The sequence below is a fragment of the Pseudophryne corroboree genome (assembly GCF_028390025.1).
Source record: "Pseudophryne corroboree isolate aPseCor3 chromosome 3 unlocalized genomic scaffold, aPseCor3.hap2 SUPER_3_unloc_37, whole genome shotgun sequence".
Taxonomy (NCBI): Eukaryota; Metazoa; Chordata; class Amphibia; order Anura; family Myobatrachidae; genus Pseudophryne; species Pseudophryne corroboree.
The window spans coordinates 904,162-976,250 of NW_026967527.1; the positions used below are offsets into that span (position 1 = coordinate 904,162).

The 72,089-nt window shown below is 47.6% G+C and overlaps 1 protein-coding gene across 2 annotated transcripts; it reads left to right on the plus strand.

Annotated features, from left to right (window-relative positions):
- The first annotated feature begins 11,866 nt into the window (after positions 1 to 11,866).
- LOC134984124 (zinc finger protein 436-like) lies at positions 11,867 to 31,052 on the plus strand. 2 transcript variants are annotated; one of them, XM_063949750.1, is made up of 4 exons: positions 11,867 to 11,941; positions 12,060 to 12,157; positions 19,881 to 20,520; positions 28,095 to 31,052. In XM_063949750.1, the coding sequence occupies exons 1-4, from the start codon at positions 11,908 to 11,910 to the stop codon at positions 29,474 to 29,476; spliced, it is 2,154 nt and encodes a 717-aa protein (XP_063805820.1). In that variant the 5' UTR covers positions 11,867 to 11,907; the 3' UTR covers positions 29,477 to 31,052. The 2 variants fall into 2 exon arrangements, with proteins under 2 accessions (XP_063805820.1, XP_063805821.1); XM_063949751.1 differs by having other exon boundaries at positions 28,098 to 31,052.
- The last annotated feature ends 41,037 nt before the right edge of the window (positions 31,053 to 72,089 follow it).

The following is a 72,089-nucleotide window of genomic DNA, read 5'->3' on the forward strand; positions in this document are numbered from 1 at the left end:
GGAGTGGACTGTGTTGTCATAATATACAGGGGTAGCATCCTGTGTTGTCATAGTATACAGGGGGGGTGGACTGTGTTGTCATAATAGACGGAAGGATCAGCCTGTGGCATCCTACTCTACATGGGGAGTGGCTTGTGTTATAATATTTACTTCCTTTCTTTCCTCACACTCACTGCTTGACCCATTCCAGTCTGGCTTCCGTCCTCCCCACTCCAGTGAACTGCCCTTACAAAAGTCTGCAATGACCTCCATGCTGCTAAATCCTACTCTCTACTTATTCTTCTTGACCTCTCTGCTGCTTTTGACACTGTGGACCACCCTCCTACTGCAAATCCTTCACTCCATTGTTCTGCGTGATACTGCTCTCTCTTCCTATCTGTCTGGCCGTTACTTCTCTGTCTCCTCTCATGACTCCACCTCCCCCCACTTCCACTAACTGTAGGTGTCCGACAAGGTTCTGGCAAAACAAAAAGGTAATACCTCCCTGCGCTGGAAATGTCACTGCTGCAAATAAGTATATGCTCCGGAGTTATCGACCGGAAAGAGAACAAACATGTAATATACAGATTATATACAAAAATGCGCTATGACACTGGGTACAATAAATGTAATTTCAAATAATTATTCGAAAGTCCTCACAGTTTTTGTCAAATGTTTCAAGGAATTTTCTCCAATCCGATGGCACATAAACAAAGGAGAAACAAAAAGAAAAAAGAAATTTCCAATGTGTAGTAGTTCTTTAACACGTAATAGGAGTTATACTGCGGGAATATGGGATGTGAATTCTCCCCTCCTCCGTGTCTGTGGGGGATATTCTGAGGCCATCCGGAAAGTGTATCGGTCAGAGTTTAAACAAATGCTCACTTCTTGCTTACTTCGACAAGTGTATGTAGACTCCTATGTCTGTCCTTAGTCCTATTATTTTCTCTCTCTATACGTCCTCACTAGGTAAGCTCATTAATTATTTTGATTTCCAATATATTCTCTATGCTGATGACACTCAAATCTATCTTTCCTGTCTCCGGACCTCTCTCTTGCTCTCCTCACTCGAATCTCCAACTGTCTCTCTGCTGTCTCTGTTTGGATGTCCCAGCGCTTTATTACACCTAACATGTCTAAGACCGTGCTGATCATCTTCCCACCCTCCCGCATAACCTCACCTCCCACAATGTCATTATCTACTGATGGCACTACTATCTTCTCTAGCCGCCAAGTGCGCTGTCTTGGTGTAATCCTTCCCTCCTCCTCCTGTAATCTCCTCCTGACTGGCAGCCCTAACACATACATATCCCCACTCCAATCTACCCTCAGTGCTGCTGCCTGGCTCATCTTCCTCACCAAATGTACTACGTCCACCTCCCCTCTCCTACAAGCCCTTCACTGGCTTCTGTTAAAGCTGATTAACTTATAGGACGAAAAAGCAACACCTTATTTCAATAAAGTTCAAGCCACTGCGACCGCTGAATATAATCCTTAACCTCTGTACTGTTTACGCACCTTACATACACAAACTAGTACCGTGTATGCACTATGCGTACTCATCCCGAACGGGCGTAATAAGTACACACTTTGCGTATACAGGCCTACACGCTGTGAGCACAATGCAGCAGCCTGAGTGGCTGAGATACACTTTAAACCTTTAGCAGGAAAGGGACACGACACCAATTGTATTTAAAATATGTTGGGGTCCAACCCACCAACGGTTATTTACTAGCAGGGGGTTACAACAATAATACAAACACAATAAGAGATCTGTAAAACGGAATAAATGGACATGGAGGAGAAGGGGATATAACGACTCCCGTAAATCAAAAGGAGGAAGTGACGACGAAGCGCGGAGAGGCTCATGGGACTTGTAGGCATAGGAGCCGTCCGCGCACGTCGTATTACCGTCATGGAAACAAGTGGGAGGAAGTGACGGCGAGGCGCGGAAAAGGCTCATGGGACTTGTAGGAAATTAGCTGTATAGGAGCCACCTGCGCCCGCCTCACACTTATTGGTAGGGATTCATTTAAAAGGAAGGAAAGGGATATGTTATTTTATTCTGCTGGAAGCCTTGAAAAAGACCCAGGAAGGGTAGAAACGCGTTGGATTTTTCATCCAAAGGAGACCGAGTGTGACAGTCTGCAGGACAGCCAGATGAGGAAGTGACACCCGCAGTTGCCGTGGAAAAAAAAACCTCATGCTTGAACTTACCTGCTGCTGGTAATTACGCACTTTGGACACTCTGCACTTTGGATTTCATGCACTTTATGTTTTAATGATTGTCATATTCTATGTGATTGTATATTAAATGTTTTAATGGTACATCACTATATGCACTTTTTTTCTTTGTTATATTAACATTGAAAATTGACTGTGGAAGGACTCTGAACCACCATTAAGTCCCTTTACTGGGCGCTTGTATGTATTATCACATCATTCTGCATTTTGCTTGAGAATTTCTCTGGGTGGAGGTACATATGAGAGTTACCTCTGTGTGATCAGTACACTAACTAGCTGCCTTTCTTTGAGCGCACTGTGAATTATCTATCCTTCTGTATTTCCAAACAATAAGAGAAGAGGCTACGTTTGTTCACCAGCGCCTCCCGGTCCCGGTCCTCAGTCAATCAAGATAGATGACCTTCAGAGAATGTGTGTGGCCGGCCAGGCAGCTGGGTTTTTATACATTTGTCCTAAACATGATACAATGGAAACTATAATCTCTTCACCTATAGGTCACTGGGACGGTCATTTACAGTACAGGATGGGTCATAGGTCGGTTTGAATAGGTGGGCGATGCCTGGTCCGGGTGCAGTTGCCGATGTTCTCCAGTGGGTTCCGGCCGAATATCATGAGTACAGTAAATACAGTAAGATATTAATATTCTGTTCCTGCGCATAATTATGCGCAGGAGCATGCTACCTTCTGCAAACTGCTACCGGAATATTGCTCTTAAAATACCTTACAGATGGATACCAAACACCACCTCCTAACCTAATATTGTCCCCTCATATCCTGTAAAGTCGAATCCCTTGTTGTTTTACCTTTTACATAAATGAAACTCGCTGGTGTGGTGCATGTGGGCTATGTGTAAATTCTGTACTATGTGACTTAAATACAGAATATGTCTGAGGCTTTTCCATGCGAATGCATATGCTACCGTAAATACTCATACCACGCGCTAACACGCACGATCGCGGGAGCGATCATACGCAACTTGCGAGTATGCGCACGCACAGTGGAACAAGTACCCGCACGGAGGCCATCTGTGTGAAGTTTGTACGTGATGTGTATGGCTGTAATATTTTCGACTTCGACACTCTCCTTCCCCTTCAGAATCCAATTCAAACTTCTCACACTCACTTACAAAGCCCTCACCCACTCCTCTCCCATTTACATCTCTGACCTTATCTCCCTTTACACCACCACCCGTCCTCTTCACTACTAATGCACGCCGCCTCTCCTGCCAACTGATTTCCTCCTCCCACTCCTAACTACAAGATTTCTCACGTGCTGCTCCCTTTCTCTGGAATTCTCTACCTCTCCCCATCCGACTCTCTACAAAACTTCAATTGAGCTCTCAAGACCCACTTCTTCACCAACCTCAGCCAACTATCCTCCTAACCCTCTTGTCCACGCTCACAGTCTACCCCTTCTATGTCACCATGGTCTGTTAGCCCTTCACCTTTTAGATTGTAAGCTCACAAGAGCAGGGCCTTCTCCATCATGTGCCTTGCCTTCTCTTACTTAGTGTTCACGCTAGGCTGTTTTAGCAGGGCGCCGCGCCCTGCCCGATTTTTTATTAAGGGCAAAATCCGCCCTGCCATTTCTGCGGTGCCCTGCTAGAACAGCCGCCCGCTTCCTGCCCTCCCAGTTTATAAAGATGCCATGCGCATGCGCGCGGCATCCATTCACGCTGTGAGAGAGCTTGGGGGAAGCCCAGCACCTCCATAGGTGCGGGGCATGCCCCAAACAGTGACGCTGCCAGCTGCTTACGCCCCGTTTTAACCTCTGTGGGCTGAACCGCCCACTTTTATTACGTGAAATGACCACGCCCTTTATTTTGCATGGTCACACCCCTTTTTCAGCGCACACGCTTGTGCCCCTCACAGTCCGGCGCCCTGCCCAAATCCTAGAGTGAACACTATTGCTTACACTATCTTATACTCCATACTCCCTTTGATGGCACCTAACCCCTGGTTTTCTGTATAAACCTTGTATTTTTCCCATATTGTCTCACACTGTGTTTTCTGCTCATTTGTTTATGTACTGTGTAAGGGGCGCTGCAGATCCCTTATGGCACCATATAAATAAAGGATAATACTAAATTGTTTTCTTTAACTGATAAAATTCACCATTATTGTTTCTTCTAAATACTTTGTATCCAATTATTGTTGAAACATTAGCATGGAAAAAAGAGAGAAAGATACATCTGCGCACTTGATGATCTAAATTGAAGATTTTATTTATGAATGGATCAATGAAACCCCAATATGCGTGTGTCTGAATTAGTCTTTGAGCCTTTCTGGGGGTTCGACCCTATTACAACCAAGATATAACAACATGTAAAAAGAACTGGAAAAGCGGTTGTTGAGTTGGGTGCACAATATCTATTTGTTGAATTGATTATCAAAATAAAACGTAGCTTTTATTTATTTATTTATTAACAGTTTCTTATATAGCGCAGCATATTCCGTTGCGCTTTACAATTAGAACAACAGTAATAGAACAAAACTGGGTAAAAACAGACAGACTGAGGTAATATTAATATTAAGAGGGTCCTTGTCGTAGGACACATACAGCAAAATATAGAGGTTAAAAACATGACATTTACAAACATATACGTGATATAGAGAGAAAAGTTGTGTAAGACAGATTCTTAAAAAGTGGTGTCACCACAATAACTCCTGCAACTAGTATAATTGTTTATTTCTGTGTGAAACAGGAACCAGGAACCACTCAAGACACAAACTGGATAGGGTTTACATGTCCCTGAATATACTTAATGTCGTGTGGGGAAATTAAATATAGCCACCATTAAATAGATATTATATTGGGACTGTAAAACTGCCTACAAGGTATGCACATATCTCTGAGTATCTGTCATCTTGAGCCAACTGTAATGTTGGTACTGCCTCACATAGATGCGATGAGATATGTGGAATACCACGATTGGGACCTCTTTCCCACCTAGGAACAATGCAGGTGAGTTACTCTTGAATAGATGACATTGACTACATTAGCACTGGTGGTAAGACATGAAGGGAAATGTGCCACTGGAGCCCTATATTGCAATAAGCTGTGTGTCTCCTTACGTGCTGATTCTAAATGAATTAGAACCACTAAGAATGTAAGTGCTTATCAGGAGCTGGCAATAACAGGATGCTCACACATTATGGGCGCTCACACAGGTACTAAGGGCTGGGGTATCTTGAGAATAAGGTATATAAATTAATTGATTACTGTCTGTGTGGATGTTGAACATCACCCCTTATGATGAGTCCAAGGTAATCATAATTATACCCCGTGTATTGATGGAGTCAATAGAGAAATGTGATTCAATACTACATTTATAGCTATTTATAAATATGGGCACAGAATGTATCCACTTCAGTCCACACTGCTGAGAGGCACTGGCGTGCGCAGCACATTTTATTAGGGGGTGCACCGTCGGAGGGGTGTGTCTAGCACCGCCTTTTGCCCGTGTCTAGCACCAACTATTGATGGTCAACGCATATAAAATATCCACATATGTACCAAGCCTAATAAAGCAGATACATTGTCAGATGTTGTGGTGTGCACCAAACAAACACCCCTGATGGCACTCACTGCAATTACACTGCTCCTCCTCAGCCTGGTCTGGCTGCCCCTCTCTTTCCCCTGCAAGCTGCAGCAGCTTACTTACAAGTCAGCCACTCACTGACAGTCGCAGACTAGAACTGCTGCTGCTGGAAAAATGAGTGACGTGTCAATGTTGCTACCGACCGCCTGCCAGTATTGAATTTGTCTTCCTAAGAGGAACGCTGGCTGCATGCTGCTCCTCATCAGTGGCTGGCGTTGGCATAGCATAGACGGAGAGAGGTGGGTGTGTGGTGGGTGGGCGTGCGAGCAGCATGACATAATCACGTCACATCACGCTGTTTTTGTACATGGAGGTGGAGCCGGGAATTTGAAAGCCGGTGGCAGTGGCACCCTTGATTAACCCAGGTGTCCGGTCAGTAATACAGTCCTGACAGGGTGCAGCGCAGAGGGGACAGCAATCAGCCTGCTCAGTGATCGCTGCATCAGGCTTGTGAGATCGGGGTGCTGGACATTAAGGGGTGCCTGTGCGCACAATGCACCCCCCCTGCGCACACCTATGTTGAGAGGTGAGGAAAGGGATGTTGCAAAATGTCCTTAGACTGGTGTTACGTGAGAGCAACAATTGTTGCAATACAGATTCATGAGACAGAATGAAGATTTGTAATGTGATACTTCACTGATGTATCAGGTATTAGAGTCGTTCTCAGTGACTAATCTCTTGCTGTATAAATATATAACACACCATTATCTTTGTGGATCATACACATATGTCTCTATTGAAAAGCTAATCGCTTACATTATATGTATATAACACACTATTATCTTTGCAGATCATACACGTGTGTACCTCTAATCGCTTGTATTATGGAGGTATATAGTGTGTGCACTGTGTGGCAATGTCCACTAAAGGGATCGTGAATGCTGGTACATAGCGGTATTAAAGCAATATTCCTATCAACCTTAGAGGTCAGTTGTCCCCATTGTAAAGTAATAGATCCTCTCTATAAGGATTGTAATGATGGTTGATTCCGCTGCTGCTGACTGTGATGACCCGTGGGATATAGTGTAGCTTTAATCCAATAACTGCTGTGTGATTCCTGATCCCTGCACTTTTATTCTGGATAGTGCGGATTAAATGTATCTGCATAAAGTGCTTTATTGTGCTAAATTGCCATTGTCAGTGCTATCATGCTTCAGCATCTGATTAGGTAATCGAGTTATCCACAGAAAGTGTGCTATTCAGTCAATCAGGTGATTGATTCCTCTAATTAATACGTAAGTAACCTTGAGTAATCCCCTTTGCTACTATCTTGAGTGGTTTTTGCACAATTTCCTAAACTCCTGCACACAGCCTGCTAAGCGGATCCTAAATGCTATAGCTATATTGAGATCAGTTCTGGTGCGGGTAAAAGCATAAATGTATATTACACAAAATACAACATTGCTAGAACTTTCAAGGAGTGTGGTGGCCCACTAAAAGACCGACATGCATGTTTCGCTGTACGGGCAGCTTTAACGAGCCTCGTTGTGTGCTACTTAATCTTATTTTAATATCTAATTAAAAGTTATGTTTTATTGTCTGACTACAATCATAAGAGTTCCCCAACACAGAGTCTTTCTTTTTTCTTTTTCCTTTTTGGTGTCACAGTGACATCACATATATCTATAGTAATAATACATTTACATGACTGGGGAGGTGAGGGGATCTGGAAGTGTCACAGTGACGTCACTTATATCTATTGTAATAATACAGGGACATGACTGGGGGGGTGAGGGGATCTGGGAGTGTCACAGTGACATCACTTCTATCTATCATAATAATACAGGCACATGACTGGGGAGGTGAGGGGATCTGGAAGTGTCACAGTGACGTCACTTATATCTATAGTAATAATACAGGGACATGACTGGGGAGATAAAGGGATCTGGGAGTGTCACAGTGACGTCACTTATATCTCTAGTAGTAATTCAGGGACGTGACTGGGGAGGTGAGGGGATCTGGGAGCATCACAGTGACATCACTTATATCTATAGTAATACTACAGGGACATGACTAGGGAGGTGAGGGGATCTGGGAGCATCATAGTGACATCACTAATATCTATAGTAATAATACAGGGACATGACTGGGGAGGTGAGGGGATCTGGAAGCATCACAGTGACATCACTTATATCTATAGTAATAATACAGGGACATAACTCGGGAGGTGAGGGGGATCTGGGAGTGTCACAGTGACATCACTTAAATCTATAGTAATAATACAGGGACATGACTGGGGAGGTGAGGGGATCTGGGAGTGTCACAGTGACATCACTAATAGCTATAGTAATAATACAGGAACATGACTGGGTAGATGAGGGGATCTAGGAGCTTCACAGTGACATCACTTATATCTATAGTAATAATACAGGGATATGACTGGGGAGGTGAGGGGATCTGGGAGCTTCACAGTGACATCACTTATATCTATAATAATAATAATAATACATAGACATGACTAAGGAGGTGAGGGAGTCTGGGAGCGACACAGTGACATTGCTTATATATAGTAATAATACAGGAACTGGTAGCATCACAGTGACATCACTTATATCTATAGTAATAATACAGGATCATGACTGGGGAGGTGAAGTGATCTGGGAGCGTCACAGTGACATCACATATATCTAAAGTAATAATATAGAGACATGATTGGGGAGGTGAGGGGATCTGGGAGCATCACCGTGACGTCACTTTTATCTAAGGTAATAATACAGGGACATGACTGGGAAGGTGATCTGGGAGTACTTACAATGATATTGATGTTTCCCTCATTTTGCAGGATTACACAGTAGTGAAGAAGACATCCAGCAGCCGTCCCTGTGTGTCAGGAGGACTGAGCAGGACCAAGAGCCCCATCACGGTGCCTCCACCTCACTCACTGATACATGAGAGACACAATGACCAAAAGAGCTTGGAACTCACCAACAAGATCATTCAGCTGCTGACTGGAGAGGTGACTGCTGGGAATGGGGCATTATACAGTAACACCAGGGGATGTGCCTGGGTGATGACTGGAGAGGTGACTGCTGGGAATGGGGCATAATACAGTAACACTAGGGGATGTGTCCGGGTGATGACTGGAGAGGTGACTGCTGGGAATGGGGCATTATACAGTAGCACCAGGGGATGTGTCTGGGTGATGACTGGAGAGGTGACTGCTGGGAATGGGACATTATACAGTAACACCAGGGGATGTGTCTGGGTGATGACTGCAGAGGTGACTGCTGGGAATGGGACATTATACAGTAACACCAGGGGACGTGTCTGGGTGATGACTGGAGAGGTAACTGCTAGGAATGGGGCATTATACAGTAACACCAGGGGATGTGACTGGGTGATGACTGGAGAGGCGGCTGCTGGGAATGACACATTATACAGTAACACCAGGGGATGTGTCTGGGTGATGACTGGAGAGGTGACTGCTGGGAATGGGACATTATACAGTAACACCAGGGGACGTGTCTGGGTGATGACTGGAGAGGTAACTGCTGGGAATGGGGCATTATACAGTAACACCAGGGGACGTGTCTGGGTGATGACTGGAGAGCTGACTGCTGGGAATGGGGCATTATACAGTAACACCAGGGGACGTGTCTGGGTGATGACTGGAGAGCTGACTGCTGGGAATGGGACATTATAAAATAACACCAGGGGACGTGTCTGAGTGATGACTGGAGAGGTGACTGCAGGGAATGGGGCATTATACAGTAACACCAGGGGATGTGTCTGGGTGATGACTGGAGAGGTGACTGCTGGGAATGGGACATTATAAAATAACACCAGGGGACGTGTCTGAGTGATGACTGGAGAGGTGACTGCAGGGAATGGGACATTATACAGTAACACCAGGGGATGTGTCTGGGTGATGACTGGAGAGGTGACTGCAGGGAATGGGGCATTATACAGTAACACCAGGGGATGTGTCTGGGTGATGACTGGAGAGGGGACTGCTGGGAATGGGGCATTATACAGTAACACCAGGGGATGTGTCTGGGTGATGACTGGAGAGGTGACTGCTGGGAATGGGGCATTATACAGTAACACCAGGGGATGTGTCCGGGTGATGACTGGAGAGGTGACTGCAGGGAATGGGGCATTATACAGTAACACCAGGGGACGTGTCTGGGTGATGACTGGAGAGGTGATTGCTGGGAATGGGACATTATACAGTAACACCAGGGGACGTGTCTGGGTGATGACTGGAGAGGTAACTGCTGGGAATGGGGCATTATACAGTAACACCAGGGGACGTGTCTGGGTGATGACTGGAGAGCTGACTGCTGGGAATGGGACATTATAAAATAACACCAGGGGACGTGTCTGAGTGATGACTGGAGAGGTGACTGCAGGGAATGGGGCATTATACAGTAACACCAGGGGATGTGTCTGGGTGATGACTGGAGAGGTGACTGCTGGGAATGGGACATTATAAAATAACACCAGGGGACGTGTCTGAGTGATGACTGGAGAGGTGACTGCAGGGAATGGGGCATTATACAGTAACACCAGGGGATGTGTCTGGGTGATGACTGGAGAGGTGACTGCTGGGAATGGGACATTATAAAATAACACCAGGGGACGTGTCTGAGTGATGACTGGAGAGGTGACTGCAGGGAATGGGACATTATACAGTAACACCAGGGGATGTGTCTGGGTGATGACTGGAGAGGTGACTGCAGGGAATGGGGCATTATACAGTAACACCAGGGGATGTGTCTGGGTGATGACTGGAGAGGGGACTGCTGGGAATGGGACATTATACAGTAACACCAGGGGATGTGTCTGGGTGATGACTGGAGAGGTGACTGCTGGGAATGGGACATTATACAGTAACACCAGGGGACGTGTCTGGGTGATGACTGGAGAGGTGACTGCTGGGAATGGGACATTATACAGTAACACCAGGGGATGTGTCTGGGTGATGACTGGAGAGGTGACTGCTGGGAATGGGACATTATACAGTAACACCAGGGGATGTGTATGGGTGATGACTGGAGAGGTGACTGCTGGGAATGGGACATTATACAGTAACACCAGGGGATGTGTCTGGGTGATGACTGCAGAGGTGACTGCTGGGAATGGGGCATTATACAGTAACACCAGGGGATGTGTCTGGGTGATGACTGGAGAGGGGACTGCTGGGAATGGGACATTATACAGTAACACCAGGGGATGTGTCTGGGTGATGACTGGAGAGGTGACTGCTGGGAATGGGACATTATACAGTAACACCAGGGGACGTGTCTGGGTGATGACTGGAGAGGTGACTGCTGGGAATGGGACATTATACAGTAACACCAGGGGATGTGTCTGGGTGATGACTGGAGAGGTGACTGCTGGGAATGGGACATTATACAGTAACACCAGGGGATGTGTATGGGTGATGACTGGAGAGGTGACTGCTGGGAATGGGACATTATACAGTAACACCAGGGGATGTGTCTGGGTGATGACTGCAGAGGTGACTGCTGGGAATGGGACATTATACAGTAACACCAGGGGACGTGTCTGGGTGATGACTGGAGAGGTGACTGCTGGGAATGGGACATTATACAGTAACACCAGGGGACGTGTCTGGGTGATGACTGGAGAGGTGACTGCTGGGAATGGGACATTATACAGTAACACCAGGGGATGTGTCTGGGTGATGACTGGAGAGGTGACTGCTGGGAATGGGACATTATACAGTAACACCAGGGAATGTGTATGGGTGATGACTGCTGGGAATGGGGCATTATACAGTAACACCAGGGGATGTGTCTGGGTGATGACTGGAGAGGTGACTGCTGGGAATGGGGCATTATACAGTAACACCAGGGGATATGTCTGGGTGATGACTGGAGAGGTGACTGCTGGGAATGGGACATTATACAGTAACACCAGGGGATGTGTCTGGGTGATGACTGGAGAGGTGACTGCTGGGAATGGGACATTATACAGTAACACCAGGGGACGTGTCTGGGTGATGACTGTATCACTGTGTGTGTCAGGTACCTATAAGGTGTCAGGATGTCACTGTCTATGTCTCCATGCAGGAGGAGGAGTATATAGAGGAACACAGAGGTCTGTACAAGGACGTGATGATGGAGAATTACCGGCCCCTCACATCACTGGGTAAGAGGAGACTGTCATGTATTGTACAGGGGAGAGCAGGTATGGGGCCCCCTATATACACACATCATCTGATAATCACATATATACACTGTACTCAGTCACTGTGTGTCTCCTACAGATGGGCCCAGTAACAGAGATACCCCAGAGAGATGTCCCCATCCTCTGTATTCCCAGGATTGTACAGAGGATAATCACAGGATCCCACAGGAGGATCAGGTAGGTGGGATTTATGGTCTCCCCAATATACCAAAGTGACTGTCACTATATGATCTGTAGAGGAGCTGTGTGTATTATACACTGATATTATACTGTTTCACCTCAGTTTAATGTGACTGTAAGCAAATGTCATTATAGTGGGTTTCTCTGACGTCCTAGTGGATGCTGGGAACTCCATAAGGACCATGGGGAATAGACGGGCTCCGCAGGAGACTGGGCACTCTCAAGAAATATTTAGTACTATCTGGTGTGCACTGGCTCCTCCCCCTATGACCCTCCTCCAAGCCTCAGTTAGATTTTTGTGCCCGGCCGAGCTGGATGCACACTAGGGGCTCTCCTGAGTTTCTAGGAAGAAAGTATATGTTAGGTTTTTTATTTTCAGTGAGACCTGCTGGCAACAGGCTCACTGCATCGAGGGACTAAGGGGAGAAGAAGCGAACCTACCTAAGTGGTGGTAGCTTGGGTTTCTTAGGCTACTGGACACCATTAGCTCCAGAGGGTTCGAACTCAGGCACCGATCTCGTCGTCCGTTCCCGGAGCGCGCCGCCGTCCCCCTTACAGAGCCAAAAGCAAGAAGAGGTCCAGAAAATCGGCGGCTGAAGACTTCTGTCTTCTCCAAGGTAGCGCACAGCACTGCAGCTGTGCGCCATTGCTCCTCCTGCACACCACACACTTTGGTCACTGATGGGTGCAGGGCGCTGGGGGGGGGCGCCCTGAGCAGCAATACTGACACCTTGGCTGGCAAACTGGCACCATATATAGCCCCAGAGGCTATATAGGTGCTTTTTAACCCCTGCCAGAATCCATAAAAATGCGGGAGAAAAGTCTGCAAAAAAGGGGCGGAGCTATCTCCCTCAGCACACTGGCGCCATTTTCCCTCACAGCTCCGCTGGAGGGAAGCTCCATGGCTCTCCCCTGCAGTCAATACACTACAGCAAAGGTTAAAAAAAGAGAGGGGGGGCACAATTTAGGTGCAGTATACAATATATATATATATATATATAGAGAGCTATAAAGGAAAACACTCTTTATAAGTGATATCCCGGTGATATATAGCGCCCTGGTGTGTTCTGGCAAACTCTCCCTCTGTCTCCCCAAAGGGCTTTGTGGGGTCCTGTCCTCTGTCAGAGCATTCCCTGTGTGTGTGCTGTGTGTCGGTACGGCTGTGTCGACATGTATGAGGAGGATAATGATGTGGAGGCGGAGCGAATGCCTGTAAATGTGATGTCATCCCCCTGCGGGGTCGACACCGGAGTGGTTGGACTTATGGAAGGATTACGTGAAAGTGTCAACTCCTTACACAAAAGGTCAACGACACAGAACAGCCGGCTACTCAGCTTGTGCCAGTTCCAGCATCTCAAATGTCATGGGGGGCTCTAAAAACGCCCGCTACCTCAGATGGCAGACACAGATTTTGATACGGATACCGTCTCCAGTGTCGACGATGATGAGACTAGTGTACCCTCCAAATAGGTCCACTCGTTACAGGATTGAGGCAATGAAAAATGTATTACACATTTATGATAATACCCCAGGTACCACATAAAAGGGTATTATGTTTGGTGAGAGAAAACTACCAGTAGTTTTTCCTGCATCTGAGAAATTAAATGAGGTGTGTGAGGAAGCGTGGTCTTCCCCCGGTAAGAAATTGATAATTTCTAAACGGTTATTGGCAGCGTACCCTTTCCCGCCAGAGGATAGGTCACGTTGGGAAACACCCCATAGGGTAGATACAGCGCTTACACGCTTATCAGAAAAGGTGGCACTACCGTCTCCGGGTACGGCCACCCTGAAGGAACCTGCTGATAGAAAGCAGGTGGTTACCCTAAAAGATATAGTCACACACTTGGGCATTATATTACGACCAGCCATTGCTTCGGCATGGATGTGCAGTGCTCCCGCTGTGTGGTCAGATTCCCTGTCGGAAAATAACTGGATAGGGACAATATTTTGCTGAAAATAGAGCATATAAAAGACGTGGTCTTATACATGCGTGACGCACAGAGGGATATTTGCCGGCTGGCATCAAAAATAAGCGCTAGGTCCATTGCCGCCAGACGGGGGTTATGGACTTGGCAATGGTCAGGCGATGCCGACTCGAATCGGCACATGGAAGTTTGCCCTATAAGGGGGTAAAATTGTTTGGGGATGGTCTTTCAGACCTCGTTTCCACAGCTACTGCTGGGAAATCGACTTTTTTGCCACAGGCTACCCCACAACAAAAGAAAGCACCGTATCATCAAGTACAGTCCTTTCGGCCCCAGAAAAGCAAGAGGGCTAGAGGCTCATCCTTTCTGCCGAGAGGCAAAGGTAGCGGAAAAAGCTGCAGCACACAGCTAGTTCCCAAGAGCAGAAGTCCTCCCTGCGTCCGGTAGGTCCACAGCATGGCGCTGGGGCTGCTCAGGCGGACCCGGGTACGGTGGGGGCCCGTCTCAGAAATTTCGGCGCCCAGTGGGCTCTCTCACATGGATCCCTGGGTCCTTCAAGTAGTATCTCAGGGGTACAGGCTGGAGTTTGAGACGTTCTTCCCCCCGCCGTTTCCTAAAATCTGCCTTACCGGCACCTCCCTCTGCCAGGGAGGCGGTGTTGGTGGCTATACAACACTATAATCACAACAAGTGATTGTCAAGGTGCCCCTCCTTCAGCAAGGAAGGGGTTACTATTCCACAATGGTTGTGGTACCGAAACAGAACGGTTCGGTGAGACCCATCTTAAAATTAAAATACTTCAACTTTTATATCAGAAGATTCAAGTTCAAGATGGAATCGCTCAGGGCGGTTATTACGAGCCTGGACGAGGGGGATTACAGGGTCTCCCTGGACATCAAGGATGCGTACCTGCATGTCCCCATTTACCCTCCTCACCAGGAGTACCTCAGATATGTGGTACAGGACTGTCACTATCAGTTCCAGACGCTGCCGTTGGAGTTGTCCACGGCACTGAAGGTCTTTACCAAGGTAATGGCTGAAATGATGATACTCCTTCGCAAGAAGGAAGTTTTCATTATCCCGTACTTGGACGATCTCCTGATAAAGGCGAGGTCCAAAGAACAGTTGGTAGTGGGGGTAGCACTTTCTCAGGAAGTGCTACAATAGCACGACTGGATTCTCAATATTCCAAGGTCACAGCTGGTCCCGACGACACGTCTTCTGTTCCTGGGAATGATTCTGGACACAGACCAGAAAAGAGTGTTTCTTCCAGTGGAAAAAGCCGAGGAGTTGTCATCTCTAGTCAGAGACATCCTAAAACCAGGACAGGTGTCGGTACATCAATGCACATGAGTCCTGGGAAAAATGGTAGTTTCGTACGAAGCATAATTCCATTCGGAAGGTTCCACGCAAGGACATTCCAGTGGGACCTGTGGGACAAATGGTCGGGGTTCCATCTACAGATGCAACGGCGGATAACCCTATCATCCAGAACCAGGGTGTCGCTGCTGTGGTGGCTGCAGAGGGCTCATCTACTAGAGGGCCGCAGATTCGGAATACAGGACTGGGTCCTGGTGACCACGGATGCCAGCCTTCGGAGCTGGGGGGCAGTCACAAAGGGAAGAAATTTCCAAGGACTGTGGTCAAATCAGGAGATTTCTCTTCACATAAATATCCTGGAGCTAAGGGCCATTTACAATGCCCTAAGCCAGGCAAGACCCCTGCTTCAAAACCAGCCGGTACTGATCCAGTCAGACAACATCACGGCGGTCGCCCATGTAAACAGACAGGGCGGCACGAGAAGCAGGATGGCGATGGCAGAAGCCACAAGGATTCTCAGATGGGCAGAGAATCATGTGTTAGCACTGACAGCAGTGTTCATTCCGGGAGTGGACAACTGGGAAGCAGACTTCCTCAGCAGGCACGACCTCCACCCGGGAGAATGGGGACTTCATCCAGAAGTCTTCCAAATGCTGGTCAACCGGTGGGAAAAACCACAGGTAGACATGATGGCGTCCCGCCTCAACAAGAAGTTGAAAAGATATTGCGCCCGGTCAAGAGACCCTCAGGCGATAGCGGTGGACGCTCTAGTGACACCATGGGTGTACCAGTTGGTTTATGTGTTTCCTCCTCTACCTCTCATACCCAAGGTACTGAGAATAATAAGAAGGCGAGGAGTGAAAACCATACTCGTGGTTCCGGATTGGCCAAGAAGAGCTTGGTACCCGGAACTTCAAGAGATGCTTGCAGAGGACCCTTGGCTTCTGCTGCTCAGACAAGACCTGCTGCAGCAGGGACCCTGTCTGTTCCAAGACTTACCGCGGCTGCGTTTGACGGCATGGCGGTTGAACACCGGATCCTGAAGGAAAAGGGTATTCCGGAGGAAGTCATCCCTACCCTGATCAAAGCCAGGAAGGATGTCACCGCAAGACATTATCACCGCATTTGGCGGAAATATGTTGCTTGGTGTGAGGCCATGAAGGCCCCGACAGAGGTATTTCAACTGCGTCGATTCCTGCACTTCCTGCAAGCAGGGGTGATGTTGGGCCTCAAATTGGGGTCCATAAAGGTCCAGATTTCGGCTCTGTCGATTTTCTTCCAGAAAGAACTGGCTTCACTGCCTGAAGTTCAGACTTTTGTCAAAGGAGTACTGCATATTCAGCCTCCTTTTGTGCCCCCAGTGGCACCTTGGGATCTCAATGTGGTTTTGGCATTCCTGAAATCACATTGGTTCGAACCACTTAAGACTGTGGATTTAAAATATCTCACGTGGAAAGTGGTCATGCTGTTGGGCCTGGCGTCAGCCAGGCGGGTTTCAGAATTGGCGGCTTTGTCTTGTAAAAGCCCTTATCTGATTTTCCATATGGATAGGGCAGAATTGAGGACTCGTCCTCAGTTTCTCCCAAAGGTGGTCTCAGCTTTTCACTTGAACCAACCTATTGTGGTGCCAGCGGCTACTAGGGACTTGGAGGATTCCAAGTTGCTGGACGTAGTCAGGGCCCTGAAAATGTATGTTTCCAGGACGGCTGGAGTCAGAAAAACTGACTCGCTGTTTATCCTGTATGCACCCAACAAGCTGGGTGCTCCTGCTTCTAAGCAGTCTATTGCGCGCTGGATTTGTAGCACTATTCAGCTGGCGCATTCTGCGGTAGGCTTACCGCAGCCTAAATCTGTAAAAGCCCATTCCACATGGAAAGTGGGCTTGTCTTGGGCGGCTGCCCGAGGGGTCTCGGCTTTACAACTTTGTCGATCAGCTACTTGGTCAGGGGCAAACACGTTTGCAAAATTCTACAAATTTGATACCCTGGCTGAGGAGGACCTGGAGTTCTCTCATTCGGTGCTGCAGAGTCATCCGCACTCTCCTGCCCGTTTGGGAGCTTTGGTATAATCCCCATGGTCCTTACGGAGTTCCCAGCATCCACTAGGACGTCAGAGAAAATAAGATTTTACTCACCGGTAATTCTATTTCTCGTAGTCCGTAGTGGATGCTGGGCGCCCATCCCATGTGCGGATTGTCTGCAATACTTGTACATAGTTATTGTTACAAAAATCGGGTTTTGTTGTGAGCCATCTTTTCAGAGGCTCCATTTGTTATCAAGGAAAAAAGAAACCAATCTGTGCGCAACAGGATTACCTTTTAAAATATAATAATTTTATTAATAATCCAAAAGTATGGATAAATAAAATAAAATAAAATATACAATATATACTATCTGATTCAGTGGTGACCTCACAATATTATTGAACAATTTAAGCAGATTTTAGACCATCCAAATCTTTATATAAAAACCCGCAATAATGCCATCATCACTTTAAACTTAAATAATGATATCGTATATAAAATATAATCCCTTAATGGAAAATACAGTGCACTGATTTTAAAAAAAGTAAATGTCCACATGTGCTGGCCAGCCTGTAAAAAAAGGGTGTATTTCACCTGTAGATTTAATCCAAAGGAATCAGCTTACTCTGTATGGATATTGTCTATATCACAGTCAGTGATTAAGATGGAAAAAAATCACCATATATTTAGACCGTTTGAATATCCTATAATTAGGTACCGTCAGTAGTAACAGATGTCTCCTTTGGTTGAACGGTAAGAATCTTCCCCGTATTACCGATATGTACGGCTGTTCAGTGGGGATATAATTGCCGAGCAGCCGTCTCCTGCTGGCTCTCGTACTTGTACTTAATTCACTTACTGTGCTCACCCTAGACCTCCGTCATCGGTATTTCACGCACCGGCATTCACTGCATCGCCCAATCACTCACAGAGTAGTGCGGCTAGATTTTCTTTAGCAGCCGGTGTCCCGTATACGGTGATGCACGGAGTCCCTTGCAGCGGGTTATGGGTGTAATATTTCACCAGCAATCACGGCAGTGGTGGCCGGCATTCACCGTGATGCTTGGCGGCTATCAGTTAGTGCAACTGAATTTACCTTTATACCCAGAGTCCGGTATAACAAAGTCGACAAAGTCCTTGGCAGCGGGCAACAATAGATGATCCAAAACAGAGGTCACTCCAGAGCTATTTGCTAACGCGTTTCTCGACCATTAGCCCCGGTCGTTTCATCAGAGGTAGATAAAAGGAAGTTCCCATCTAGCCGTATTTAAAGCCCCATACTAATTCTCCAAATACATACAGCTGATCGTTTTCCTCAACTCCCTAGAACAAATTTAAAGTGACAGCAGACATATATTTACATCATAGAACCAAATACCAGCAAGCTCAGGAATGGAATGGATAACACATGGGCATAGATGTAACCCCATTTCATCGAAATCATTTCAATAACAAAACCAAATTAATGAATACACCCACGAAGTGTTTTACAGTCTCGAATGGTGACAAAATATATATATATATACTTTATAAGTAAATAGTCATAATTAAATAATTATAAAATAAATCAATATATAAGTGAATAAATGAAATAAAAAACATTTAACTAATAATAGTGATATTTTGTTAATTGTGCGTATCACAATAAATCCTATACGTACATATTTAAATACATCTGTGGAGTCGACTGAAGGAAGAAAACAGACACAATCTGGAGAGATATATTTAAACTCATCCAGGTTATGTCTGACAACCATCCGTCAAGCCCACAACCATAATCCCATAAATATATAAAAAATAATATTAATAATAATAATAATAATAATAATAAACCTATATAATTATTACAATCTTATGTAAACTAAACTAGATTGGTTGTTAACTAGATACATGTACCCTTCTACACATATATTCTACCCTATAGACAGAAGTATAAAGGCCCAAAATCCATATATCCATATCTTTAGATAAAGCTCAAATACCCCCAGACTACCTTAATCATTCCTATTGTAAAGCCCAATTCAAATAGATAATTCCAAGATCCCATCAATGAGTGGATATTATCACTCACCAAACCCATAAAGGAACATTCAGACCTCTATACATTATTCAATTCGTATATAACCATTTGTTATCATACTGTTAACCGGGGTTCCTATCACGTGTTATATGGTGTGATTGGTGTGGCTGGTATGAGTCTTACCCGGGATTCAAAAATCCTTCCTTATTGTGTACGCTCGTCCGGGCACAGTGTCCTAACTGAGGCTTGGAGGAGGGTCATAGGGGGAGGAGCCAGTGCACACCAGATAGTCCTAAATCTTTCTTTAGAGTGCCCAGTCTCCTGCGGAGCCCGTCTATTCCCCATGGTCCTTACGGAGTTCCCAGCATCCACTACGGACTACGAGAAATAGATTTACCGGTGAGTAAAATCTTATTTTTTTTTTCTTTTTAGGTAGAACATCTGTCTGATATTAAAACAGAAGATACAGAGGGAGAAGAAGAGACATATGTGACTGATATAAAGGCAGAAGATATAGAGGGAGAAGAAGAGACGTATGTGACTGATATAAAGGCAGAAGATATAGAGGGAGAAGAAGAGACATATGTGACTGATATAAAGGCAGAAGATATAGAGGGAGAAGAAGAGACGTATGTGACTGATATGAAGGCAGAAGATATAGAGGGAGAAGAAGAGACGTATGTGACTGATATGAAGGCAGAAGATATAGAGGGAGAAGAAGAGACGTATGTGACTGATATAAAGGCAGAAGATATAGAAGGAGAAGAAGAGACGTATGTGACTGATATGAAGGCAGAAGATATAGAGGGAGAAGAAGAGACGTATGTGAATGATATAAAGGCAGAAGATATAGAGGGAGAAGAAGAGACGTATGTGACTGATATAAAGGCAGAAGATATAGAGGGAGAAGAAGAGACGTATGTGACTGATATAAAGGCAGAAGATATAGAGGGAGAAGAAGAGAGGTATGTGACTGATATAAAGGCAGAAGTTATAGAGGGAGAAGAAGAGACGTATGTGAGGGGTGATCAGCAGTGTAAGGAGGAGGAGATCCCTACAGATATCAGCACAGGTGAGTAATAAACACTTATTACAGAAGTCACATATTCTCATTGCTCAGTTACTACAGCAATATCTTATCCTACACCCTCCTCCGCCATCAGCCCTGTTCTCAGTTGGGTGTTTATAACAGAAGGTTATCCATGCCAAAAATCACATGGAGAGTTATTACGCACTTTACTATAATGTTATTCAAAATAACAAGCAGAAGTTTATTATTATTATTAAGGATTATATATATTTAGTAGTGATATATAGTAGTGGATGCAGAGGTGCACAGGTAACGGTGTAACACACGTGTAGAGAAAGATATATAAGAAGACAATCTCTTGTAATAATGGCTATTTGACATTCATTTCGTATGTGAATCGCAGCTTCTTAGTCAGTGATCACATGAGACAATATAGTTAGTGGAGAGGAACAGAGCGCTGTGACCAGACGCTTCCTAAGGCCGCGCGTCCCATGGTCACGGAATGGGTTTAGGTCACACGGGACCTGGCCAATTAGAGGATTCACGCTTACAATCGCCTGTTACTGACTCAACCCACTGGACGGTGGGCGGGTACAATGCCGCCACCACCAGACTCCTTGTTCCCGTGGCTCGGTTCTGCTCCGTATGCGTCGACACGCTGTCTTACCGCACCTGTGTGGTGATGACTGATCCCCACTGGTCACCTGACCAGGGCTCTTCATGGTAGTTGGCTGAAGGCGGAGCTTGGAGATGCCAGGGTTACCCTGGACAGTAGAACGGGACTACGTTTGGCATACCCCTGCTGGTCACAAGATGAAGCGGTCGTCTTGAGGAAAAAGATGTTTATTCGCTCAAATCAAGTCCTGAAAAGGCCCCTCCCTTTTCCCAGGGGATATCATACAGCCAGATGTTTACACAGAAAGAAGATGGTATAATACCTACACAGGGCTCACAGCACTCTTTATACAGTGATAATACTATCTCCAGGGGTAAGCCCTCCATATCTTTTCCATCCAATCAGGATAATAAATAAATTACACTGTAAAAGGAGATAACTGCATGAATCAGTTTCCTCCTTCCTGTCACAGGGTGGTAGGCCAACTTCTTTAGATTGTGCATGCCTGGTGCCTAACTACAACAGACGCCTGAGTGCAAGAAGTGGTCTCTCACGGGTACGCTGGCTCCTTCAAGAGACAACCCTCTCAACAGTTCTTTTGTACAGGCCTTCCTTCAGACCCCAGCAAGGTTTTGGACCTACAAAAGGTTATTCAATCCCTCCTGCAATCAGGAGTGAAGATACCAGTCCCTTGCTCTCAATATGGGACCGGGTTCTATTCAACACTATTCCTGATGCAGAAACCCAATGGATCTCATCGACCTATGGTAAACCTCAGATTTCTCAAGTATGAGTACCCAAGATCCTTATGGAAACACTACGCTCCATTGTTCTAGCAATGGAGCGGGGGGATTTCATGGTGACTAGACATTTAGGATGTTTACTTGCATGTTCCTATAGAACCTTCCCACCAAAAATTCCTACGGTTTGCTATTATTCACCAAAATTACCAATTTCAGGCATTGCCTTTATTGACTCTCCACTGCGCCCAGGGTCTTCACGAAAATTATGGCGGTTATGGCAGCACATATACGTTGTCAGGGAGTCAGAATTCTTCCTTATCTGGATGACCTGGAGGTACTAAACGACTATCTCCAGCTGACTATTTCCTTCCTACAACAACAAATATGGCTCATCAACTGGAAGAAGTCATCCCTCACGCCTTCACAGCGTATGATATATCTGTGAGCACTTCTGTAATCTCAAGTCCAGAGGCTCTTCCTGGCCCCGGAAAAAGTTACAGCAGTGGATACACCACTTGCTCAGCAGTCATCATGTGTCTTTACATTCGGCCATGCAAGCATTTGGATCCATGGTCTCCAGCTTCCACATGGTGAAGTACGCCCAGTTCCACTCCAGGCCTCTACAACACCTGATCCTGACCTGGATGAATGGACAACCACATCAGTTCAGGTCCCAGACGATAATCCTCTCTCAGAAGGTCAGACTGTCTCTAGTCTGATGGCTCCAGACGGCACATCTGAACAAGGAGCGACCCTTATGGATCCTGGATTGGGTACTGCTTACCACGGATGCCTGTCTCCAGATGGGGCACAGTAACTAGACATATTACCTTTCATCCCCTTTGGACTCCGGCAGAAATCTGCTTACCGATAAACGACCTTGAGTTATGAGTTGTCTACAGAGCACTCATTCTGGCGCTGGAAGTTCTTCAGGGCAAACCTTTTCAGATCCAGTCCAACAATGCCACAGCAGTAGTCAACCTAAACAATCATTGAGGCACCTTCAGTCGGTGGACAATGAAGGAAGTAGTTTGTATTCTGCAGTGGGCCGAACGCCACCTCCTAGCCATCTCTACGGTCTTCGGCCCAGGAGTTTTAAACTAGTAACTGGACTTCATCAGCCGTCACGATGTACACAATGGAGAGTGGTTCCTACACCCAGTGGTTTTCCAGCTCCTGCTACAAAAGTGGGGCCAGCCGGATGTGAACCTCATGGCCTCCAGACACAACAACAAGGTTCCAGTATATGAATCCATGACAAGAGTTCCTGAGGCAGCCTTCATGGATGCCCTGGCCATGCAGTGGACCTTCCATCTGCCATATGTTTTCCCTCTGGTTTCACTTTCTCCGAAGTTCAAACAAGAAGGAGGTACCATCAAAGTGGTAGTCCCGATATGGCCTATATGTCACTGGTTCTCCAATCTACAGAACCTATCCATAGACGCTTCCTTCCCACTTCCCCAGCTACCAGACTTGTCTGAAGGTCCCTGTCTACATCCAGATCTAGCTCATCTAAATTTGTTGGTGTGGCTCTTGAGTTATCCATCCTAAGAGCAAAAGGATTCTCAGTCGGTTGTCCAGACCATGCGTAAAGTGAGGAAGCTGGAATCTACCCGTATCTATTATCGGGTGTGGCATACATACCTTCAGAGGTGCACTGCAATGTGCTATAACCAACAGTTTTTTAGAGTATCTAGGATTCTCACCTTCCTCCAAGCTGGACTTCGCAACGTTGAAAATGCACATCTTGGTGCTTTCCATCTGGTTCCAATAATAAATTACTCCACTACCAGATGTTCGTACCTTTCTCCAAGGTGTTCTCCATGTTCAACCTCCATATGTAACTCTGGTAGTGCCATGGGATTTATCAGTGGTCCTCAAAGCTTTTCAGAAGCCTCCGTTTGAACCTCTGGAATCGGTGGATCTACAGTGGTTAACGAAAACAAAAGCCATATTCCTGCTAGCTATTGCTTCCACAGGGTATCAGATTTGGGAGTGCTGTCCTCTTGCTCCCCCTTTCTTATTTTTCATAGGGACAGGGTTGTTCTACGTACTAGGCCCAATTACCTTCCTAAGGTAATGTCCCAGTCACATATTAATGAGGTAATTGTGGTAGTAGCCTTCCTCTCTCCAAACTTTCGACTGGGCAGCCCTCCTTTGATGTTGTCATTGCTCTAAAGAGTTATGTGGATCGTTCCAGTTCCCTTTTGGAAATCAGACTCACTCTTTGTCCTTTGTGGCTTCAAAAAGAGGGGGTGACCAGCAGACAAACTGACTCTGGCCAGATGGTTTGTATGACTATATCAGAAGTGTACACTCAGGCTGACCTTCCTGTACCGACTACAGTTTGAGCTCATTCTATTCTCTGTGTGGGTCCTTTGTGGGCCGCACACCGTGGCGTGTCTGCAGGACAACTGTGCAAGGTGGGTACATGGTCTTCTATCCTTTCTTAGGTTGTATGCCTTTGATAGATTCACTTCCCAAGATGCTTCATTTTGATGCCGGATTCTTTTATCCACTCAGGAGCATCCCTTCCCTGAAATAACTGCTTTGGGATATCCCCATGGTAATCCCTGTGGAGCCCTATGAAACCCAAAGAAGAAAATTAGAGTTATGGTCAAACTTTCTGTGACCGGACGGTCCCGTACGACAGCCCTCACCGCTTCGTGTCCCGTCCCCAGTCACAGAATGGAGTTTTAGGTGTCACAGGACCTGGCCACATAGGGGATTCCCTCTTACCGTCAGTAACTGCCTGTTACTTACTCCACCCACTGCCCAGTGGGCAGATACTACACTTCCACCACCAGACTCCTCGTAGCCATGGTGTCTGGAACCACGGTTCTGCTCTGTATGCATCAACACACTCTTACCACACCTGTGTGGTGTTGACGAATCCCCACTAGTTGCTTGACTAGGCCTCTACCCGGTAGCTGGCTGGAGGCAGAGCTTGAAGACACAGGGTGCTCCCAGGACAGCCACAAAATGGAGCTAGGTTTGGCCTAGCTCTCCAGGTCACAAGATGAAGCGGTTGTCTTGAGGCAGATGTTTATTTGTTCAAATAGCCTTCAAAAAGACTCTTCCCTATTGCTAGAGGCAACAGCATACAGCAAGATGTTACAGCAGAAAGTAGTTGGTATAATACAACTCTGAAGCTCACAAGCCTCCTCTTTTTATACAGTAAAACCACACTGCATCTCAGCGGGTAGTTCCCCCTTCCCTGAGTCCTTTCCATCCAATCAGTATATCTTACAAAAATATAAATAAGTTACATTTAAAAGGATATAAGTACTTGAAGCAATTTCCTCCTTCCTGTCACACACAAAGTTTGGTGTCCTTTAAAGTCCATTCCTTACTACCAGGGAGTTTACAATTTGCCTATAATACATTTATCATATAGCTTCAAAATACGGTTTGTATTTGATTTCCCAAACAAATGTTCCTCATTCTTCCTGCATATACCATTCAGGATTCGTATATCAAACCCATACCAATCCATACCACTTGCTAATATAGAGACCTCATAGATAGAGATTTGCTTCACAATTCATGAGGAAACCAATGATTATGGGCATTCTGTACGGATGTCCTGGAGAAGGTATCCAGACCATCCCTGTGTACAGAGTGGGGATCATGTAAAGAGGGAGAGAATTCCTGTTGGTGGTTTCTTTGAACACCTTGTATTTTCAGGTCTACAGCATCAGCTAAAGTAGCTACTGGAAGGACCTGGCTATAGGCCCCTGGGCTAGGGGAAGGGCCTGGTTATAGGCTCATGGGCTAGGGGAAGGGCCTGGCTATAGGCCCCTGGGCAGCAGATGCTTGGTCAAATAAAATACCTAGCTAATATTTATAGGGGCCCTGTCTTCTGGAGACAAATTAGGTGATACTAAACGTCTCTGGCAAAAGTGACGGTATAATTATTCTCATTCTCCATCACGTCAGCATTTTAGACTTAAGAAACTATAGGTCAGTAAGACAATACAGTAAGAAACAATAGGGGTCAGTAAAACAATACAGTAAGAAACTATAGGTCAGTAAGACAATACAGAAGGAAACTATAGGCCAGTAAAACAATACAGTAAGAAACTATAGGTCAGTAAGACAATACAGAAGGAAACTATAGGCCAGTAAGACAATACAGTAAGAAAATATAGGTCAGTAAGACAATACAGTAAGAAACTATAGGTCAGTAAGACAATACAGTAAGAAACTATAGGTCAGTAAGACAATGCAGTAAGAAACTATAGGTCAGTAAGACGATGCAGTAAGAAACTATAGGTCAGTAAGACGATGCAGTCGGAAACTATAGGTCAGTAAGACAATACAGTAAGAAACTATAGGTCAGTAAGACAATGCAGTAGGAAAGTATAGGTCAGTAAGACGATGCAGTAGGAAACTATAGGTCAGTAAGATGATGCAGTAGGAAACTATAGGTCAGTAAGACAATACAGTAGGAAACTATAGGTCAGTAAAACAATACAGTAGGAAACAATCTAATAAGCCCTTTTACATGAGCTCCTAACACCGCACAACTGCACAGTACGGCGACATTTGCACGAGAAAATTAAACATTTGCAGTAAAACCTTTGGAGAATTATCACCAATAACTTATTGTGGATAATTGGATAGGGAGTTTTTGTGAGCAACTGAATCCCCCCCATAAAGTGTTTATACATATGATTTTACATTGCGATTACCGCTGGAGGAAACTCTGCCACAATAGAATTTAACGTGTAATATAGCCCGTCCTGGTATGAATAAGATTTATTGGGTGTAATTTATTACTGAACTGGATTATCAGCACTGAATCAATTACCCCCCAATATAATATACATGCTGATTATTAACAACAAACACACTTGTTTCTTATTACTTTATTTACCTCTTTATACATTTACCTTTCTGTTTAATATATCACTGATTTATCTTACATACTTTACTGTACTAAATAAAGGTTATATATTATTTCTAAGTGCGCAAACAGGACAGCACTTTCTCTTTGGTGTTTTATTATAGCAATATCCATGTCACCTCTAGTAATCCCACATGAGCGTCCATGTCTCCTCTAGTAATCCCACATGAGCGTCCATGTCACCTCTAGTAATCCCACATGAGCGTCCATGTCACCTCTACTAATCCCACATGAGCGTCCGTGTCACCTCTAGTAATCCCACATGAGCGTCCATGTCACCTCTAGTAATCCCACATGAGCGTCCATGTCACCTCTACTAATCCCATATGAGCGTCCATGTCACCTCTACTAATCCCACATGAGCGTCCATGTCACCTCTACTAATCCCACATGAGCGTCCATGTCACCTCTAGTAATCCCACATGAGCGTCTATGTCACCTCTACTAATCCCACATGAGCGTCCGTGTCACCTCTAGTAACCCCACATGAGCGTCCGTGTCACCTCTAGTAATCCCACATGAGCGTCCGTGTCACCTCTAGTAATCCCACATGAGCGTCCGTGTCACCTCTACTAATCCCACATGAGCGTCTATGTCACCTCTACTAATCCCACATGAGCGTCCATGTCACCTCTAGTAACCCCACATGAGCGTCCGTGTCACCTCTAGTAATCCCACATGAGCGTCCGTGTCACCTCTAGTAATCCCACATGAGCGTCCGTGTCACCTCTAGTAATCCCACATGAGCGTCCGTGTCACCTCTAGTAATCCCACATGAGCGTCCGTGTCACCTCTAGTAATCACACATGAGCATCCGTGTCACCTCTAGTAATCCCACATGAGCGCCCATGTCATCTCTAGTAATCCCACATGAGCGTCCGTGTCACCTCTAGTAATCCCACATGAGCGCCCATGTCATCTCTAGTAATCCCACATGAGCGTCCGTGTCACCTCTAGTAATCCCACATGAGCGTCCGTGTCACCTCTAGTAATCCCACATGAGCGTCCGTGTCACCTCTAGTAATCCCACATGAGCGTCCGTGTCACCTCTAGTAATTCCACATGAGCGTTCGTGTCACCTCTAGTAATCCCACATGAGTGTCCGTGTCACCTCTAGTAATCCCACATGAGTGTCCATGTCACCTCTAGTAATCCCACATGCACTTTCAGCGTTGATCAAGCTCCAGTCCAAGCATTTTAGTTTGTTTTGTTTTAAACATAAAAGCAAAGCCAGCACTATAGTACGAGTTAGAGTATTATAAATTGTACCCTATGACATCCTGGGTCTTGTCTACTCATTTTATAATTATTTGCCAATTTTTATTTCCATAATGTATTTTATTTCCAGCAGATGGACACACAAGCAGGAATATCTCAGAAGGACATCTAATGTTATCCCCGGATTTTGACATAAAAGATAATGATAGTAGACAGGATTCTCCAGGAGATAACCCCATTAACCCACATCCAGCTCTATCAGCTGATCCCTCTGATCCTGGGAAATGTTCTCCTGATCACTCTGATATTTTTGCATCTGTTACAGCTCTGACAGTAGATATAGAGTTTCCCTGTTCTATAGATGCCAAATGTTTTACACAGCACACAAAGTTTATTACCTATCAGCCTGCTAAGACAGGTGAGAAGCCATTTCCATGTTCTGAGTGTGGGAAATGTTTTACACTGAAATCAAATCTTGTTACGCATCAGAGAACTCACACAGGTGAGAAGCCATTTTCCTGTTCTGAATGTGGTAAATGTTTTACACAGAGCTCAAATATGATTAAACATCAGAGAACTCATACAGGCGAGAAGCCATTTTCCTGTTCTGAGTGTGGGAAATGTTTTTTAAGTAAATCGAATCTTATTACACATCAGGGTACTCACACAGGTGAGAATCCATTTCCATGTTCTGAGTGTGGGAAATGTTTTTTAAGTAAAGCACATCTAGTTTCACATCAGAGAACTCACACAGGTGAGAAGCCATTTTCCTGTTCTGAGTGTGGGAAATGTTTTTTAAGAAAATCAAATCTTATTACACATCTGAGAAGTCACACAGGTGAGAAGCCATTTTCCTGTTCTGAGTGTGGAAAATGTTTTTTAAGAAAATCGGATCTTATTACACATCAGAGAAGTCACACAGGTGAGAAGCCATTTTCCTGTTCTGAATGTGGGAAATGTTTTTTAAGTAAATCAAATCTTATTGCACATCAGAGAAGTCACACAGGTGAGAATCCATTTCCATGTTCTGAGTGTGGGAAATCTTTTTTATGTAAAGCACATCTAGTTTCACATCAGAGAAGTCACACAGGTGAGAAGCCATTTTCCTGTTCTGAGTGTGGGAAATGTTTTATAAGTAAATCAAATCTTATTACACATCAGAGAAGTCACACAGGTGAGAAGCCATTTCCATGTTCTGAGTGTGGGAAATGTTTTTTAAGAAAAGCACATCTAGTTTCACATCAGAGAACACACACAGGTGAGAAGCCATTTTCCTGTTCTGAGTGTGGGAAATGTTTTATAAGTAAATCAAATCTTATTACACATCAGAGAAGTCACACAGGTGAGAAACCATTTCCATGTTCTGAGTGTGGGAAAGGTTTTTTAATTAAAGCACATCTTGTTAGACATCAGAGAACTCACACAGTTGGGAAGCCGTCCCATTCCCTGAGTGTGGGAAATAAATCAGCTCTTGTTGAACACAGACATTATCCAAGTGAGGAACCATTTTAATATTCTGGAGTATAATCATCATTGCCATGCATTGTTCCTCAAGGTTCTGTCCTATCTCCGATACTTCTTGCAATCTACCACTGGGTGAAATAATCAGACGTCATGACCTGGCCTACCACTGCTATGCAGATGACTTATCTTCTGCTCCATGTACTGAGCACCCAACACCAATCCTAAATGGGATGGTGATGATATCCCGTTGGACAGAATGCTGGCTGTCAATATACCACCAGCGGCATCCCGGCCACCAGAATACCGGCAGTGGGGTGAGTGCATAGAGTTCCCTTGCGGGCTCCCTGCGCTCGCTATGCTGCAGGTGCGGTGGTTCGTTGCACTGACCACAGGTATTATTCCCACTCTATGGGTGTCATAGACATCCACAAGTGAGAATAGCTGTGGCGAGTGCTGTCGGCATTCCCGGATGTCGGGATTTCAGCGTCGGGATCCTGAACGCCGGGATATTAACTACATCCCATCCTAAATGGTTGTCTAGCAGAGCTCCAGGGGTGGATGATGCCAGTTGGCTGTGACTCAGTCTTAGTGATACGTAATAGAAGCTCACCAACAAAGGACAAGACTACAGCTTTACCAAGCATCATGACTTATGCTTTGGGGTTCAGAGTTACAAAATGCTGACTGCGGAATCTTTGTGTTGTCCCGGATTGTGGCCGACACAGACATCAGGTATCCGCCACATTCAAATCCTTGTTCTTCCATCTGTGGACCATAGCCAGACTCCAGCACTTGATTCCCTCAGAAGATCTGCCTACAGTCATACATGTATTTGTATACTCTCACATAGACTACTGCAATGTCCTCTACCTGGGTCACCCAGCAAATGAATTGCACCACTTGCAGATGGTACAGAATGCAGCAGCCAGTCTGTTACCTAACCAGCCCCTTCCTGCCACATAACACCCATTCTCTACTCCCTCCACCGTCTGCCTGTAAGATGGGAAATCTATTTCATAACCGGCTTACTGACCTTCCCAGCCCAACATTACATGGTCCAAGGTATCAGAAGCAGCTTCTGCCTCCTTACTGCCTCACTTGTTTATTTCTGCAGGTAAAAGGACTGTTACCAGTAGTACCAGGAAACTCCCATAATGCATTTGGGGGTCAAACTTTTAGCTTTGGAGCCCTGGCCATGGAACTTGCTGCCTCGCACAGTCCATGAGGCCTCCACCCTAGAGCCCTTCACAAGCAGGCTGATGACTGACCTGTTACTCATTTCATTAATGTACCTCTAGTTCTTACATATATCCCACATGCTTAGTTCTTTGTTCTGTTGTTTATTTTGTATCTTGTGCTTTGTGTAAATGTTTAATTCCAGTTTGCAGTATCTATATTGCTGCACGACAATATGGTGGCCATAGGAACGTGTTTCCACTTCTAGTTTCCCATTCTTATGTCATCTGATCATCTTAATCAGGAGTGTTGTGGGATACAAGATCCTATCCATATATACATTACCATGTGCATTAGAGTCACCCGGGTTCCATCTGCGGTGGTTTGTTGTATGTTACATCTATATGGTGCGGATACTCCTCTGTATGATTCCATAATAAAAGCTTTTGTTTGCAGCTAATTATTACATTATAGCTTTTTTGTCTGTTTTATATTCCCGTCTGAGTAATTCCGCCCTTATATGTCTAATCCCGGAGTGGACCCCAGAAGATTATAAGTGACCTCTATGAGTTTCCATCATTCTGTATCGTATAAGCATACGTGTAAGAGCTTGTATGGCGGTCACTGTCCGTCACATTCAGGTGGTAGAATGGAAGTGGGACTATCTGGACTGTGAGAGGGACGTGGACACTATCCTGCTATTACTGTTTGGACACGTGGGGTGTGAATCCTCCCTACAATATTACACTATTGTGTTCTTTATCTGTGTATGAAATACAAATTGCTCCCACGTCTGCATCTTGCAGGCTGTTATATAAGCCCCTATAGCTGTTATAGATATATATAATTATGTGTAAGACTGAATACTGTATCTGCACTGTGTGTGATGCCCAAGCTATACGCCATATGTAATTATGGAAAGATAATAAGCATTAGAGGCTATTACAGATGTGTCCTCATACATCCAGCCTCAATATACCACACAGTGGGAGAAGCCTGGCGTGAGTGAGCTGACAGGTCTCGTACAACTCTGCTGGTATCAGGTGGCTTTTATGCAGAGTAGAGACGCACCAGGAGACTTTGCTGAGTAATGTGACACTTGTATATATGTGCGACTGAGTCTCTAGGGGAATCATATTAGCTGCAGGATGGATTTGCTCTGTGACTCCGCTGCACTTTTTGTAGGCGGGGATCTCGCTGAAAAAAAAGTGCTCACTGCCTGACAGGTATTGGGCACTTTTAGGTGAATTCGGCAGGCCGGGTGAAGGGGGTGAATCAGGCTAATTGGATTCCCCTATATACGTAGCACAGCACAAGTCACACACAGATATACAAGTCAGCACAGTCCACTGTGGGGTCCTGCCAGCGTTACGTTCGTGTTGGTGCAGCAATCGGATATAAGAGGTGCGCAATCCTCTCCCAGGTGTAAAGAACACAGAGACCGGCTTCACTCTCACTTCCAAATACAGCTACAAAGTCTAAATCCCCAAATCCCAGTATATAGAAAGGACAGTTCTATAATCTAGTATGTGTATCAGCCACAGTCACTATAACAGACCCTCCAACATGATCCGCCCCACTAGGTACAAAATGCTCTGTTTCTGGACTTCCCTCTTAAATTATGATTTCCATCACCTGTGTTGAACTAGTTAAATGATAAGAAAGCTGTTTCTTCACAGGTGATTGCAATAATAAATTAAGAGGGAAGTCCAGAAACAGAGCATTTTGTACCTAGTGGGGCGGGTCATGTTGGAGGGTATGCTATAATATGGTGATAGTCGGTACACGGGGGCTTATTGGGATAATCATGTCACCCACTTACATGTCACATGACCTACTGCTTACATGTCACATGACCTACTGCTTACATGGCTGTTGCTGATGTGTACTAGAGATGGAGCCTCCATTATCTAGGCTCTTTGTGTGACTAGGCGCACCTAGTCACTGCGAGCATCTCCGTCTGGATGGGATATGCGCCTGGACGGAGATGCGCCACATTCACTTGAATGGAGAGGGTCTCCATCCGCGCTCCTGGACAGAGTCCGTCTGAATGGGAGCGTCTCTGTGCACTCCCGGTGTGACTAGGCGGATGGATCGCGTAGTCACGCCTGGGCCAGCTAAGATAACACTGGCTCCATCTGTATGTTACTATTCTAACCCAGGATATCTAATTCCTAATTTGGTTTTAGATTTGTTTTCCTCCCCAGGAAGGGAGATCCAAAAATATTGCAATATTTAAATATTACTGTTACCCTTCGGCGGCACTCCGGGCACTTCACAAGAATAGACCACACCACGTTTTTAAGTCAACGTTTCAGAGTTCATTGAACTTTTTCATCAGGACGATACAACACAATACATTTCACTCACCTAAATACCTCTGTCCTCCCCTCCACGGCGCACACCGCCCGCCGCCTCCCGCTCCGTAAAAACTGACGTCATCGCTAGGAGTCTGGCGTCGGCATCATCGTCACTGGAGGGTGGGACCAGAGCACCCAATGTTATAACAGAGATGAGCGGATTCGGTTTTACTCGGATTTACCCAAATCTCCTTATTGGCTCACGGACATCACGTGTTTTGATAAGCCAATAAGAAAAATCCAGAAGAAAAGAACTTGCGATAATTCTGGTGTTAAGAACCGAGTAAAACCGAACCCGCTCATCTCTACATTATACAAAAATTTTCTCTAACGTCCTTGTGGATGCTGGGACTCCGTCAGGACCATGGGGGAATAGCGGCTCCGCAGGAGACTGGGCACAAAAGTAAAAGCTTTAGGACTACCCGGTTCCTCCCCCTATGACCCTCCTCCAAGCCTCAGTTAGATTTTTGTGCCCGAACGAGAAGGGTGCATGCTAGGTGGCTCTCCTGAGCTGCTTAGAGTAAAAGTTTAAATAGGTTTTTTATTTTCAGTGAGACCTGCTGGCAACAGGCTCACTGCACCGAGGGACTAAAGGGAGAAGAAACGAACTCACCTGCGTGCAGAGTGGATTGGGCTTCTTAGGCTACTGGACATTAGCTCCAGAGGGACCGATCACAGGTCCAGCCATGGATGGGTCCCAGAGCCGCGCCGCCGGCCCCCTTACAGAGCCAGAAGACAGAAGAGTTCGGGAAATCGGCGGCAGAAGACGTCCTGTCTTCAATAATGTAGCGCACCGCACCGCAGCTGTGCGCCATTGCTCTCAGCACACTTCACACTCCGGTCACTGAGGGTGCAGGGCGCTGGGGGGGGGCGCCCTGAGACGCAATAAAAACACTTTTGATGGCAAAAAATACATCACATATAGCTCCTGGGCTATATGGATGCATTTAACCCCTGCCAGTTTTCCTTAAAAAAGCGGGAGAAAGGCCGCCGAGAAGGGGGCGGAGCCTATCTCCTCAGCACACAAGCGCCATTTTCCCTCACAGCTCTGCTGGAAGGACGTCTCCCTGACTCTCCCCTGCAGTCCTGCACTACAGAAACAGGGTAAAACAAGAGAGGGGGGGGCACTAATTTGGCAAATCTATACAGCATCTATATAAGGGAAATACACTTATATAAGGTTATCCCTGTATATATATATATATAGCGCTCTGGTGTGTGCTGGCAAACTCTCCCTCTGTCTCCCCAAAGGGATAGTGGGGTCCTGTCCTCTATCAGAGCATTCCCTGTGTGTGTGCTGTGTGTCGGTACGTTTGTGTCAACATGTATGAGGAGGAAAATGGTATGGAGGTGGAGCAATTGCCTGTAATAGTGATGTCACCCCCTAGGGAGTCGACCCCTGACTGGATGGTCTTATGGAAGGAATTACGTGATAGCGTCAGCACTTTACAAAAGACTGTTGACGACATGAGACAGCCGGCAAATCAGTTAGTGCCTGTCCAGGCGTCTCAAACACCGTCAGGGGCACTAAAGCGCCCGTTACCTCAGATGGTCGACACAGACACGGACACTGACTCCAGTGTCGACGGTGAGGAAACAAACGTGATTTCCAGTAGGGCCACACGTTACATGATCACGGCAATGAAGGAGGTTTTAAACATTTCTGATACTACAAGTACCACAAAAAAGGGTATTATGTGGGGTGTGAAAAAACTACCCATAGTTTTTCCTGAATCAGATAAATTAAATGAGGTGTGTGATGAAGCGTGGGTTTCCCCCGATAAAAAACTGCTAATTTCTAAAAAATTATTGGCATTATACCCTTTCCCGCCAGAGGTTAGGGCGCGTTGGGAAACACCCCTTAGGGTAGATAAGGCGCTCACACGCTTATCAAAACAAGTGACGTTACCGTCTCCTGATACGGCCACCCTCAAGGAGCCAGCTGATAGGAAGCTGGAAAATATCCTAAAAAGTATATACACACATACTGGTGTTATACTACGGCCAGCAATCGCCTCAGCCTGGATGTGCAGTGCTGGGGTGGTTTGGTCGGATTCCCTGACTGAAAATATTGATACCCTGGACAGGGACAGTATATTATTGACTATAGAGCATTTAAAAGATGCATTTCTATATATGCGAGATGCACAGAGGGATATTTGCACTCTGGCATCAAGAGTAAGTGCGCTGTCCATTTCTGCCAGAAGAGGGTTATGGACGCGACAGTGGTCAGGTGATGCGGATTCCAAACGGCATATGGAAGTATTGCCGTATAAAGGGGAGGAGTTATTTGGGGTCGGTCTATCGGACCTGGTGGCCACGGCAACGGCAGGAAAATCCACCTTTTTACCCCAGGTCACTTCTCAGCAGAAAAAGACACCGTCTTTTCAGGCTCAGTCCTTTCGTCCCCATAAGGGCAAACGGGCAAAAGGCCACTCATTTCTGCCCCGGGGCAGAGGAAGAGGGAAAAGACTGCAGCAGGCAGCCTCTTCCCAGGAACAGAAGCCCTCCCCCGCTTCTGCCAAGTCCTCAGCATGACGCTGGGGCCTTACAAGCGGACTCAGGTACGGTGGGGGGCCGTCTCAAGAATTTCAGCGCGCAGTGGGCTCACTCGCAAGTGGACCCCTGGATCCTGCAGGTAGTATCTCAGTGGTACAAATTGGAATTCGAGACGTCTCCCCCTCGCTGGTTCCTGAAGTCTGCTTTACCAACGTCCCCCTCCGACAGGGAGGCGGTATTGGAAGCCATTCGCAAGCTGTATTCCCAGTAGGTGATAATAAAGGTACCCCTCCTACAACAGGGAAAGGGGTATTATTCCACGCTGTTTGTGGTACCGAAGCCGGACGGCTCGGTGAGACCTATTTTAAATCTGAAATCATTGAACACTTACATACAAAGGTTCAAATTCAAGATGGAGTCACTCAGAGCAGTGATAGCGAACCTGGAAGAAGGGGACTATATGGTGTCTCTGGACATCAAGGATGCTTACCTACATGTCCCAATTTGCCCTTCTCACCAAGGGTACCTCAGGTTTGTGGTACAGAACTGTCATTATCAGTTTCAGACGCTGCAGTTTGGATTGTCCACGGCACCCCGGGTCTTTACCAAGGTAATGGCCAAAATGATGATTCTTCTTCGAAGAAAAGGCGTCTTAATTATCCCTTACTTGGACGATCTCCTGATAAGGGCAAGGTCCAGGGAACAGTTAGAGGTCGGAGTAGCACTATCTCAAGTAGTGCTACGGCAGCACGGGTGGATTCTAAATATTCCAAAATCGCAGCCGATTCCGACAACACGTCTGCTGTTCCTAGGGATGATTCTGGACACAGTCCAGAAAAAGGTGTTTCTCCCAGAGGAGAAAGCCAGGGAGTTATCCGAGCTAGTCAGGAACCTCCTAAAACCAGGCCAGGTGTCAGTGCATCAATGCACAAGGGTCCTGGGAAAAATGGTGGCTTCTTACGAAGCGATTCCATTTGGCAGATTCCACGCAAGAACTTTTCAGTGGGATCTGCTGGACAAATGGTCCGGATCGCATCTTCAGATGCATCAGCGGATAACCCTGTCTCCGAGGACAAGGGTGTCTCTCCTGTGGTGGTTGCAGAGTGCTCATCTTCTAGAGGGCCACAGATTCGGCATTCAGGACTGGGTCCTGGTGACCACGGATGCCAGCCTGAGAGGCTGGGGAGCAGTCACACATGGAAGAAATTTCCAGGGCTTGTGGTCAAGCATGGAAACGTCATTTCACATAAATATCCTGGAACTAAGGGCCATTTACAATGCCCTAAGTCAAGCAAGGCCTCTGCTTCAGGGTCAGCCGGTGTTGATCCAGTCGGACAACATCACGGCAGTCGCCCACGTAAACAGACAGGGTGGCGCAAGAAGCAGGAGAGCGATGGCAGAAGCTGCAAGGATTCTTCGCTGGGCGGAAAGTCATGTGATAGCACTGTCAGCAGTGTTCATTCCCGGAGTGGACAACTGGGAAGCAGATTTTCTCAGCAGACACGATCTCTACCCGGGAGAGTGGGGACTTCATCCAGAAGTCTTCCAAGTGATTGTAAACCGTTGGGAAAAACCAAAGGTGGACATGATGGTGTCCCGCCTCAACAAAAAACTAGACAGGTATTGCGCCAGGTCAAGGGACCCTCAGGCAATAGCGGTGGACGCTCTGGTAACACCTTGGGTGTACCAGTCAGTGTATGTGTTCCCTCCTCTGCCTCTCATACCAAAGGTACTGAGGATTATAAGACGGAGAGGAGTAAGCACTATACTCGTGGCTCCGGATTGGCCAAGAAGGACTTGGTACCCGGAACTTCAAGAGATGCTCACGGAGGATCCGTGGCCTCTACCTCTAAGAAGGGACCTGCTTCAGCAAGGACCCTGTCTGTTCCAAGACTTACCACGGCTGCGTTTGACGGCATGGCGGTTGAACGCCGGATCCTGAAGGAAAAAGGCATTCCAGATGAAGTCATCCCTACCCTGATCAAAGCCAGGAAGGATGTAACTGCACAACATTATCACCGTATTTGGAGGAAATATGTTGCGTGGTGCGATGCCAGGAAGGCCCCGACAGAGGAATTTCAACTAGGTCGTTTTCTGCATTTCCTGCAAACAGGACTGTCCATGGGCCTAAAATTAGGTTCCATTAAGGTTCAAATTTCGGCCTTGTCGATTTTCTTCCAGAAAGAATTGGCTTCAGTTCCTGAAGTCCAGACTTTTGTAAAGGGGGTACTGCATATACAGCCTCCCTTTGTGCCTCCAGTGGCACCCTGGGATCTCAATGTGGTTTTGGATTTCCTAAAATCACATTGGTTTGAACCACTTGCCACAGTGGATTTAAAATATCTCACATGGAAAGTGGTAATGCTGTTGGCCCTGGCTTCAGCCAGGCGCGTATCAGAATTGGCGGCTTTATCCTATAAAAGCCCTTACCTGATATTTCATTCGGATAGGGCGGAATTGAGGACTCGCCCTCAATTTCTCCCTGAGGTGGTTTCAGCGTTTCACCTGAACCAACCTATTGTGGTGCCTGCGGCTACTGGGGACTTGGAGGATTCCAAGTTACTGGATGTAGTCAGGGCCTTGAAAGTATATGTTTCCAGGACGGCTGGAGTCAGGAAATCTGACTCGCTGTTTATCCTGTATGCACCCAACAAGCTGGGTGCTCCTGCTTCTAAGCAGACTATTGCTCGTTGGATTTGTAGTACAATTCAGCTTGCGCATTCTGTGGCAGGCTTGCCAAGCCAAAATCTGTCAATGCCCATTCCACAAGGAAGGTGGGCTCATCTTGGGCGGCTGCCCGAGGGGTCTCGGCTTTACAACTTTGCCGAGCAGCTACGTGGTCAGGGGAAAACACGTTTGTAAAATTCTACAAATTTGATACCCTTGCTAAGGAGGACCTGGAGTTCTCTCATTCGGTGCTGCAGAGTCATCCGCACTCTCCCGCCCGTTTGGGAGCTTTGGTATAATCCCCATGGTCCTGACGGAGTCCCAGCATCCACAAGGACGTTAGAGAAAATAAGAATTTACTTATCGATAATTCTATTTCTCGTAGTCCGTAGTGGATGCTGGGCGCCCATCCCAAGTGCGGATTGTCTGCAATACTTGTACATAGTTATTGTTGCCAAAAATTCGGGTTTTGTTGTAGTGAGCCATCTGTTCTGGAGGCTCCTCATGTTATCATACTGTTAACTGGGTTTAGATCACAAGTTATATGGTGTGATTGGTGTGGCTGGTATGAGTCTTACCCGGGATTCAAAAATCCTTCCTTATTGTGTACGCTCGTCCGGGCACAGTATCCTAACTGAGGCTTGGAGGAGGGTCATATGGGGAGGAGCCAGTGCACACCGGGTAGTCCTAAAGCTTTTACTTTTGTGCCCAGTCTCCTGCGGAGCCGCTATTCCCCATGGTCCTGACGGAGTCCCAGCATCCACTACGGACTACGAGAAATAGAATTATCGGTAAGTAAATTCTTAATATTACATATAACAAATAGCTGATTGATTAAAAACAGTAGACAAAGTAAAACACAAAATAGACCAACCCACACCCAATATATGGGACAGGCGCATTTTGTACTATCCATCCGATGACTACATTTATCTTATTCATGACACCTCACTATTGTGTCATATTCTATTCATAATCAATCCAAAAAAGTACAGCCAATATAAGATGATTATATAATATCACATTCCTAGCATCTAAATAGATCAGCAAAAGCAATATGAAGGGAATCCTATAAACACTATGTTCACTTTATTACAGAAAACATGATAATCCCGATTGATCGTTACGTCCCCTCAGAGAGAGGGTATCTAGTGTGAAAATCCACTTACCTTCTGCGTTACGTAATAGTAAACCCCTGTCTCCACCCCTCTCCAGAGGTGGGATGTAATCAATAATCCGGTGTCTCAACACCGCTATGGAGAGTTTAGCATTAAGAAAGTGCCGGGTCACTGGCTGGTCACTGTGGCCCGCGTTCAATGAAGATCTAATCGCATGTCTATGCCCCACCACACGTTCCTTCATCATACATTCTGTCTTACCGACGTAATGAAATCCGCACGAGCAACTCAATAAATACACCACATATTTTATGGTGCAAGACACTCTGTATCTAATTTTATATTTTTTCCCTTCAATGAGGGGGACAGAACATATCTTCCACCAACATATGGCTGCATGTTATACATCCTAGGCCCCGAAAGCTTCCAGGCTTTTGAGTAGATAGGAAAGTGCAGCAACAAAAGAGGTTTCTATCAAATTGTAGTTGGAGCATTTATGTTAGTCTTAACTACATAATCTCTTATATTTCCCCCCGTTTATATGCTGGCATTAGCTGTACTTTACACAAGCCACTCAAAGCTTTATCTGTCTGTATAACGGGCCAGAATGTTTTACTTATCCCATTCATTTTATTACTTTGCGTATTAAACCTGATAACCTATATTAATCTATCTTGTTTTTTAACAGCAGTTTTGTTTGATTTTAACGTGCTAATACGTGGTGGAATATTCATCACCTTTTATTTGAGACCCTTCAAATCGTTTAACCTGTATCCTCTCCCCAGGAATTTACTAACAGCAACATCCAGTGGCGCTGCTAATTTAGACTCATCACTTACTACGCGCAACGTCTGGGAATACCGCAATCCTCTACATAGGGAAATGGGACGATGGCTCCAAGCCACCAACAGATTATCACAATCTGTGTCTTTCACAAATATATCCATACACATTTTCCCGTGCAAAATTTCTATATGGACATCCAAATAATTTACACTGATAGGATCCATCAAGTATGTAAATGTTACAGGTGAAGATGACTGGTTATGTGATATAAGTAACACTTCTAGATCTTTCCTTGTGCCTGTCCGCAGTAGGAGTAGGTCATCTATATATCATTGGTACATAAGTACCTTAGTTCGAACTTCAATATTTTTAAGGAACAACTCTTCCGCCACTGTGAACATATAACTATTCGCAAATGCCGGGGACACATTGGTTCCCATAGCACAGCCCTGGAGTTGAACATAGTAACCTCTATTGAACAAAAAGTTATTCCGTTGCATAATTAGCTGTAATAGGTGCAGGAAAAAAATCCCCATTCGGACCTTCATACAGTGTATTACCCTCAATCAGTGTCCTGAGCGAAGTCAGACCATCTGAATGAGGTATACACGTGTATAAACCTTTAACATCGATAACTGCCAATAAGCAATTATCAGGTACACTTTCCATCTCAGATAACTTGTTCAGTAATGCAGTTGTGTCCTTCAAGTAAGTAGATTGTGCTTGAACACATGGCTGCAGGTAATAATCACATAAGATAGATACATTTTGCTATAAAGAGCCTCTAGCTGATATTATTGGTCTAGCAGGAGGATGCTGATTATCTTTATGAATCTTCGGCAGTGAATATAACAACGGCACAACAGGGTATGCCATCGACAAAGCATCAAATATAGATTGTGAAATAATAGTAGAATTTAATGCTTGTTTCAACACTCCATCCAATTCTTTTTTAAATTTTCCTGTCGGATCTGAAGACAATTTCCGATATGTGTCACTGTCCCTGAGTTGTCAATTCAATTCATTAATATAATAACTCGTGTTTTGCACTACAATTGCTCCACCCTTGTCGGCAGAGTGAAGTACCACATCTTCATACTTGCTTAAACAGTGCAATGCATTCTTCTTTTGTCAATTTCAATCTAATAGATGTATTCTGCTTAGTTGGTGCCTGAACCTGAGAATCTAACGTCCTACAAAAGGTTTTAATGGATGTGTTCTGTGAGGCAGGGTCAAACTTAGATTTCTTCTTTAGTTTCATAGGAATGTCCTTGGTAGGAATAGCTTGAGGTTGGTTAGAAATAAAAAATTATTTGAGCCGTAGTTGTCTTTCTAATTTATACTGTTCCACTTTTCATTCAAACTTGGTTCCATTTATTTGTAGGAACAAAATTTAGTCCCTTTGATAATACCTTCACCTCTAAAGGGATGAGTATTCTATCAGAAAGATTGAATATTACTTCCGTAAAGATTGAATATTACTTCCGTATCTGGCGATATGGATGACCTGTGCCGCGACCTTTGGTTCTGCCTCGCCCACGCTAAGAGGGGGTATTAGGAGAGGTTGGGGCAGGTGAGGGGGTATTAGGAGAGGTTGGGGCAGGTGAGGGGGAATTAGGAGGACTTGGGGCAGGAGAGGGGGTATTAGGAGAGGTTGGGGCAGGAGAGGGGGTATTAGGAGAGGATGGGGCAGGATAGGTGGTATTAGGAGAGGTTGGGGCAGGAGAGGGGGTATTAGGAGAGGATGGGGCAGGATAGGGGGTATTAGGAGAGGTTGGGGCAGGAGAGGGGGTATTAGGAGAGGTTGGGGCAGGAGAGGGGGTATTAGGTGAGGATGGGGCAGGAGAGGGGGTATTAGGAGAGGTTGGGGCAGGAGAGGGGGTATTAGGAGAGGTTTGGGGCAGGAGAGGGGGTAATAGGAGAGGATGGGGCAGGAGAGGGGGTAATAGGTGGGGTTGTGGGCAGGAGAGGGGGTATTAGGAGAGGTTGGGGCAGGAGAGGGGGTATTAGTAGAGGATGGGGTAGGAGAGGGGGGTATTAGGAGAGGATGGGGGCAGGAGAGGGGCATTAGGAGAGGATGGGGGCTGCAGAGGGGGTATTAGGAGAGGTTGGGGGCTGCAGAGGGAGTATTAGGAGAGGTTGGGGGCTGCAGAGGGGGTATTAGGAGAGGTTGGGGGCAGGAGAGGGGGTATTAGGAGAGGATGGGGCAGGAGGGGGGTATTAGGAGAGGTTGGGGCAGGTGAGGGGGAATTAGGAGGACTTGGGGCAGGAGAGGGGGTATTAGGAGAGGTTGGGGCAGGAGAGGGGGTATTAGGAGAGGATGTGGCAGGATAGGGGGTATTAGGAGAGGTTGGGGCAGGATAGGGGGCATTAGGAGAGGTTGGGGCAGGAGAGGGGGTATTAGGAGAGGTTCGGGCAGTAGAGGGGGTATTAGGAGAGGTTGGGGGCAGGAGAGGGAGTATTAGGAGAGGATGGGGCAGGAGAGGGGGTATTAGGAGAGGTTGGGGCAGTAGAGGGGGCATTAGGAGAGGATGGGGCAGGATAGGGGGCATTAGGAGAGGTTGGGGCAGGAGAGGGGGTATTAGGAGAGGTTGGGGCAGTAGAGGGGGCATTAGGAGAGGATGGGGCAGGAGAGGGGGTATTAGGAGAGGTTGGGGCAGGAGAGGGGGTATTAGGAGAGGTTGGTGCAGGAGAGGGTTATTAGGAGAGGTTGGGGGCAGGAGAGGGGGTATTAGGAGAGGTTGGGGGCAGGAGAGGGGGTATTAGGAGAGGTTGGGGCAGGTGAGGGAGTGTTAGGAGAGGTTGGGGCAGGAGAGGGGGTATTAGGAGAGGTTGGGGCAGGAGAGGGGGTATTAGGAGAGGTTGGGGCAGTAGAGGGGGCATTAGGAGAGGATGGGGCAGGAGAGGGGGTATTAGGAGAGGTTGGGGCAGGAGAGGGGGTATTAGGAGAGGTTGGGGCAGGAGAGGGGGTATTAGGAGAGGTTGGGGGCAGGAGAGGGGGTATTAGGAGAGGATGGGGCAGGATAAGGGGTATTAGGAGAGGTTGGGGGCAGGAGAGGGGGTATTAGGAGAGGTTGGGGCAGGAGAGGGGGTATTAGGAGAGGTTGGGGCAGGAGAGGGGGTATTAGGAGAGGTTGGGGCAGGAGAGGGGGGGCATTAGGAGAGGATGGGGCAGGATAGGGGGTATTAGGAGAGGATGGGGGCAGGAGAGGGGGAAATGGGAGAGGTTGGGGCAGGAGAGGGGGTATTAGGAGAGGTTGGGGCAGGAGAGGGGGTATTAGGAGAGGTTGGGGGCAGGAGAGGGGGTATTAGGAGAGGTTGGGGCAAGTGAGGGGGTATTAGGAGAGGTTGGGGCAGGATAGGGGGTATTAGGAGAGGTTGGGGCAGTAGAGGGGGCATTAGGAGAGGATGGGGCAGTAGAGGGGGTATTAGGAGAGGTTGGGGCAGGAGAGGGGGTATTAGGAGAGGTTGGGGCAGGAGAGGGGGGTATAAGGAGAGGATGGGGCAGGATAGGGGGTATTAGGAGAGGTTGGGGGCAGGAGAGGGGGTATTAGGAGAGGATGGGGCAGGAGAGGGGGTATTAGGAGAGGTTGGGGCAGGTGAGGGGGTATTAGGAGAGGTTGGGGCAGGTGAGGGGGTATTAGGAGGACTTGGGGCAGGAGAGGGGGTATTAGGAGAGGTTGGGGCAGGAGAGGGGGTATTAGGAGAGGATGGGGCAGGATAGGGGGTATTAGGAGAGGTTGGGGCAGGAGAGGGGGTATTAGGAGAGGATGGGGCAGGAGAGGGGGGTATTAGGAGAGGTTGGGGCAGGAGAGGGGGGTATTAGGAGAGGTTGGGGCAGGAGAGGGGGGTATTAAAGAGAGGATGGGGCAGGATAGGGGGTATTAGGAGAGGTTGGGGCAGGAGAGGGGGTATTAGGAGAGGTTGGGGCAGGAGAGGGGGGTATTAGGAGAGGATGGGGCAGGATAGGGGGTATTAGGAGAGGTTGGGGGCAGGAGAGGGGGTATTAGGAGAGGTTGGGGCAGGAGAGGGGGTATTAGGAGAGGTTGGGGCAGGAGATGGGGTATTAGGAGAGGTTGGGGCAGGAGAGGGGGGCATTAGGAGAGGATGGGGCAGGATAGGGGGTATTAGGAGAGGATGGGGGCAGGAGAGGGGGAAATAGGAGAGGTTGGGGCAGGAGAGGGGGTATTAGGAGAGGTTGGGGCAGTAGAGGGGGCATTAGGAGAGGATGGGGCAGGAGAGGGGGTATTAGGAGAGGTTGGGGCAGGAGAGGGGGTATTAGGAGAGGTTGGGGCAGGAGAGGGGGGTATAAGGAGAGGATGGCGCAGGATAGGGGGTATTAGGAGAGGTTGGGGGCAGGAGAGGGGGTATTAGGAGAGGTTGGGGGCAGGAGAGGGGGTATTAGGAGAGGATGGGGCAGGAGAGGGGGTATTAGGAGAGGTTGGGGCAGGTGAGGGGGTATTAGGAGGACTTGGGGCAGGAGAGGGGGTATTAGGAGAGGTTGGGGCAGGAGAGGGGGTATTAGGAGAGGATGGGGCAGGATAGGGGGTATTAGGAGAGGTTGGGGCAGGAGAGGGGGTATTAGGAGAGGTTGGGGCAGGAGAGGGGGGTATTAGGAGAGGATGGGGCAGGATAGGGGGTATTAGGAGAGGTTGGGGCAGGAGAGGGGGTATTAGGAGAGGATGGGGCAGGATAGGGGGTATTAGGAGAGGTTGGGGCAGGAGAGGGGGTATTAGGAGAGGTTGGGGCAGGAGAGGGGGGTATTAGGAGAGGATGGGGCAGGATAGGGGGTATTAGGAGAGGTTGGGGCAGGAGAGGGGGGCATTAGGAGAGGATGCGGCAGGATAGGGGGTATTAGGAGAGGATGGGGGCAGGATAGGGGGTATTAGCAGAGGTTGGGGCAGGAGAGGGGGTATTAGGAGAGGTTGGGGGCAGGAGAGAGGGTATTAGGAGAGGTTGGGGCAGGTGAGGGGGTATTGGGAGAGGTTGGGGCAGGAGAGGGGGTATTAGGAGAGGGGGGTATTAGGAGAGGTGGGGGCAGGAGACAGGTGGGATGAGGGGACATTACCTGGAGGATAAGGCAGCAGCTCACACCCTGGCCTGGACGGAGGAATGTGTACCGGAAGTGGGCCGGGCGGAATTTCCGTGGGATAGTCAGCATAACGCATGGGATTATGGGTAGTGACTACCACGGTAACGCAGCGTCCAGGAGCAGCCCCGCCTACTCACTGCTCATAGGCCGCAATGATCCGTCACTCATTTACTTTCAGCCCCACCCACTCACTGCCCATTGGACGCAGCGTCTCGTTACACAACAACCGCTCCCTGCCCGCCCACTCTCCCGCCCATTGGCCGCCGTATCTTATCACTCTCCTTTCCGTTGGCCGCGGCCACGCCCACTCTCCTGCTCATAAGCCGCAGCTTCCAGTCACTGTTACACCCAGCCCCGCCCTCTCTCCCTCTCATAGGCCGCAATGCCCCGTCACTAAACTAGCTCCAGGTCCGCCCACAGCACGCAGATACCCGTCACTCAGCCATCATTAGCCCCGCCTACTCTCTAAGCCAACATGGCGGCGCCCATAGGGAGCCGGGAACATGGCGCTTTCCCCGTCCTGATGCTGTGATGTGTATAATAATAATGGGTGATGTATGGTCACAGCTGCTGTGTTACTAACCGGGCTGAGGCCAAGGAGGAAAATGTAGCGATAGGGGCCCATGGGGGGGGTGTAGCGATAGGGGCCAATGGGGGGGTTGTAGTTATAGGGGCCCATGCGGAGATGTAGCGATAGGGGCCCATGGGGGGGGGGTTGTAGTGATAGGGGCCCATGGGGAGACTGTAGCGATAGGGGCCTATGAGGGAAATGTAGTGATAGGGGCCCATGGGGGGTATGTAGCGATAGGGGCCCATGGGGGGGAAAGTAGTGATAGGGGCCCATGGGGGGGTTGTAGTGATAGGGGCCCATGGTGGGGTATGTAGCGATAGGGGCCCATGGGGGGGAAAGTAGTGATAGGGGCCCATGGGGGGGAATGTAGTGATAGGGGCCCATGGGGGGGATGTAGTGATAGGGGCTCATGGGGGGGAATGTAGTGATAGGGGCCCATGGGGAGAATGTAGTGATAGGGGCCCATGGGGGGGTGTAGTGACAGAGGCCCATGGGGGAATGTAGTGATAGGGGCCCATGGGGGGGTATGTAGTGATAGGGGCCCATGCGGAGATGTAGCGATAGGGGCCCATGGGGGGGGTTGTAGTGATAGGGGCCCATGGGGAGACGGTAGCGATAGGGGCCTATGAGGGAAATGTAGTGATAGGGGCCCATGGGGGGAATGTAGTGATAGGGGCCCATGTGGGGTATGTAGCGATAGGGGCCCATGGGGGGGAATGTAGTGATAGGGGCCCATGGGGGGTTGTAGTGATAGGGGCCCATGGGGGGGTATGTAGCGATAGGGGCCCATGGGGGGGAATGTAGTGATAGGGGCCCATGGGGGGATGTAGTGATAGGGGCCCATGGGGGGGAATGTAGTGATAGGGGCCCATGGGGAGAATGTAGTGATAGGGGCCCATGGGGGGTGTAGTGACAGAGGCCCATGGGGGGAATGTAGTGATAGGGGCCCATGGGGGGGTATGTAGTGATAGGGGCCCATGGGGAGACTGTAGCGATAGGGGCCCATGGGGGGGTTGTAGTGATAGGGGCCCATGGGGAGACTGTAGCGATAGGGGCCTATGAGGGAAATGTAGTGATAGGGGCCCATGGGGGGAATGTAGTGATAGGGGCCCATGGGGGGTATGTAGCGATAGGGGCCCATGGGGGGGAATGTAGTGATAGGGGCCCATGTGGGGGTTGTAGTGATAGGGGCCCATGGGGGGGTATGTAGCGATAGGGGCCCATGGGGGGGTATGTAGTGATAGGGGCCCATGGGGGGGATGTAGTGATAGGGGCCCATGGGGAGAATGTAGTGACAGGGGCCCATGGGGGGGAATGTAGTGATAGGGGCCCATGGGGAGAATGTAGTGATAGGGGCCCATGGGGGGGTGTAGTGATAGGGGCCCATGGGGGGGTATGTAGCGATAGGGCCCCATGGGTGGTATGTAGTGATAGGGGCCCATGCGAGAAACGTAGCGACGGGGACCCATGGGGGGAATGTAGCGATGGGGACCAATGATAGGGGCACATGGGGGGGAATCTAGTGACAGAGGCCCATGGGAGGATGTAGCGATAGGGGCCCATGGGGGGGTATGTAGTGATAGGGGCCCATGGGGAGAATGTAGTGATAGGGGCCCATGGGGGGTGTAGCGATAGGGGCCCATGGGGGGATTGTAGTGACAGAGGCCCATGGGGGGAATGTAGCGATGGGGACCAATGATAGGGGCACATGGGGGGAATGTAGTGACAGAGGCCCATGGGGGGTGTAGCGATAGGGGCCCATGGGGGGAATGTAGTGATAGGGGCCCATGCGAGAAACGTAGCGACGGGGACCCATGGGGGGAATGTAGCGATGGAGACCAATGATAGGGGCACATGGGGGGGAATGTAGTGATAGGGGCCCATGGGGGGTATGTAGCGATAGGGGCCCATGGGGGGGAATGTAGTGATAGGGGCCCATGGGGGGGTTGTAGTGATAGGGGCCCATGGGGGGGTATGTAGCGATAGGGGCCCATGGGGGGGAATGTAGTGATAGGGGCCCATGGGGGGGATGTAGTGATAGGGGCCCATGGGGGGGAATGTAGTGATAGGGGCCCATGGGGAGAATGTAGTGATAGGGGCCCATGGGGGGGTGTAGTGACAGAGGCCCATGGGGGGAATGTAGTGATAGGGGCCCATGGGGGGGTATGTAGTGATAGGGGCCCATGCGGAGATGTAGCGATAGGGGCCCATGGGGGGGGTTGTAGTGATAGGGGCCCATGGGGAGACTGTAGCGATATGGGCCTATGAGGGAAATGTAGTGATAGGGGCCCATGGGGGGAATGTAGTGATAGGGGCCCATGTGGGGTATGTAGCGATAGGGGCCCATGGGGGGGAATGTAGTGATAGGGGCCCATGGGGGGGTTGTAGTGATAGGGGCCCATGGGGGGGTATGTAGCGATAGGGGCCCATGGGGGGGAATGTAGTGATAGGGGCCCATGGGGGGATGTAGTGATAGGGGCCCATGGGGGGAATGTAGTGATAGGGGCCCATGGGGAGAATGTAGTGATAGGGGCCCATGGGGGGTGTAGTGACAGAGGCCCATGGGGGGAATGTAGTGATAGGGGCCCATGGGGGGGTATGTAGTGATAGGGGCCCATGGGGAGACTGTAGCGATAGGGGCCCATGGGGGGGGTTGTAGTGATAGGGGCCCATGGGGAGACAGTAGCGATAGGGGCCTATGAGGGAAATGTAGTGATAGGGGCCCATGGGGGGAATGTAGTGATAGGGGCCCATGGGGGGTATGTAGCGATAGGGGCCCATGGGGGGGAATGTAGTGATAGGGGCCCATGTGGGGGTTGTAGTGATAGGGGCCCATGGGGGGGTATGTAGCGATAGGGGCCCATGGGGGGGTATGTAGTGATAGGGGCCCATGGGGGGGAATGTAGTGATAGGGGCCCATGGGGAGAATGTAGTGATAGGGGCCCATGGGGGGAATGTAGTGATAGGGGCCCATAGGGAGAATGTAGTGATAGGGGCCCATGGGGGGGTGTAGTGATAGGGGCCCATGGGGGGGTATGTAGCGATAGGGGCCCATGGGGGGTATGTAGTGATAGGGGCCCATGCGAGAAACGTAGCGACGGGGACCCATGGGGGGAATGTAGCGATGGGGACCAATGATAGGGGCACATGGGGGGAATGTAGTGACAGAGGCCCATGGGAGGATGTAGCGATAGGGGCCCATGGGGGGGTATGTAGTGATAGGGGCCCATGGGGGGGTATGTAGCGATAGGGGCCCATGGGGGGGGTGTAGTGACAGAGGCCCATGGGGGGGTTGTAGTGATAGGGGCCCATGGGGGGTGTGAGGACATGGGGTTCTTCTAATCACTCAGACAAAGTGATGGTTTGTTTATCACAGCACACAGTAGTAGATAAGTCACAGGAAACAGAAGTAAATATAGCCCAGAGACAGTATACAGGTCGCAGTCCGGATAGTAAGTCCCAGTAGCGCAGTGATCGCAGAAACGCGGCATAACGTGTATTTTACCCAATATTAAGGCCCAGGGACTCACTTTTTCTGAATGGGTGGGTCCCCGGGGACGCGCTCCACTGGGATTGGCTGGAGGTGTAATGATTGATGTCTCCCTTGTCTGGCTGCAGAGAGAACTAAAAATGTGGAGACGGAGCCTCTTGGTCAAGGGAGACATCAATCATTACACCTCTAGCCAATCAGAGTGGAGCGCGTCCCCAGGGACACACCCATTCAGAAAAAGTGTATATGACGCTTCCCTGCTTCCCAGGCGCTCTGGACGCGACAGTGACTGTGTGTGTATCCATAACCCAGCAGCTACCTGCCTGGACAGTGCTGACGCTGCTGCAGTTCTGATTGGCTGATATAAACCCCATGGGGATGGGGGGGGGGGGGCACGCACCTCTGATGTCCCGCATGCTCCCCTAAGCGCAGCAGCAGCAGCGGGGATGGGGTTGGGGGAGTAAGTTCCAGGCGCACACCGCACAGGAGGATCTGGCAGTGAGGGAGGGAAAGGGCGGCTACACTACCGCACGTCAGTGCTAGTGTTCCCATCCCCTAGCAACGTCCTTGTTCCTGTCTATGTAATCCATCAGGAAGCTCTCACTGTACACACTCCCTCACCACCCGGGATTTATGGAGATCAGCGGCAGCCGCCCTCTGCTTGATTTATTAGGCTGTGCTGTGAGCGGAGCTCGGAGGTGCTGGGGGAGGGCTGCAGTGTCCATACCGTTATTACTGTGTGCAGCCAGCTCCCAGCATAGGACAGGGCTAGACACAAGCCAGGGGTGAGGCTGCTCTGAACGTTCAGCTCATGGAGCCCAAGAGGCTGAGCTGCAGGGAGACATGTAATAGCATGTTAGCAGCTTGTATCCTGTCCCCTCTCTCTCTCCCTGGTGATATTACACCATCTCTAGCCTGCACATCCAGTACTGGGGGTCTGAGGTGGTGTCTGCAGTGTGTAAGTGATCCTCTACCTGGCGCAGTGTGTATAACGTGCTCTACCTGCTGCAATGTGTAAGTGATCCTCTACCTGGCGCAGTGTGTATAACGTGTTCTACCTGGTGCAATGTGTATAACGTGCTCTACCTGCTGCAATGTGTATAACGTGCTCTACCAGGTGCAATGTGTATAATGTGCTCTACCTGCTGCAATGTGTATAACGTGCTCTACCTGCTGCAATGTGTATAACGTGCGCTACCTGCTGCAATGTGTATAACGTGCTCTACCTGCTGCAATGTGTATAACGCGCTCTACCTGGTGCAATGTGTATAACGTGCTCTACCTGCTGCAATGTGTATAACGTGTTCTACCTGCTGCAATGTGTATAACGTGCTCTACTTGCTGCAATGTGTATAACGTGCTCTACCTGGTGCAATGTGTATAACGTGCTCTACCTGCTGCAATGTGTATAACGTGCTCTACCTGCTGCAATGTGTATAACGTGTTCTACCTGCTGCAATGTGTATAACGTGCTCTACCTGCTGCAATGTGTATAACGTGCTCTACCTGCTGCATTGTGTATAACGTGCTCTACCTGCTGCATTGTGTATAACGTGCTCTGCCTGCTGCAATGTGTATAACGTGCTCTACCTGCTGCAATGTGTATAACATGCTCTACCTGGAGCAATGTGTATAACGTGCTCTACCTGCTGCAATGTGTATAACATGCTCTACCTGCTGCAATGTGTATAACATGCTCTACCTGCTGCAATGTGTATAACGTGCTCTACCTGGTGCAATGTGTATAATGTGCTCTACCTGCTGCAATGTGTATAACGTGCTCTACCTGCTGCAATGTGTATAACGTGCTCTACCTGCTGCAATGTGTATAACATGCTCTACCTGGAGCAATGTGTATAACGTGCTCTACCTGCTGCAATGTGTATAACGTACTCTACCTGCTGCAATGTGTATAACGTGCTCTACCTGCTGCAATGTGTATAACATGCTCTACCTGGAGCAATGTGTATAACGTGCTCTACCTGCTGCAATGTGTATAACATGCTCTACCTGCTGCAATGTGTATAACATGCTCTACCTGCTGCAATGTGTATAACGTGCTCTACCAGGTGCAATGTGTATAATGTGCTCTACCTGCTGCAATGTGTATAACGTGCTCTACCTGCTGCAATGTGTATAACGCGCTCTACCTGCTGCAATGTGTATAACGTGCTCTACCTGCTGCAATGTGTATAACATGCTCTACCTGCTGCAATGTGTATAATGTGCTCTACCTGCTGCAATGTGTATAACGTGCTCTACCTGCTGCAATGTGTATAACGTGCTCTACCTGCTGCAATGTGTATAACGTGCTCTACCTGGTGCAATGTGTATAACGTGCTCTACCTGCTGCAATGTGTGTAACGTGCTCTACCTGGTGCAATGTGTATAACGTGCTCTACCTGGTGCAATGTGTATAACGTGCTCTACCTGCTGCAATGTGTATAACGTGCTCTACCTGCTGCAATGTGTATAACGTGCTCTACCTGGCGCAATGTGTATAACGTGCTCTACCTGGTGCAATGTGTATAATGCACTCTACTTGGTGCAATGTGTATAACGTACTCTACCTGGTGCAATGTGTATAACGTGCTCTACCTGCTGCAATGTGTATAATGTGCTCTACCTGCTGCAATGTGTATAACGTGCTCTACCTGCTGCAATGTGTATAACGTGCTCTACCTGCTGCAATGTGTATAACGTGCTCTACCTGGTGCAATGTGTATAACGTGCTCTACCTGCTGCAATGTGTATAACGTGCTCTACCTGCTGCAATGTGTATAACGCGCTCTACCTGCTGCAATGTGTATAACGTGTTCTACCTGGTGCAATGTGTGTAAGTGATCCTCTACCTGCTATAATGTGTATAACGTGCTCTACCTGGTGCAATGTGTATAATGTGCTCTACCTGCTGCAATGTGTATAACGTGCTCTACCTGCTGCAATGTGTATAATGTGCTCTACCTGCTGCAATGTGTATAACGTGCTCTACCTGGTGCAATGTGTATAACGTGCTCTACCTGCTGCAATGTGTATAACATGCTCTACCTGCTGCAATGTGTATAACGTGCTCTACCTGCTGCAATGTGTATAACATGCTCTACCTGCTGCAATGTGTATAACGTGCTCTACCTGGTGCAATGTGTATAACGTGCTCTACCTGGTGCAATGTGTATAACGTGCTCTACCTGCTGCAATGTGTATAACGTGCTCTACCTGGTGCAATGTGTATAACGCGCTCTACCTGCTGCAATGTGTATAACGTGCTCTACCTGGTGCAATGTGTATAACATGCTCTACCTGCTGCAATGTGTATAATGTGCTCTACCTGGTGCAATGTGTATAACGTGCTCTACCTGCTGCAATGTGTATAACGTGCTCTACCTGCTGCAGTGTGTATAACGTGCTCTACCTGTTGCAATGTGTATAACGTGCTCTACCTGCTGCAATGTGTATAACGTGCTCTACCTGCTGCAATGTGTATAACGTGCTCTACCTGCTGCAATGTGTATAACGTGCTCTACCTGGTGCAATGTGTATAACGTGCTCTACCTGGTGCAATGTGTATAACGTGCTCTGCCTGCTGCAATGTGTATAACGTGTTCTACCTGGCGCCATGTGTATAACGTGCTCTACCTGCTGCAATGTGTATAACGTGCTCTACCTGCTGCAATGTGTATAACGTGCTCTACCTGGTGCAATGTGTATAACGTGCTCTACCTGCTGCAATGTGTATAACGTGCTCTACCTGCTGCAATGTGTATAACGTGCTCTACCTGCTGCAATGTGTATAACGTGTTCTACCTGGCGCCATGTGTATAACGTGCTCTACCTGCTGCAATGTGTATAACGTGCTCTACCTGCTGCAATGTGTATAACGTGCTCTACCTGGTGCAATGTGTATAACGTGCTCTACCTGCTGCAATGTGTATAACGTGCTCTACCTGCTGCAATGTGTATAACGTGCTCTACCTGCTGCAATGTGTATAACGTGCTCTACCTGGTGCAATGTGTATAACGTGCTCTACCTGCTGCAATGTGTATAACGTGCTCTACCTGCTGCAATGTGTATAATGTGCTCTACCTGCTGCAATGTGTATAACGCGCTCTACCTGCTGCAATGTGTATAACGTGCTCTACCTGGTGCAATGTGTATAACGTGCTCTACCTGCTGCAATGTGTATAACGTGCTCTACCTGCTACAATGTGTATAACGTGCTCTACCTGCTGCAATGTGTATAACGTGCTCTACCTGCTGCAATGTGTATAATGTGCTCTACCTGGTGCAATGTGTATAACGTGCTCTACCTGGTGCAATGTGTATAACGTGCTCTACCCGGTGCAATGTGTATAACGTGCTCTACCTGCTGCAATGTGTATAACGTGCTCTACCTGGTGCAATGTGTATAACGTGCTCTACCTGGTGCAATGTGTATAACGTGCTCTACCCGGTGCAATGTGTATAACGTGCTCTACCTGCTGCAATGTGTATAACGTGCTCTACCTGCTGCAATGTGTATAACGTGCTCTACCTGGTGCAGTGTGTATAACGTGCTCTACCTGCTGCAATGTGTATAACGTGCTCTACCTGCTGCAATGTGTATAACGTGCTCTACCCGGTGCAATGTGTATAACGTGCTCTACCTGCTGCAATGTGTATAACGTGTTCTACCTGCTGCAATGTGTATAACCTGCTCTACCTGCTGCAATGTGTATAACGTGCTCTACCTGCTGCAATGTGTATAACGTGCTCTACCTGCTGCATTGTGTATAATGTGCTCTACCTGGTGCAATGTGTATAACGTGCTCTACCTGCTGCAATGTGTATAACGTGCTCTACATGGCGCAATGTGTATAACGTGCTCTACCTGGTGCAGTGTGTATAACGTGCTCTACCTGCTGCAATGTGTATAACGTGCTCTACCTGCTGCAATGTGTATAACGTGCTCTACCAGCTGCAATGTGTATAACGTGCTCTACCTGCTGCAATGTGTATAACCTGCTCTACCTGCTGCAATGTGTATAACGTGCTCTACCTGCTGCAATGTGTATAACGTGTTCTACCTGCTGCAATGTGTATAACGTGCTCTACCTGGTGCAATGTGTATAACGTGCTCTACCTGGTGCAATGTGTATAACGTGCTCCACCTGCTGCAATGTGTATAACGTGCTCTACCTGCTGCAATGTGTATAACGTGTTCTACCTGCTGCAATGTGTATAACGTGCTCTACCCGGTGCAATGTGTATAACGTGCTCTACCCGGTGCAATGTGTATAACGTGCTCTACCTGCTGCAATGTGTATAACGTGCTCTACCTGTTGCAATGTGTATAACGCGCTCTACCTGGTGCAATGTGTATAACGTGCTCTACCTGCTGCAATGTGTATAACGTGCTCTACCTGGTGCAATGTGTATAACGTGCTCTACCTGCTGCAATGTGTATAACGTGCTCTACCTGGTGCAATGTGTATAACGCGCTCTACCTGCTGCAATGTGTATAACGTGCTCTACCTGCTGCAATGTGTGTAACGTGCTCTACCTGGCGCAATGTGTATAACGTGCTCTACCTGCTGCAATGTGTATAACGTGCTCTACCTGGAGCAATGTGTATTACATGCTCTACCTGGAGCAATGTATATAACGTGCTCTACCTGGTGCAATGTGTATAACGTGCTCTACCTGGTGCAATGTGTATAACGTGCTCTACCTGGTGCAATGTGTATAACGTGCTCTACCTGCTGCAATGTGTATAACATGCTCTACCTGGAGCAATGTGTATTGCGTGCTCTACCTGGAGCAATGTATATAACGTGCTCTACCTGGTGCAATGTGTATAACGTGCTCTACCTGGTGCAATGTGTATAACGTGCTCTACCTGGTGCAATGTGTGTAACGTGCTCTACCTGCTGCAATGTGTATAACGTGCTCTACCTGGTGCAGTGTGTATAACGTGCTCTACCTGGTGCAATGTGTATAACGTGCTCTACCTGGTGCACTGTGTATAACGTGCTCTACCTGCTGCAATGTGTATAACGTGCTCTACCTGCTGCAATGTGTATAACGTGCTCTACCTGCTGCAATGTGTATAACGTGCTCTACCTGCTGCAATGTGTATAACGTGCTCTACCAGGCGCAATGTGTTTAACGTGCTCTACCAGGCGCAATGTGTATAACGTGCTCTACCTGTATAACATGCTCTACCTGCTGCAATGTGTATAACGTGTGCTCTACCTGCTGCAATGTGTATAACGTGCTCTACCTGCTGCAATGTGTATAACGTGCTCTGCCTGCTGCAATGTGTATAACGTGCTCTACCTGGTGCAATGTGTATAACGTGCTCTACCTGGTGCAATGTGTATAATGTGCTCTACCTGCTGCAATGTGTATAACGTGCTCTGCCTGCTGCAATGTGTATAACGTGCTCTACCTGGTGCAATGTGTATAACGTGCTCTACCAGGCGCAATGTGTATAACGTGCTCTACCTGGTGCAATGTGTATAACGTGCTCTACCTGGTGCAATGTGTATAACGTGCTCTACCTGCTGCAATGTGTATAACGTGCTCTACCTGCTGCAATGTGTATAACGTGCTCTACCTGCTGCAATGTGTATAACGTGCTCTACCTGCTGCAATGTGTATAACGTGCTCTACCTGCTGCAATGTGTATAACGTGCTCTACCTGGTGCAATGTGTATAACGTGCTCTACCTGCTGCAATGTGTATAACGTGCTCTACCTGCTGCAATGTGTGTAACGTGCTCTACCTGGCGCAATGTGTATAACGCGCTCTACCTGGTGCAATGTGTATAACGTGCTCTACCTGTTGCAATGTGTATAACGCGCTCTACCTGGTGCAATGTGTATAACGTGCTCTACCTGCTGCAATGTGTATAACGTGCTCTACCTGGTGCAATGTGTATAACGTGCTCTACCTGCTGCAATGTGTATAACGTGCTCTACCTGGTGCAATGTGTATAACGCGCTCTACCTGCTGCAATGTGTATAACGTGCTCTACCTGCTGCAATGTGTGTAACGTGCTCTACCTGGCGCAATGTGTATAACGTGCTCTACCTGCTGCAATGTGTATAACGTGCTCTACCTGGAGCAATGTGTATTACATGCTCTACCTGGAGCAATGTATATAACGTGCTCTACCTGGTGCAATGTGTATAACGTGCTCTACCTGGTGCAATGTGTATAACGTGCTCTACCTGGTGCAATGTGTATAACGTGCTCTACCTGCTGCAATGTGTATAACATGCTCTACCTGGAGCAATGTGTATTGCGTGCTCTACCTGGAGCAATGTATATAACGTGCTCTACCTGGTGCAATGTGTATAACGTGCTCTACCTGGTGCAATGTGTATAACGTGCTCTACCTGGTGCAATGTGTGTAACGTGCTCTACCTGCTGCAATGTGTATAACGTGCTCTACCTGGTGCAGTGTGTATAACGTGCTCTACCTGCTGCAATGTGTATAACGTGCTCTACCTGCTGCAATGTGTATAACGTGCTCTACCTGCTGCAATGTGTATAACGTGCTCTACCAGGCGCAATGTGTTTAACGTGCTCTACCAGGCGCAATGTGTATAACGTGCTCTACCTGTATAACATGCTCTACCTGCTGCAATGTGTATAACGTGTGCTCTACCTGCTGCAATGTGTATAACGTGCTCTACCTGCTGCAATGTGTATAACGTGCTCTGCCTGCTGCAATGTGTATAACGTGCTCTACCTGGTGCAATGTGTATAACGTGCTCTACCTGGTGCAATGTGTATAATGTGCTCTACCTGCTGCAATGTGTATAACGTGCTCTGCCTGCTGCAATGTGTATAACGTGCTCTACCTGGTGCAATGTGTATAACGTGCTCTACCAGGCGCAATGTGTATAACGTGCTCTACCTGGTGCAATGTGTATAACGTGCTCTACCTGGTGCAATGTGTATAACGTGCTCTACCTGCTGCAATGTGTATAACGTGCTCTACCTGCTGCAATGTGTATAACGTGCTCTACCTGCTGCAATGTGTATAACGTGCTCTACCTGCTGCAATGTGTATAACGTGCTCTACCTGCTGCAATGTGTATAACGTGCTCTACCTGCTGCAATGTGTATAACGTGCTCTACCTGCTGCAATGTGTATAACGTGCTCTACCTGCTGCAATGTGTGTAACGTGCTCTACCTGGCGCAATGTGTATAACGCGCTCTACCTGGTGCAATGTGTATAACGTGCTCTACCTGCTGCAATGTGTATAACGTGCTCTACCTGGTGCAATGTGTATAACGTGCTCTACCTGCTGCAATGTGTATAACGTGCTCTACCTGTTGCAATGTGTATAACGCGCTCTACCTGGTGCAATGTGTATAACGTGCTCTACCTGCTGCAATGTGTATAACGTGCTCTGCCTGCTGCAATGTGTATAACGTGCTCTACCTGGTGCAATGTGTATAACGTGCTCTACCTGGTGCAATGTGTATAATGTGCTCCACCTGCTGCAATGTGTATAACGTGCTCTACCTGCTGCAATGTGTATAACGTGCTCTACCTGCTGCAATGTGTATAACGTGCTCTACCTGCTGCAATGTGTATAACGTGCTCTACCTGGTGCAATGTGTATAACGTGCTCTACCTGCTGCAATGTGTATAACGTGCTCTACCTGCTGCAATGTGTATAACGTGCTCTACCTGCTGCAATGTGTATAACGTGTTCTACCTGGCGCCATGTGTATAACGTGCTCTACCTGCTGCAATGTGTATAACGTGCTCTACCTGGTGCAATGTGTATAACGTGCTCTACCTGCTGCAATGTGTATAACGTGCTCTACCTGCTGCAATGTGTATAACGTGCTCTACCTGCTGCAATGTGTATAACGCGCTCTACCTGCTGCAATGTGTATAACGTGCTCTACCTGGTGCAATGTGTATAACGTGCTCTACCTGCTGCAATGTGTATAACGTGTTCTACCTGCTGGAATGTGTATAACGTGCTCTACCTGCTGCAATGTGTATAACGTGCTCTACCTGCTGCAATGTGTATAATGTGCTCTACCTGGTGCAATGTGTATAACGTGCTCTACCTGGTGCAATGTGTATAACGTGCTCTACCTGCTGCAATGTGTATAACGTGCTCTACCTGCTGCAATGTGTATAACGTGCTCTACCTGGTGCAATGTGTATAACGTGCTCTACCTGCTGCAATGTGTATAACGTGCTCTACCTGCTGCAATGTGTATAATGTGCTCTACCTGCTGCAATGTGTATAACGCGCTCTACCTGCTGCAATGTGTATAACGTGCTCTACCTGGTGCAATGTGTATAACGTGCTCTACCTGCTGCAATGTGTATAACGTGCTCTACCTGCTACAATGTGTATAACGTGCTCTACCTGCTGCAATGTGTATAACGTGCTCTACCTGCTGCAATGTGTATAATGTGCTCTACCTGGTGCAATGTGTATAACGTGCTCTACCTGGTGCAATGTGTATAACGTGCTCTACCCGGTGCAATGTGTATAACGTGCTCTACCTGCTGCAATGTGTATAACGTGCTCTACCTGGTGCAATGTGTATAACGTGCTCTACCTGGTGCAATGTGTATAACGTGCTCTACCCGGTGCAATGTGTATAACGTGCTCTACCTGCTGCAATGTGTATAACGTGCTCTACCTGCTGCAATGTGTATAACGTGCTCTACCTGGTGCAGTGTGTATAACGTGCTCTACCTGCTGCAATGTGTATAACGTGCTCTACCTGCTGCAATGTGTATAACGTGCTCTACCCGGTGCAATGTGTATAACGTGCTCTACCTGCTGCAATGTGTATAACGTATTCTACCTGCTGCAATGTGTATAACCTGCTCTACCTGCTGCAATGTGTATAACATGCTCTACCTGCTGCAATGTGTATAACGTGCTCTACCTGGTGCAATGTGTATAATGTGCTCTACCTGCTGCAATGTGTATAACGTGCTTTACCTGCTGCAATGTGTATAACGTGTTCTACCTGCTGCAATGTGTATAACGTGCTCCACCTGCTGCAATGTGTATAACGTGCTCTACCTGCTGCAATGTGTATAACGTGTTCTACCTGCTGCAATGTGTATAACGTGCTCTACCTGCTGCAATGTGTATAACGTGCTCTACCCGGTGCAATGTGTATAACGTGCTCTACCTGCTGCAATGTGTATAACGTGTTCTACCTGGTGCAATGTGTATAACGTGCTCTACCTGCTGCAATGTGTATAACGTGCTCTACCTGCTGCAATGTGTATAACGTGCTCTACCTGCTGCAATGTGTATAATGTGCTCTACCTGCTGCAATGTGTATAACGTGCTCTACCTGCTGCAATGTGTATAACGTGCTCTACCTGGTGCAATGTGTATAACGTGCTCTACCTGGTGCAATGTGTATAACGTGCTCTACCTGCTGCAATGTGTATAACGTGCTCTACCTGGTGCAATGTGTATAACGTGCTCTACCTGCTGCAATGTGTATAACGTGCTCTACCTGCTGCAATGTGTATAACGTGCTCTACCAGGCGCAATGTGTTTAACGTGCTCTACCAGGCGCAATGTGTATAACGTGCTCTACCTGTATAACATGCTCTACCTGCTGCAATGTGTATAACGTGTGCTCTACCTGCTGCAATGTGTATAACGTGCTCTACCTGCTGCAATGTGTATAACGTGCTCTGCCTGCTGCAATGTGTATAACATGCTCTACCTGGTGCAATGTGTATAACGTGCTCTACCTGGTGCAATGTGTATAATGTGCTCTACCTGCTGCAATGTGTATAACGTGCTCTGCCTGCTGCAATGTGTATAACGTGCTCTACCTGGTGCAATGTGTATAACGTGCTCTACCAGGCGCAATGTGTATAACGTGCTCTACCTGGTGCAATGTGTATAACGTGCTCTACCTGGTGCAATGTGTATAACGTGCTCTACCTGCTGCAATGTGTATAACGTGCTCTACCTGCTGCAATGTGTATAACGTGCTCTACCTGCTGCAATGTGTATAACGTGCTCTACCTGCTGCAATGTGTATAACGTGCTCTACCTGCTGCAATGTGTATAACGTGCTCTACCTGGTGCAATGTGTATAACGTGCTCTACCTGCTGCAATGTGTATAACGTGCTCTACCTGCTGCAATGTGTGTAACGTGCTCTACCTGGCGCAATGTGTATAACGCGCTCTACCTGGTGCAATGTGTATAACGTGCTCTACCTGTTGCAATGTGTATAACGCGCTCTACCTGGTGCAATGTGTATAACGTGCTCTACCTGCTGCAATGTGTATAACGTGCTCTACCTGGTGCAATGTGTATAACGTGCTCTACCTGCTGCAATGTGTATAACGTGCTCTACCTGGTGCAATGTGTATAACGCGCTCTACCTGCTGCAATGTGTATAACGTGCTCTACCTGCTGCAATGTGTGTAACGTGCTCTACCTGGCGCAATGTGTATAACGTGCTCTACCTGCTGCAATGTGTATAACGTGCTCTACCTGGAGCAATGTGTATTACATGCTCTACCTGGAGCAATGTATATAACGTGCTCTACCTGGTGCAATGTGTATAACGTGCTCTACCTGGTGCAATGTGTATAACGTGCTCTACCTGGTGCAATGTGTATAACGTGCTCTACCTGCTGCAATGTGTATAACATGCTCTACCTGGAGCAATGTGTATTGCGTGCTCTACCTGGAGCAATGTATATAACGTGCTCTACCTGGTGCAATGTGTATAACGTGCTCTACCTGGTGCAATGTGTATAACGTGCTCTACCTGGTGCAATGTGTGTAACGTGCTCTACCTGCTGCAATGTGTATAACGTGCTCTACCTGGTGCAGTGTGTATAACGTGCTCTACCTGCTGCAATGTGTATAACGTGCTCTACCTGCTGCAATGTGTATAACGTGCTCTACCTGCTGCAATGTGTATAACGTGCTCTACCAGGCGCAATGTGTTTAACGTGCTCTACCAGGCGCAATGTGTATAACGTGCTCTACCTGTATAACATGCTCTACCTGCTGCAATGTGTATAACGTGTGCTCTACCTGCTGCAATGTGTATAACGTGCTCTACCTGCTGCAATGTGTATAACGTGCTCTGCCTGCTGCAATGTGTATAACGTGCTCTACCTGGTGCAATGTGTATAACGTGCTCTACCTGGTGCAATGTGTATAATGTGCTCTACCTGCTGCAATGTGTATAACGTGCTCTGCCTGCTGCAATGTGTATAACGTGCTCTACCTGGTGCAATGTGTATAACGTGCTCTACCAGGCGCAATGTGTATAACGTGCTCTACCTGGTGCAATGTGTATAACGTGCTCTACCTGGTGCAATGTGTATAACGTGCTCTACCTGCTGCAATGTGTATAACGTGCTCTACCTGCTGCAATGTGTATAACGTGCTCTACCTGCTGCAATGTGTATAACGTGCTCTACCTGCTGCAATGTGTATAACGTGCTCTACCTGGTGCAATGTGTATAACGTGCTCTACCTGCTGCAATGTGTATAACGTGCTCTACCTGCTGCAATGTGTGTAACGTGCTCTACCTGGCGCAATGTGTATAACGCGCTCTACCTGGCGCAATGTGTATAACGTGCTCTACCTGCTGCAATGTGTATAACGTGCTCTACCTGGTGCAATGTGTATAACGTGCTCTACCTGCTGCAATGTGTATAACGTGCTCTACCTGTTGCAATGTGTATAACGCGCTCTACCTGGTGCAATGTGTATAACGTGCTCTACCTGCTGCAATGTGTATAACGTGCTCTGCCTGCTGCAATGTGTATAACGTGCTCTACCTGGTGCAATGTGTATAACGTGCTCTACCTGGTGCAATGTGTATAATGTGCTCCACCTGCTGCAATGTGTATAACGTGCTCTACCTGCTGCAATGTGTATAACGTGCTCTACCTGCTGCAATGTGTATAACGTGCTCTACCTGCTGCAATGTGTATAACGTGCTCTACCTGGTGCAATGTGTATAACGTGCTCTACCTGCTGCAATGTGTATAACGTGCTCTACCTGCTGCAATGTGTATAACGTGCTCTACCTGCTGCAATGTGTATAACGTGTTCTACCTGGCGCCATGTGTATAACGTGCTCTACCTGCTGCAATGTGTATAACGTGCTCTACCTGGTGCAATGTGTATAACGTGCTCTACCTGCTGCAATGTGTATAACGTGCTCTACCTGCTGCAATGTGTATAACGTGCTCTACCTGCTGCAATGTGTATAACGCGCTCTACCTGCTGCAATGTGTATAACGTGCTCTACCTGGTGCAATGTGTATAACGTGCTCTACCTGCTGCAATGTGTATAACGTGTTCTACCTGCTGGAATGTGTATAACGTGCTCTACCTGCTGCAATGTGTATAACGTGCTCTACCTGCTGCAATGTGTATAATGTGCTCTACCTGGTGCAATGTGTATAACGTGCTCTACCTGGTGCAATGTGTATAACGTGCTCTACCTGCTGCAATGTGTATAACGTGCTCTACCTGCTGCAATGTGTATAACGTGCTCTACCTGGTGCAATGTGTATAACGTGCTCTACCTGCTGCAATGTGTATAACGTGCTCTACCTGCTGCAATGTGTATAATGTGCTCTACCTGCTGCAATGTGTATAACGCGCTCTACCTGCTGCAATGTGTATAACGTGCTCTACCTGGTGCAATGTGTATAACGTGCTCTACCTGCTGCAATGTGTATAACGTGCTCTACCTGCTACAATGTGTATAACGTGCTCTACCTGCTGCAATGTGTATAACGTGCTCTACCTGCTGCAATGTGTATAATGTGCTCTACCTGGTGCAATGTGTATAACGTGCTCTACCTGGTGCAATGTGTATAACGTGCTCTACCCGGTGCAATGTGTATAACGTGCTCTACCTGCTGCAATGTGTATAACGTGCTCTACCTGGTGCAATGTGTATAACGTGCTCTACCTGGTGCAATGTGTATAACGTGCTCTACCCGGTGCAATGTGTATAACGTGCTCTACCTGCTGCAATGTGTATAACGTGCTCTACCTGCTGCAATGTGTATAACGTGCTCTACCTGGTGCAGTGTGTATAACGTGCTCTACCTGCTGCAATGTGTATAACGTGCTCTACCTGCTGCAATGTGTATAACGTGCTCTACCCGGTGCAATGTGTATAACGTGCTCTACCTGCTGCAATGTGTATAACGTATTCTACCTGCTGCAATGTGTATAACCTGCTCTACCTGCTGCAATGTGTATAACATGCTCTACCTGCTGCAATGTGTATAACGTGCTCTACCTGGTGCAATGTGTATAATGTGCTCTACCTGCTGCAATGTGTATAACGTGCTTTACCTGCTGCAATGTGTATAACGTGTTCTACCTGCTGCAATGTGTATAACGTGCTCCACCTGCTGCAATGTGTATAACGTGCTCTACCTGCTGCAATGTGTATAACGTGTTCTACCTGCTGCAATGTGTATAACGTGCTCTACCTGCTGCAATGTGTATAACGTGCTCTACCCGGTGCAATGTGTATAACGTGCTCTACCTGCTGCAATGTGTATAACGTGTTCTACCTGGTGCAATGTGTATAACGTGCTCTACCTGCTGCAATGTGTATAACGTGCTCTACCTGCTGCAATGTGTATAACGTGCTCTACCTGCTGCAATGTGTATAATGTGCTCTACCTGCTGCAATGTGTATAACGTGCTCTACCTGCTGCAATGTGTATAACGTGCTCTACCTGGTGCAATGTGTATAACGTGCTCTACCTGGTGCAATGTGTATAACGTGCTCTACCTGCTGCAATGTGTATAACGTGCTCTACCTGGTGCAATGTGTATAACGTGCTCTACCTGCTGCAATGTGTATAACGTGCTCTACCTGCTGCAATGTGTGTAACGCGCTCTACCTGGCGCAATGTGTATAACGCGCTCTACCTGGTGCAATGTGTATAACGTGCTCTACCTGCTGCAATGTGTATAACGTGCTCTACCTGGTGCAATGTGTATAACGTGCTCTACCTGCTGCAATGTGTATAACGTGCTCTACCTGTTGCAATGTGTATAACGCGCTCTACCTGGTGCAATGTGTATAACGTGCTCTACCTGCTGCAATGTGTATAACGTGCTCTACCTGGTGCAATGTGTATAACGCGCTCTACCTGCTGCAATGTGTATAACGTGCTCTACCTGGTGCAATGTGTATAACGTGCTCTACCTGCTGCAATGTGTATAACGTTCTCTACCTGGTGCAATGTGTGTAACGTGCTCTACCTGCTGCAATGTGTGTAACGTGCTCTACCTGCTGCAATGTGTGTAACGTGCTCTACCTGCTGCAATGTGTATAACGTGCTCTACCTGCTGCAATGTGTGTAACGTGCTCTACCTGCTGCAATGTGCGTAACGTGCTCTACCTGCTGCAATGTGTATAACGTGCTCTACCTGCTGCAATGTGTATAACGTGCTCTACCTGCTGCAATGTGTATAACGTGCTGTACCTGCTGCAATGTGTGTAACGTGCTCTACCTGGCGCAATGTGTATAACGTGCTCTACCTGCTGCAATGTGTATAACGTGCTCTACCTGGAGCAATGTGTATTACATGCTCTACCTGGAGCAATGTATATAACGTGCTCTACCTGGTGCAATGTGTATAACGTGCTCTACCTGGTGCAATGTGTATAACGTGCTCTACCTGGTGCAATGTGTATAATGTCCTCTGTGTATAATGTCCTCTACCTGCTGCAATGTGTATAACGTGCTCTACCTGCTGCAATATGTATAACATGCTCTACCTGGAGCAATGTGTATTGCGTGCTCTACCTGGAGCAATGTATATAACGTGCTCTACCTGGTGCAATGTGTATAACGTGCTCTACCTGGTGCAATGTGTATAACGTGCTCTACCTGGTGCAATGTGTGTAACGTGCTCTACCTGCTGCAATGTGTATAACGTGCTCTACCTGGTGCAGTGTGTATAACGTGCTCTACCTGCTGCAATGTGTATAACGTTCTCTACCTGCTGCAATGTGTATAACGTGCTCTACCTGCTGCAATGTGTATAACGTTCTCTACCTGCTGCAATGTGTATAACGTGCTCTACCTTCTGCAATGTGTATAACGTGCTCTACCTGGTGCAGTGTGTATAACGTGCTCTACCTGCTGCAATGTGTATAACGTTCTCTACCTGGTGCAATGTGTATAACGTGCTCTACCTGGTGCACTGTGTATAACGTGCTCTACCTGCTGCAATGTGTATAACGTGCTCTACCTGCTGCAATGTGTATAACGTGCTCTACGTGCTGCAATGTGTATAACGTGCTCTACCTGCTGCAATGTGTATAACGTGCTCTACCAGGCGCAATGTGTTTAACGTGCTCTACCAGGCGCAATGTGTATAACGTGCTCTACCTGTATAACATGCTCTACCTGCTGCAATGTGTATAACGTGTGCTCTACCTGCTGCAATGTGTATAACGTGCTCTACCTGCTGCAATGTGTATAACGTGCTCTGCCTGCTGCAATGTGTATAACGTGCTCTACCTGGTGCAATGTGTATAACGTGCTCTACCTGGTGCAATGTGTATAATGTGCTCTACCTGCTGCAATGTGTATAACGTGCTCTGCCTGCTGCAATGTGTATAACGTGCTCTACCTGGTGCAATGTGTATAACGTGCTCTACCAGGCGCAATGTGTATAACGTGCTCTACCTGGTGCAATGTGTATAACGTGCTCTACCTGGTGCAATGTGTATAACGTGCTCTACCTGCTGCAATGTGTATAACGTGCTCTACCTGCTGCAATGTGTATAACGTGCTCTACCTGCTGCAATGTGTATAACGTGCTCTACCTGCTGCAATGTGTATAACGTGCTCTACCTGCTGCAATGTGTATAACGTGCTCTACCTGGTGCAATGTGTATAACGTGCTCTACCTGCTGCAATGTGTATAACGTGCTCTACCTGCTGCAATGTGTGTAACGTGCTCTACCTGGCGCAATGTGTATAACGCGCTCTACCTGGTGCAATGTGTATAACGTGCTCTACCTGCTGCAATGTGTATAACGTGCTCTACCTGGTGCAATGTGTATAACGTGCTCTACCTGCTGCAATGTGTATAACGTGCTCTACCTGTTGCAATGTGTATAACGCGCTCTACCTGGTGCAATGTGTATAACGTGCTCTACCTGCTGCAATGTGTATAACGTGCTCTGCCTGCTGCAATGTGTATAACGTGCTCTACCTGGTGCAATGTGTATAACGTGCTCTACCTGGTGCAATGTGTATAATGTGCTCTACCTGCTGCAATGTGTATAACGTGCTCTACCTGCTGCAATGTGTATAACGTGCTCTACCTGCTGCAATGTGTATAACGTGCTCTACCTGCTGCAATGTGTATGTGCTCTACCTGGTGCAATGTGTATAACGTGCTCTACCTGCTGCAATGTGTATAACGTGCTCTACCTGCTGCAATGTGTATGTGCTCTACCTGCTGCAATGTGTATAACGTGCTCTACCTGCTGCAATGTGTATAACGTGCTCTACCTGCTGCAATGTGTATAACGTGCTCTGCCTGCTGCAATGTGTATAACGTGCTCTACCTGGTGCAATGTGTATAACGTGCTCTACCTGGTGCAATGTGTATAATGTGCTCTACCTGCTGCAATGTGTATAACGTGCTCTACCTGCTGCAATGTGTATAACGTGCTCTACCTGCTGCAATGTGTATAACGTGCTCTACCTGGTGCAATGTGTTTAACGTGCTCTACCTGATGCAATGTGTATAACGTGCTCTACCTGGTGCAATGTGTATAACCTGCTCTACCTGCTGCAATGTGTATAACGTGCTCTACCTGCTGCAATGTGTATAACGTGCTCTACCTGCTGCAATGTGTATAACGTGCTCTACCTGCTGCAATGTGTATAACGTGCTCTACCTGGCGCAAAGTGTATAACGTGCTCTACCTGGTGCAATGTGTATAACGTGCTCTACCTGGTGCAATGTGTATAACGTGCTCTACCTGGTGCAATGTGTATAACGTGCTCTACCTGGTGCAATGTGTATAAAGTGCTCTACCTGCTGCAATGTGTATAACGTGCTCTACCTGCTGCAATGTGTATAACGTGCTCTACCTGGCGCAAAGTGTATAACGTGCTCTACCTGGTGCAATGTGTATAACGTGCTCTACCTGGTGCAATGTGTATAACGTGCTCTACCTGGTGCAATGTGTATAACGTGCTCTACCTGGTGCAATGTGTATAAAGTGCTCTACCTGGCGCAATGTGTATAACGCGTTCTACCTGGCGCAATGTGTATAACGCACTCTACCTGGCACAATGTGTATAACACGCTCTACCAGCTGCAATGTGTATAACGCGCTCTCTCTGGCGCAATGTGTATAACGTGCTCTACCTGGTGCAATGTGTATAACGTGCTCTACCTGCTGCAATGTGTATAACGTGCTCTGCCTGCTGCAATGTGTATAACGTGCTCTACCTGGTGCAATGTGTATAACGTGCTCTACCAGGCGCAATGTGTATAACGTGCTCTACCAGGCGCAATGTGTATAACGTGCTCTACCTGCTGCAATGTGTATAACGCGCTCTACCTGGTGCAATGTGTATAACGCGCTCTACCTGGTGCAATGTGTATAACTTGCTCTACCTGGAGCAATGTGTATTACGTGCTCTACCTGGAGCAATGTATATAACGTGCTCTACCTGGTGCAATGTGTATAACGTGCTCTACCTGGTGCAATGTGTATAACGTGCTCTACCTGGTGCAATGTGTGTAACGTGCTCTACCTGCTATAATGTGTATAATGTGCTCTACCTGCCGCAATGTGTATAATGTGCTCTACCTGGTGCAATGTGTATAACGTGCTCTACCTGCTGCAATGTGTGTAACGTGCTCTACCTGCTGCAATGTGTATAACGTGCTCTACCTGCTGCAATGTGTGTAACGTGCTCTACCTGCTGCAATGTGTGTAACGTGCTCTACCTGCTGCAATGTGTATAATGTGCTCTACTTGGTGCAATGTGTATAACATGCTCTACCAGGCGCAATGTGTATAACATGCTCTACTAGGCGCAATGTGTATAACGTGCTCTACATGCTGCAATGTGTATAACGTGCTCTACCTGCTGCAATGTGTATAACGTGCTCTACCTGCTGCAATGTGTATAACGTGCTCTACCTGCTGCAATGTGTATAACATGCTTTACCTGGTGCAATATGTATAACGTGCTCTACCTGGTGCAATGTGTATAACGTGCTCTACCTGCTGCAATGTGTATAACATGTTCTGCCTGCTGCAGTGTGTATGACGTGCTCTACTTGCTGCAATGTGTATAACGTTCTCTAACCGGCTGCAATGTGTATAACGTGCTCTACCTGCTGCAATGTGTATAACGTACTCTACCTGGCGCAATGTGTATAACGCGCTCTACCTGGCGCACTGTGTATAACGCGCTCTACCTGGCGCATTGTGTATAATATGCTCTACCTGCTGCAATGTGTATAACGTGCTGTACCTGGTGCAATGTGTATAACGGGCTCTACCTGGCTGCTGCAATGTGTGTAACGTGCACTACCTGCTGTAATGTGTGTAACGTGCTCTACCTGGTGCAATGTGTGTAACGTGCTCTACCCGCTGCAATGTGTATAACGTGCTCTACCTGCTGCAATGTGTATAACGTGCTCTCCCTGCTGCAATGTGTATAACGTGCTCTACCTGGCGCAATGTGTATAACGTGCTCTACCTGGTGCAATGTGTGTAACGTGCTCTACCTGCTGCAATGTGTGTAATGTGCTCTACCTGCTGCAATGTGTATAACGTGCTCTACCTGCTGCAATGTGTATAACGTGCTCTGCCTGGCGCAATGTGTATAACGTGCTCTACCTGGTGCAATGTGTGTAACGTGCTCTACCTGCTGCAATGTGTGTAATGTGCTCTAACTGGCGCAATGTGTATAATGTGCTCTACCTGGTGCAATGTGTATAACGTGCTCTACCTGGCGCAATGTGTATAACGTGCTCTACCTGGTGCAATGTGTGTAACGTGCTCTACCTGCTGCAATGTGTGTAATGTGCTCTACCTGCTGCAATGTGTATAATGTGCTCTAACTGGCGCAATGTGTATAATGTGCTCTACGTGGCGCAATGTGTATAACGTGCTCTATCCGGCACAATGTGTATAACGTGCTCTATCTGCTGCAATGTGTATAACGTGCTCTATCTGGCGCAATGCGTATAACGTGCTCTACCTGGCGCTGTGTTAAAACGTGCTCTACCTGGCGCAATGTGTATAACGTGCTCTACCTGGCGCAATGTGTATAACGTGCTCTACCTGGTGCAATGTGTATAACGTGCTCTACCTGCTGCAATGTGTATAACGTGCTCTACCTGGTGCAATGTGTATAACGCGCTCTACCTGCTGCAATGTGTATAACGTGCTCTACCTGCTGCAATGTTTATAAAGTGCTCTACCTGGAGCAATGTGTATTACGTGCTCTACCTGGAGCAATGTGTATAACGTGCTCTACCTGGTGCAATGTGTATAACGTGCTCTACCTGGTGCAATGTGTATAACGTGCTCTACCTGGTGCAATGTTTATAAAGTGCTCTACCTGGAGCAATGTGTATTACGTGCTCTACCTGGAGCAATGTGTATAACGTGCTCTACCTGGTGCAATGTGTATAACGTGCTCTACCTGGTGCAATGTGTATAACAAGCTCTACCTCGTGCAATGTGTATAACGTGCTCTACCTGGTGCAATGTGTGTAACGTGCTCTACCTGCTATAATGTGTATAACGTGCTCTACCTGGCGCAATGTGTATAACGTGCTCTACCTGGTGCAATGTGTATAACGTGCTCTACCTGCTGCAATGTGTATAACGTGCTCTACCTGGTGCAATGTGTATAACGCGCTCTACCTGCTGCAATGTGTATAACGTGCTCTACCTGCTGCAATGTTTATAAAGTGCTCTACCTGGAGCAATGTGTATTACGTGCTCTACCTGGAGCAATGTGTATAACGTGCTCTACCTGGTGCAATGTGTATAACGTGCTCTACCTGGTGCAATGTGTATAACGTGCTCTACCTGCTGCAATGTTTATAAAGTTCTCTACCTGGAGCAATGTGTATTACGTGCTCTACCTGGAGCAATGTGTATAACGTGCTCTACCTGGTGCAATGTGTATAACGTGCTCTACCTGGTGCAATGTGTATAACAAGCTCTACCTCGTGCAATGTGTATAACGTGCTCTACCTGGTGCAATGTGTGTAACGTGCTCTACCTGCTATAATGTGTATAATGTGCTCTACCTGCTATAATGTGTATAATGTGCTCTACCTGGTGCAATGTGTATAACGTGTTCTACCTGCTGCAATGTGTATAACGTGCTCTACCTGCTGCAATGTGTATAACGTGCTCTACCTGCTGCAATGTGTATAACGTGCTCTACCTGCTGCAATATGTGTAACGTGCTCTACCTGCTGCAATGTGTATAATGTGCTCTACCTGGTGCAATGTGTATAACGTGCTCTAACTGCTGCAATGTGTATAACGTGCTCTACCTGCTGCAATGTATATAACGTGCTCTACTTGGTGCAATGTGTATAATGTGCTCTACCTGGTGCAATGTGTATAACGTGCTCTACCTGGTGCAATGTGTATAACGTGCTCTACCTGCTGCAATGTGTATAACGTGCTCTACCTGCTGCAATGTGTATAACGTGCTCTGCCTGGTGCAATGTGTATAACGTGCTCTACCTGCTGTAATGTGTATAACGTGCTCTACTTGGTGCAATGTGTATAACGTGCTCTACCTGCTGCAATATGTGTAACGTGCTCTACCTGGAGCAATGTGTTTAACGTGCTCTACCTGGTGCAATATGTATAACGTGCTCTACCTGCTGCAATGTGTATGTCACGATCCGGGTATCTGGACGCCATTTCTTACCCATCAGATGCCTCCTAAGGCTGGCTCAGCGCTCCAGGACCGGATCCCGTCTGTTATCCTAATGTTCACATTCCTGCATCCTCTCCTGTCTCTCTGAGACGCTGTCAGTAACGCCATATTGCATCTGGCATGGCGTCTCCCGCGGCCTCCGCCGCCGTCCCTGAGCTTCTGTATGCAGAGTGTCAGAGTGGCGATTACGTCAGCCGCGGCCTCCGCTGTGTCCGCGTGGTTGGATGTGCACTGGTCAGCCTGGCGTCTCCTGTCTCCAGTGGCCGGCGCCGCCATTACTGTTTTCATTACCACATGGATTACAAACTAAACTTCCCTCCAAGTGTCTGCATGGGCGCAGCCATCTTGGATTCTGTCAGCTGATCATTTCCTCCAATCTGTTGTCAGTATTGTTAATCTGCATAATTGCCTAGCCAATCCCTTCCTTGCTGCAGGTATAAATACACTGTGCCTGAGCAAGGAAGGCGTCAGTGCTTCGGTTGTCTAACCTAGTTCCAGTTGTCTCTCTCCTGTGATTGTCTTCCAGGTTCCAGCTCCTGTCTCAAGACTTCCACCATAGAGACCCGCACCAGCATTCCACCTGCGGTGTAGCCTGACTCTCCATCCATTTGGATTCATCTGCTTCCAGCTACTGATCTACCTGCTTCCAGCATCCAGCTTCCAGCAGAGGTCAGCTCCTCTTAAAGTGCCGGTACCCTTTTCTGCAGATTATCATTTATCACCGGCATTATAATTTCACCGCTCTCAAACTCCAAACCTCAGCTCATATTTCATCGCTCTCAAGTTCATTTATTATTTAACTGGTTCCAGCCAGTATCCACTCCGTGCCAACATCAGTCTGGTTCCAGCCAGTATCCACAGCAGCCGTTTTATCTACAGCAGCCCAGCTTTTCCTGGAACACCAGCTGGTACAATCCTGGG

Bases quoted from the DNA above. Each gene is read 5' to 3' on its own strand.
- LOC134984124 (XM_063949750.1), top strand. From the start codon at position 11,908: ATGATGGAGAATTACCGGCCCCTCACATCACTGG. The intron at 12,158-19,880 runs GTAGGTGGGATT...TTTTCTTTTTAG, and splicing joins GGATCCCACAGGAGGATCAG to GTAGAACATCTGTCTGATAT. The intron at 20,521-28,094 runs GTGAGTAATAAA...TTTTATTTCCAG, and splicing joins CCCTACAGATATCAGCACAG to CAGATGGACACACAAGCAGG.